A 71850-nucleotide genomic window follows, 5' to 3' on the forward strand; every position below is an offset into this window, starting at 1 on the left:
CGGGAGGAGGGTGGCACTCGGTGTGTTCGATATAGGTAGGCTGACCGCCCTGCCAATACAGACTAATAGGCGAGTGCGCTCCCGGTGTGCAACTGTGGATTTCCCAAACGAACCCCGTTTGAAAAAAGTAGCCGGGGAGCTCGGACAAAAATGCTTTTTATGAAACAACGCGGGACGCAGCAATTCTAATCGCTGGCGCTGCTACTAACTAACACCCGTGGGACACTTTGTGAGTACTTTATATTTGAAATCTGAATGTTTATATATACGGAAATCTTGTAAATGCAGCGAGCGCAAAAAACAGGGCAAGGTTACTGCATGACTGTCATGATAATCATCATGGCAGTCATGTTCCAGGGCTAGATGTTTCTAAAAGGTTATAACGGCTCATCTGTCCTGCTCTGCCAGTGCATTAAGTGCACAGAATGAGATACCACTAGCAGACTGATAAGACAGACAAATGGACATACACTACAACTGTGTAGAGGGAGTTTAAATGCTTAGGTCAGTGGGGACAAATACATCACATACTGTAAGAATGAGCAGCATGAAGCAAGAGAGGTCGAACATCCACTGGTTTGTGGTCAGTAATCAAGTCACAACAATGAAAGACAGTGAAACTGAAGGGGGTCGTTGGGCAGTACTGCAGCTATTCCTGTCTTTTTTATAGTACCAGATAGAGAAACTATCGTAAACCTAGAGAGTGCTTGCAGAACAGTGTTTTGTAACTTGCCAGAGTGCTGGGCTCTGAGAGAAACCGTAAAGGGACTTTTAAATGGACCACAATAGCATCTCCTTCCACCAACTGTTTTTGTTTTTTCACGCTGAATTGTCTCAGTGTCTGTGGGTGGTTGTCAGTGTTTCTCTGACGCCCCCTAACTGGGAGAGAGCGCAGGGCTGTTCTCTGTGCTGATGTTGACGAGGCACTCACTGGACTTGAGGCTGGCCAGAGATTTGCAGCTTGGAAGGGAGGCCAAGGATCCACACAGCCCCATCATAGAAGGCGTGTAGTCCTTATCTGGATGGGAGGGAGGAATATACACAGGAGGATCAGTGTGTGTGTGTGTGTGTGTGTGTGTGTGTGTGTGTGTGTGTGTGTGTGTGTGTGTAAGAGGTGTTCATTCTCGAGGTCGGCTGTACCTTTGACTATAGCCTGGAAGAAGCCTTTCTAACCAAAGTGCTGAAGTATCAGCAGCTAGTGCAGACCATCTCACAGCTAGGCTACATATGTAAACTTTTAGTTTTTATCTTTGGCAGCCTAGGGCATGTGCATAAGTTGGTTGTGAGGGGCTTACAAATGGCCGGCCTTTCCAAAAGGAGAGCCAAGCAGTTAGCGAGGTACTGCTCAGTTTCAGCCATTATAGGAAGCCGCTCAATTTGGAGGAGGCTTTCCTTTATCCATGATTTATGTCTGCTGCCCTGTGTCCGACATGTCAGCTGTACTGTATGTAACGATGCTTTGCCGTCCATGCACGTTGTAACTGGCTGTTCTCCTATTGTCAAACTGCACTGGCAGTGTTTATGTCCTTTGTACAAGGTATTAATGTACTTCTCATTATGTGGACATAAATAAACATTTCAAGTGTGTGTGTGTGTGTGTGTGTGTGTGTGTGTGTGTGTGTGTGTGTGTGTGTGTGTGTGTGTGTGTGTGTGTGTGCGTGCGCGCGCACGTGCGTGTGTTTTTGTGAACACGTACGTATGCACACAACTGAACGTATGCTATGCATGCTAGCCTGCTTGTGTGTGTTTGCTCATGGGTCATTCCATGAAAACAAATAATGCGACCATCAGCAGGCGTGTATGTCTGCTGTACCTGCTGTGCACCAGGCGCCTCCGTTCTGTTTGCCCTCAATCCTCTGGGAGTCGGAATCTAGGCTGACATCCACTGACAGAAGCTCAGTGCTGGGGAAGCTCCTCCTACAGGTGCACAAAGGAAACCAACTATGGTCAACAATGTAGCTGCAACCTGGTTTAACCACTTTCAACCTGCTGTTACATGTGATTATAGGCTCTTAAAAAAGGCAGATCTACAATCTAGGCATTTTTTTCTGTGCGACAGTATAATATGACTAAATATAAATATCAGGCTAAAGTTGTTAATATGATTATTGTATTACTCATAAGTAATTTTCACCACAGAAGTAAGATGTTTTGTACCTGCGGAATAGCTTGTTGTCCACTTGGTTGTTGTAGGGCTGGAGTGTTGGCCATTGGTTGACCAAAGGGATTGTAAGGTTTTTGGCCAAATGGTTAGAGTCACATGGAATCAGGCTTGTCCTGAAAAACACAAGGATTAAATGTAATCAAAAGTCAGGTCTCCCAGCACAACGATACACACCGAGATATCTCCCATTAAAGCTTTTTTATTATTATTATTATTAATTAATTTCTTAAAAGCTTCCTAAGTGAAATAATGTTTTGAACTGACCTACAGTACATGACATGTACACACATCACCATAATTAGTAAAGTATACTGTATATTGGTGGTCTGGCATGTTTAACCCATTGACTATTATTACCTACTGCCGACCATCTTCCAAAGCATACAGTGGTTTCATTCATTTTTGAGGATTCATTGGATTCAGTTCATATCAGATTCAGTTGATATCAGTGAAAATCTACTTGTCGACAACTGCTTGTGATGGTTCACCCAATATGCTAAATATAACTGGGAGGTTATTCTTTGTGAAAGTTCTGCTATCAGTGTGTTATAATACATTTTAAGGCTGAAAATAGTCTGTCAATCAAATTAATGGGAAAATGATTATTTACAACATATATTATTGTAAATGGACTTTGTCTTTTAAGGTTGTTATAAGCAATGTAAGGGCTAGTTCAGTAAGCAATAATGAACGAGAGGCATACAGATGCTAACCCCTCACGGAATGATGCATGGCCAAGAGGCCACCATCTTTAGGTATGCAATTCACATGCAGTTATATGAATACATGTGTATTGTCCATGGTTCCACAGTCCTTTCGGAGTCTGCAGGCAGAGCCCTAGGTGGAGTCATTGGCAAAATCAAGGTACTCAGATATGTTGGGTTCCACACCTATACACTTTATCAGGCATGTGTTTGCCCAGTTCTAGATTATGGTGCTGGAGTCTGGGGTCATGGGAGATTCCCTAAGAGTGTAGCTGTACATAACAGAGCCCTCCGATACTTCCTGGGTGTACATAGATATGCACCAATGGCAGCAGTCTCAGGAGATATGGGATGGGAGCCCTGTGAGGTTCGATGGAAGGTCTGCACCGCCAGGTTGTGGAACAGATTAGTCAACATGAATGATAATAGACTAACAAAGAAATTATTTAACTAACAGAATGGACCATGGATAGAGGACATGCGTGACATGTTCTGGGAATGTGGAGTTCAAGATGTTTTCCTCGGATTGGAGCAGGTTAATGTTGTGGTGCTAAGGGAGACGCTTCTAGATAAGATCAAACATACCTGGATAGAAGTAAACCAAAATTACATACATATAGGGAAATTAAATATGACTATGGCACTGAAAACTATGTTGGGTCAGAGAAAAACTGTTTAATAATATAATCTATGATGATATGATGGATTTAAATTATGCACAATTTATCAGCCGTTTATTTGAAAAAATATATTTTTTAATTGGAAAACTATCTAGAAAAAGCCTGGGACCTAAGGAAAAAAGCAATGTACAGCCAGTAAGAGCGGTTTTGTTTTGTTTATTTTTGTTCTGCTTTGTTTTGTTGTAATAATCCCATGAGGGATGGGCCACGAGGTGGCATGACACTTAAATAAATAAATTCATTCATTCATTCATTCATTGTATTGCACTCACAGTTGCTCCTGTAGCTCTAAGACAATGGCCTCAAGTTCCCTCTTCTCTTCTTGGCCCTGTCTCTCTAGCTCTTCCAACCTGGCCTTCAGTTTCTTGTTCTCTGTTGCCATGTTCTTCTCCTGGGACTCACGCAGACGCACAAGCTCCTCCAGATAGCCCTGATAGCACATACCAACATGTGTATGTTTGAGTGTGTATATATAGGGAGTGCGTGTGTGTGTGTGTGTGTGTGTGTGTGTGTGTGTGTGTGTGTGTATTTGGTTAAAATGGGTAGGGTCTAAAAAAGGCAAAAGCATGCTCTGTTGCACTGGCCTAAAAGTGTATTATATTCAACCTTTAATAGAGTCCTTTCTTTACTGTACTCAACTGTATGTCTGTCCTATAGTTAGCCCCATATGTGCCCTCTCCCTACGCTCATTCTGTAGCTCCGAGATGAGGTCACACACTGGGCCCCTCCCACCGCGTTTCAGAAACGGCGCAAGTTTCCGAAAACATAGTCTCTTATCCTTACCAGACCATTAATCCAAAACGTGTAGGGCCGATGCAGGTTTACACTAATTCAAACCTAGGATCGGCCCAGAAAATCCAAGTCGCCATTTGAACTGAGCCTTTACGTCCTGTCTTTTGTCAGTCGCTTCCATGTTTATCAAGGAAGTTGAAAAGCTTTAGCGCCTCCCCGGCGCCTCCCCTGGTCGAAAATTTCCAACTGACTTCAGTTCACTCGACATGCACGCGCACACGCTGGGCCGGTCCTAGGTTTGAATTAGTGTAAACCAGGATCGGCCCTACACGTTTTGGATTAATGGTCTGGTAAGGATAAGAGACTATGTTTTCGGAAACTTGCGCCGTTTCTGAAACGCGGTGGGAGGGGCCCAGTGTGTGACCTCATCTCGGAGCTACAGAATGAGCGTAGGGAGAGGGCACATATGGTGCTATCCTATAGTCTACTCCACATTGCTGTAATCTCACTGTGATAAGCTGCCTGGGGAATGCCACTTAAGGCACTGAACGGTTTTTATTAATCTTAATTGTTTAACATCTGAAATAAACAAACAAAGAACACATAAACGTACTGGTATATTTGCACTTTAGAAATTTCTGGGTGCAGAAATCATGTTTTTGCAAGAGACCCATCTTCATGAGGATCCTGGAGGGGATGCTATATCTCAGCTGAAATAAGGGTTTTCCTACCACGACATATATATTTTTCCTGCTTCCTCTCGAACTCTTTCAATTGTACTTTTTTATTTGTCATGTTTGTTTACAGAGATATTTGGATGTGTGGTGGTAACCTATTTCCGTCATACAATTGTACTACTGTATTGATGTTGTTGTTTGTCTTTTATGAGATGGAACATGACCTAACATTTTAAATCCATGTACTGACCTTTTAGATTAAAAAAAGGTTTGTAGTGTATGTCCCCCTTCCCCAAAGGGAACAGGGTCAGGGCAAAATACAAAGGAATTTTGTTTTTGTCTGTTTTCTTTTGTTACTCCCCATGTCCCCGTTCCCCAAAAGGACCACAACGGAAACAAGCTTAACGGCTTTCTTGTGTCTGTATCCTTTTCAATCAATCAATCAATCAATCAATAAATCAATCAAAGGGAACCAGGGAGGGTGGGGTACATATGGGGTTGTTTGTCTTGAAAGACTTGAAAAATCCTAAAAATAAAGTTATATATATAAAAAAATCTATTGAGCTTTTTATGAAACCAAAGATGGTTGCCCACCTTCTGAGCGTAGACAATCTTGAATCTCTGCTCCATCTTGCGACACTTGGTGCTCCAGCTCTCCTCGTCAGCGAGCAACGGCACATAGGGATGCTCAGGGACACTGTCGTCACTTGCACTGCTGTCAACACTCTGTCTGTCGTCGTCGTCACTCAGGTAGTCATAGCTAAAGGTGATGCGGACAAATAATATTTGCAAGAAGGTTTAACCCATTCTGACCTGAGATCAGATTCATACGAGGTTTCCACCGGACACACACTGGTCTGATGAACCCATTCTGACCTGAGATCAGATTCTAAAAATGTCACTCGCTCTTCGATTTTTCAAAAATAGCAGACCTACAAGCTCGTATCGCGCCACTCGGTGGCGCGATACGAGCTTGTAGATCTGCTATTTTTCAATAGCTAAAGCATAACATGATGCTAACACCAAAATGGGTGCCCGGTCAGAATGGGTTAAAGGAAATTTGATTGAGAATTGAATAGCGGAACTGAATAGCATGCTTCGATCTTAGTGTTCCAAGTTGCTGCACGCCTTCTGATATATTAGCCCGATAAGGTTAGTTATATACAACAACATAGGGCTTATAGCAGAGTAGCCTTGCTGGCCAGGAAGTAGTGGTATCAGTGAATTTCCCCAATACTTTAATATATATTGAAATTACATTTCATGTCGTCAAAAATCTAGCCATGGACTGTAGTTGGTTTCTTTTATGGCCTGGCATTTTGTAGCATCACCTCTGTAGGCGTGTCTTTGTATTGTGCGTTTTATTTATATAATGAGTTTGGTTTTGTGTGGGGACAATTAAATGTCAACCTAGTGTCCCATTCTGTAATTGGACTGAACACACTGAGACAAATTCCTAGAAACTGCTATAACTGTACAATTATTAGTCTTGAATTGGTAATGGATCAGATCAAAAAGTGATTTAGCTAATATTATAATTTTTTTGTTTTATATTACTTATATTACTCATTTATCTGTCAATTATATTTTGGAGTTATGTCAGAAATCCAAATTGCCTAATAAAAACAGTATTTAAAAAAAGGTTTTGCATTGACAATTTGTGTTGTGTGTGAAACGGTGGCAGCAGCACATGTCATACATTTTTACCTCTGTGTGAATTTCAAGTATGGTGTATAGTCAATCACAGACGTTGATTTGCCATCCAAGGCCTCCCCTTTCAGACAGAAACTGCGGACAGAGAGTACCATGAAATCCACCAAGAAACCACACTGTCCATATTCAGATGGTGACCATTTTCCTCTTATGTCAAACTCAGGGGGTGGGAAACGGCACCTCGCCAGAGGTGAATAGGATGTATGTGAATATGATCAATACAGTGCACTCTGCAGTGCTAACAGGTTGGTTTTTGAGTGGTGCAACCACTCCAAGGAACAGCAATGTCCGTGTTAACCTATGTGACTATGTGCGTGTTAACCTACTGTATGTGACTATGAGTAGCAGTAGGGGCAAAAGTGGCGCTGTTGTGCCAGAAACAGAGAGATAGTGCTGCACTGTTGCCTGCTAATGAGAGAGAGGGGGGATTCACACGGGTGTGATTTTTTTCCCAGAAGTGATATTCAAATAAATAAGATCTGATCTGATAAAGTTGAGATAAAGATAAAGATGCATTTCACAATCAAAATCTGAAGTTACATACCTAAAGTCTATGGCTCCAAGGCCGATGAGCATCCCTGTTAGGACAGTAGCCTCCTCTCTCAACATGATGGCTCCTTCTCCATAGAACCTCCTAAAGATCACAAAGACACACACACACACACACACACACATTCCTTTTTGACAGATGTGTACAAAATTAAATACTGAAAGATGTGTACATCTCTAAAATGCCAGGCCACTGTGTGAATAGCGTCAATTAGCACTTGTGAAAGCTTGGCACATGTGCTGGTTCTTCTAACCTGGTGGTCCTGCTGTCTCTCAGAGCAGTGGCGATGTACTCTGACAGTCTCTTCTCCATTAGAGCTACTCTCATCCAGGCTCGACCCTGAAAGTTCACACACAAAGTCAAGAAAGAAGATCTTAATGCTTGCTTACTATTCCCTCCAGCGTCTGGCTTTCGGAATTAGGTCATATGGCAGCCAAGTCTATGGACTTTTAATGTTAGTTTAGGGTACTAAACATGATGTCATGTGGCAGCCAAGACTATGGACTTTCAATCTTTGTTTACAGCACCTTAGACAAACATTACCAGGCTCTTGTCACTTCACACAAGTGTGACTTTTTTATACTTACACCTTAACTCTTTTTTAGTTACCCCCAGCTATGGGACGTTATCAGCCAGGTAAGCGAGCAAACGAGCAAGTACCCCCCCCCCCCCCATATACTCGGTTGAGCGGTTGAGTGGTTGAGCCCCAAAGCAGCTTTAACATTGGTCCAGTTGCTATGCAACACCTCTGTCACCACTGGCTATGGGATCTTTCTTTACAACTCCTCTCCATTTACCTTGGTTACAAGTGCTGTCCTTGGTGATCGTCATCCATACAAAGTTCGGATGTCATTTGTGACGTTCCCAATTTGTAAACGTTTCTGGCGAGAGGTAAACAGTGTGCGCTAATGCTAATGATAGCCAATCCTTACAGTGATAGTGTGCAGGTGGCTACAGCAGGGATGAAACTGATCCTCTTAAAGTGAACGCAACACTGGCACAGCTTAACTACACTTCTGCTACCATCTAGCGGCACAGAAACAATTCATAAAGCGGCCTACGCGGCCTATGCCCCTCACCTCTGGAACTCCCTCCCCCCTGACATCAGAAACATGGACTCTATCACCATATTTCAAACTCACCTCAAAACCCACCTGTTTAGGCAGGCCTATGACTCTGTGTGACCTGTGTCCTCTGCTGCAAGCTGTGCCTTAGTTTATTTTTCTGCTTTTAACTGTGTTGTACTGTTTTTATCCTGTACGGCGACCTTGAGTGCCCTGAAAGGCGCCTTATAAATAGAATGTATTATTATTATTATTATTATTAAGCTGCTCTTCTTATTCTGATATTGAAGAGCACTGGTTGCACACAAAGATTGTCTTTTCATTCGAAAACATTTAAAAAGTATTATTGCCAAATAAATGAATATTCAGATGCGAATGTAGGCCTTGCCTTGGCGCTGGAGGTGCCGATGTTCTCCATGTTCTCAATGCTGCTGATGCAGCTATTTGGGACTTTAGCACAGGCCAGACGGATGAAGTCCCAGTAACTACGCTGGACATCAAACCAGCTCCCCGAGCCTGCAAAAAAGCAATGTATGTATAAATATCATTTACAGTATATAATAATTACATTAACGACTTATTTTAACATTTATGAGTTAAAATCCTCTCCAGTCTGTCCTTTGAACCTCATAATAGTCATTGCCTTTAAAGCGGTGGCTGAGGATGTGTTCCAGGATGGCTGCAAAGTTGATGAATTCTTCTGATGAGTCATCGATGGGCTCGGCTGTGTACTTCTCTAAAAGCGTCTTCACTGAGAACCTGCAGAGGATGGGCGTGTGAGACAGATACAGAGAGAGAGTTTGGTTACTGGTAATCGAGTCATCATGGGAAATTCACTGATCCGATTTATCCTCAAATCAGAGTCAAGCTTGTTTCACATCAGCAAAGGTCTGATTAGATTGACATCATGCATCTAAACCGGAAATGAAGTAATTCATTAATGTTGCCAGCTGTCTGTACTGAATGAGTAATGCTGCTCAGTATCATTAAATGTATGAGATCCCTCTCATCATATAGCAAGGGCCATTATGGCTGTGATGTGTGCTCACATGCATTTTACCATGCCTCCATGTGATGACCCAACCCAGTCATGGCCTGCTTGTGTATGAAGTTAACCTTTTACTGTGAGGAAGGCTTTGTAGAGAGTTATCTGTATTTCTAAGAAGCCAATCGACTTTACCACACAGGGGTGTAATCGTTCATTACACGTGACATGTCAATTTCATGAGTATAAAGTAGAAACAACGAAAGTCCCAAGACTGCACCAGCTTTTGGGGGGGACAAATTGCCTTATTTTACATGCCAAATGTGGATGTGACAATGTACGCCAGTGTGATAAGAGGCTCAGTATGTTTCCACTTTAAAACATCAGTCACCAACTGTCAGTCATTCAGTGTGATTAGAGAGGATCACATCATCACACTGAGTCACTCACTATGCACATCATCACTCTGTACATGAACTACATTAACTAACATTCCTACTTCCTTTTGGAAATGAACTGAGCTGACTCATGTGCTGTGGTAACCAACAGCATGATAATAATATTCTAGTAGCATGAGTGCACAATATGTCCTTAAGAATAAATAATTCAGGAAGTCCATTCGTAGAGAACATGCCTGTCAAATCCGCTTTGTCCAAAAAGATGGAGAGATATTGTGTGATGATCAGATGACCTCTACTGGACATTTAGTGATTCATTGTATATATCAAATCTGTAGATAATTCTGCTCTATATTAGTCCATATAGACTAGAGTAACAGATTTATAGATACACATTTGTATTAATATCACACAGCAGTTTATATGATTCATTAAATATTACTCTTTTAGAATTGGTACACACAGTTTGTTTCAAGCTCGGGCATATGTATATGCTGTGTATTGTACACGAACATACAAATGGCACAATAGACACAAACAAACATGCATGACATATTGATACACACGCATGCGCTCCACTCACGTGTGTGTGTGTGTGTGTGTGTGTGTGTGTGTGTGTGTGTGTGTGTTTGCTCACACGCATGTGTGCATTTTACCATTAAGACAATGCTTATCTTATCACTGGCTCGGGAACAAAGCCAGCTAGCCAAGTGATTTCACTCGCCATTGTTCTAAGGGAAACAATGTCTCCTTCAGCTAGTCTGACCCTGGTCAGATCCAGGATAACTGACCCTGGATCAGATCCTGGACAGTAATTAGCTTCCACTCCCCTGGGCTAACAGACAGCAGGGCTACAGCACTCATAGGCTCGCCAGCTGCCCAGCTAAAATAGGTGCAATGTTGCTCGCCTGCACAATTATTGTGTGTGTGTGTGTGTGTGTGTGTGTGTGTGTGTGTGTGTGTGTGTGTGTGTGTGTGTGTGTGTGTGTGTGTGTGTGTGTGTGTGTGCGTGCGTGCGTGCGTGCGTGCGTGCGTGCGTGCGTGCGTGCGTGCGTGCGTGCGTGCGTGCGTGCGTGCGTGCGTGCGCATGCGTGTGTGTGCAGTGTCTGTGTGTGTGTGTGTGTGTGTGTGTGTGTGTTCAAATGTACATAATTTTTGTTTTGATTGTATTGCTGTATTGTTGTATTGTTCTTTCTGCTTTGGCAATGTAAACGTATGTTTTCTCATGCCAATAAAGCCCTTTGAATTGAATTGAATTGAATTGTGTGTGTGTGTGTGTGTGTGTGTGTGTGTGTGTGTGCATGCGACGTGCATCCGTGCGTGTTGTATGTATATGCATGTGTTTGTAGGCTACCTTATGGTGATCATAACACAACTAAAATACAGAGGCGTTAAATTGAAATAAGCTGTATGGTTGTTATTTTATTTTATTTTGAAAGTTTCTAAAGCAGCCAAAAGCCATTTTATAGGACAATGTTATTTTATTTATAATGTGGTTTTCGGATTACTGGGTGTTAAAACAAGTTTGGGAGATTGCCGGTTGTAACTAGGATAAGGGAAGGTGTCAGTGAAATTGTCTTTGGAATATAATGTTAAGTCTTGATGCATAGGCCCAGAGGACTAATTAGCAGCGGTGAAAGAAGTACTCTTTTTACTTGAGTAGAAGTAGCAATACCACAATGTAGATATACGCAGTAAGTAAACGTCCTGTATTCAAAATTGGCATCAAACTATACTTATTGTAATTTGTAAGTATGTGCCGAAAGTAAAAGTGCTGTGCTGCTCAGTATGCAGGATATCCCATTCCACCGCCGTTTCTGTTTTGCTTTTAAAAAGTTTTCAAAATTTGTCAAATTCTTTAGAAAATAGCTGTAGTGACTAGTGAGCTTGTAGATCGGCAATTTCTGAATAAATGAAGTATAGCCAAAAATAAGACTTAATTGGTTCATGTAGGTTTTGTAATAATATAATCTAAATATACAAAGCACCTTGCTTTGTATATTAAGTGTTCAAATAATTAGCCTATAGTAAAAAGTAAAATATTTGCATTCGTATTTTATTTTTTATTTGTATTAGTTTTTTTATTTTAATGTAGCTCAAAACTGTACTGAAGGACAGCAGGCCTACTTGAGTATAAGGGCGCGTTCGGAAATAGCGCACTGAGCCCACTGTGCAATGCAAACTAATAGGCGAGTGTGCTCCGGTGTGGTATTTCCGAACGCGCCCTAAATGTACTTAATACTTATATTGTCTGTAGGTAGGCTGCTGTCCACTCCACACACCACTGCTAATGAGGCCTTAATTGTCTGCCTCTGTGTCCTGGCTGGCTGGCTCCCTGGGGTACGGGTATAGTCGGGTACCATCTTCTGTATGTCCTTAGTCCTTACTCCCGGAAGGTTGTCGTCATAGCAACCACATCATCATCAGGGAGGGAAAAAATCTAACGTCTCGTGATGATGACACGACCACACCAGACAGGCAGACACCACCACTCTCGAAAAAGCTGGTCTTCAAACCTTCTGGTGTGCCTTATTGCTGCCCGACCGTTGTCGTCTCGACCTCATGTTTAAGTTTATAAATAAGGACTTGCTATAAATGGTAGGATAGCCTATAGTGCTAGGCTATTCGCTTATTATACGCGTGGATCTCAAAAAATATTTGTTGACTTTTACAAGATATTAGGCACAAGCAGCACCACAGTCAACAGACTCAACACGGAAAGCAAGTTAGTCTTGAGTCTATATATAGACATTAGACACTTACATGATGTAAGTTACATCAGCAGAGCTTTTAAATATTATAAAGGAATCGGCATTATAGGCTACGCTAAATAGCATCGCCTTTGTTCAAAACACATAGCAATACGCCCTTTCTATAACAACCAATAGGCTATTGTTATACAACGTTGCATATGATATGAACATGAAGGAAGGGTTACCTGCAGACGGTGAGCAGGTTTCTCCGCTCCACTGACACATTGCGAGTGGATGGCTTTTTCGCGACATCTCCCATAGCCATCGCTGCCTGCACACAACCTGGCTCCATCCAGTACAGGAGAGTAGGCTACGGGACCCCTCCCTACCGGCCGACGGTCTTCATGCGTCCCTTCCTCGGTTCAGATGAAAGAATGAAGGAGGCAGCTGCTGCTTTCATCAAAGCTAATAGCAACTTCCCCTCTCAGCTTGTTATTGTTGACGCTTCACCATGGCACATGCATGCCTCACGGTCACTCACAGCATATTAGGCCTCCTCCCCCCAACAACAGTGATAAATTGTCTCTGTCGCCTGACTCTCCTCTTCTTCCTCCTCCTACTCCAACCCTCTGTTTTCTCCTCCCTATCAGCTCGCCTCCTTTTAATTACTTCATCATGACCTCAGCCCGCATCTTGCAGACTAGAAACATGACGAGTCATTACAGTAAATGGGTTATCGTTTTGATAGCATTTTGCTGAGGTAGCCTAGTGTGATGTCGTTGTCATCATCAAAGTATAATCAACTCCCCATTCCCATTGTATAGGTTGCCTGTTGCCATGTATTGATTGTTGATTGATTGATTGATTGATTATCCTACTTTATTAACAGTTTACGAAGCATTTAATGACATACAAATATAGTACTATTCAGTATGCAAAAACATCTTAAAACGGTTAGAAATCTAAAATAAATAATATGTACCATAAAGCTTTGACTTTTTACTGAGGCCAGTTTCGAATTGCAGCCACCTTGGAACATGCAGCATTGCCAGAGCCAGCTGACTTCTGATTTGACAACCTTTAAAAACATCAAGTTTATGGGTTTCTGCCAGTGCCATAAATTGGGGAGACAGAGGGCTGTATTTTGCATGTCTTAAGTACCAGGTCTTATTACTTAACTTAAGACCTGCGTGAACAATGCCATTTGGCTATTCTGAGTGTCCAAAGAGCTAGCATTGACCACGCCTCCAGGTCTTAAGTTAAGTAATAAGACCTGGTACTTACAGTAAGACACGCAAAATACAGCCCAGAGGGTTGTTCTTCTTTAGGGTCTTATTTAAGAAATAAAGCTATATCTAGCTACCATTACATGGTGAATAAAACATTTGTTTGCAATTAAAATTGGTCCTGCTCCATAACTCAAGTTACAGGCAATTTGGTTCACTGTAGCCTACTTACAAAAGTGCACAATTCCCAATTAGAAGATGATCTCATGGATTTAAATTGATATGCTCATTCTGTCATTCCCAGTAAAGTGAGAAAATCACAGAATGCTCCACCTTGTAATGTTTTAATTTGTACAACAGGGGGCAGAGATGCATCATTTTGTTTTCCACAAGAAGGCCTATACACCTGACATGAGCTGGCATTTATGGTAATAATCTTTCTTTTAAAATAATTTAGCAGAGAATATTGTTCCACTGGCCTGGGCCGCTGGCATAGTGGTCTGGGCACATATATGCTGCAATAGCAGGCTCAGTGTCACAGGTTCGAATCCCGAATCTGTGTGTCACTCCCAATCTCTCTCCCCATTTCCTGTCAGTCTAAACTATCCTATAAATAAAGGCATAACCCCCCTTGTTCTACTGTATTTGACTATATGTAGCCTACTACATTATTGAATGACAGCATTGTGGCTACTTTAGGCCTGTTCACCCCTCATATGTATTTGTAGTGGTATGCAACAAATTCATTTCAATTCCTCAGTGTTCTAAAAACATACAATAAAACAACAATTGTTCAACAACAAAGTTTTTCTCGTGAACCTGTAGATGCAGAAATATAGGTTACAGCAAAATCCTCATTGTTAATGTATCCATTTGTAAGTCTGAGCGTACAAATGTAACCAAAATAATGGTTACAAGAACATTCAGCAATACATCTTGTTTGGGCATAGATCCTCCATGACTTGTATATACTTGAGTGCTCTTTTTGCTGTGAAATGAATATTCTTAACCACGTCTCCACCATATTGGGCTGCTGTTTATCTTGCAGACAGCAATAGTGACTGGTGGCTTGTGAGTCAGCTTTGTCACTCAGATTCAAGGACTGTAGACAACCCAAATGCCTCTTGCTTCAAGACTTGGCCTAAGGGCATTGTGTGAAATACTGGATGCTGTTGCGAGGGCGTTTGGGGCAGTGGTAGCAGGGAGAAAGTGCTTGAGGGTTGACCTTTCAGGGGTGAAAGGTTGTAGACATCACCTCTCTGGACCCTTTCAGACAGATAAATGGTGAATGAGGCAGTGGACACCAGACAGTAAATACAAAGTGAAATCCTCAGAATTAAATGGGAACAATGTATTTTTCTCTCTCATTATGATGGAAAATGCTGTGAAGCATGAGAGATCACTTTTGCAGAGCAATCATGGGGAAATGGAGACTGAATTATGGAAGTCAATACTTGCCAATACTTACCTGGCAACAGCAACATATATCACGTCTGTAGCCCAAGTCAAGTAAACTACTGTGTGTGTGTGTGCATGCATGCGTGTGTGCGTGCGTGCGTGTTTGTGTGTTCAATTCAAGATGAACTTTTGTGTTTGATTGTGACGCAGTAGGCTATACAAAATAGTTTCCATTCACACATGCACATCTCTAAAACAACATAGGAGTTATGAGGAGGTATCGAGGTGAGCAATTCACAAGAAAGCTTCACTTTCCTCTCATGATCATGGAGACCTGTGTCATTTGTTAGATTTTTTCACAGATTCTGTACTGACATCAGCTTACAATTAACTGGTCTTTCATATATTCTTATAGGAAAAGGAGTCTTGATTCACAAGAACCTCATTTTTAATGAACATTATTACAATTTGTTTTGTTTTTACAATTCTTTACAATAAATATGTGTAATATGTTTTTAAACCCTCTTTTTCAAATCGGACCGTTTACATGGCTTTACCATAGCACCAATGAATGATGAAAGGAACATAAATAAGACTATTAAACACAATAATTCTCAATGGATATCAGCGCATGTTAATTTTTCTACATACGTGTTTTCTAGTGCATGTTTAGGCCTAATGAATGTTAGCTTATACAATTGTTTTGAAGTTGTTTTATCTGCAATCAATTTTACACCTACAGGTTACTGTATACTGTACTTTCCATTCGTTAAATCTAAATGGAAGTAATTTCATTTATGGACACACAATGCACAATAATTTTGCTAAAAGCAAAAGGTGCATCATATATCAGATAATTTTATATAAGTCAGATCATTTCTAAAGGAATTGTGACAGCATGATGCATGACCAATTGGAAGAACTAGCCTACTAAGAAAATACCATCACAATGCGTAACTGAAGAGGGGGAAAACATTGAATGTGATTCTATTTTCAAAGTAACTTTGCTCAATAAATAATGTTTATATTACCTGTTCATTCCTTAAACAAGGAATCTAGGTTGAATTTCAGCTATGTGCAAATATACAGTGACAAATAACCTAACAACATCAACCAGGTGAATCCATGAACCATCCATGATGTACCAAAGCATCCATAGTGCAGTGTTAAACCACTTACAACCTACTTTATACTTAGGATTAACCAATTAACAAGTGTGAACCTTTTTGAAGATATTTAAAATGTATCACCTATAATGGCATGCACAAAATATGCACGTCAGGGTGAAAGTGGTTAAGATCATTCATAGTGTGTGTAGATGTGCAGGACTCTGATCAGCTCCACCATGTAATAGACCATGCATTTGTCTTGGTCTAGATGGGTGAAACACATGGATTTGATTGTTCAACTGATCACACATCAGAACAGTCACAAGACGGTCTCCACCTCCTTTAGAGACAAACCGCTGCCTGGATCTTCCGTTCCTGTGGATTGTGTTGGATACCCTGTCCCTCCTTGGCCCCCAGGGGCCCCTCCATGGCTTCCCTCAGAGGCCTTGGCCAAAGTCCCAATCCCTGAGCCAACAGCATTAGCAGGTCTCCTCAGAGACAGAGTCTCCGTATCACTGGGCACATAGCCTGGCAGGTTGGTGAGGGGGTGGAGGGAGGTGAGGCGTGGCTGCCTGACCCCTACCCCGCTACAGCTGGGACTTCCTGCACCCATCACACCTCCATTGAGTGACAGTGCTTTGGGATTTGTTGCAGAGAGGCTGATGCTGTGGGTGGTAGTGTGTGACAACATGCCCCCATAGTAACTGCCTCCGCCCCCACTGCTGGTCATCCTGGCTTTTTGTTTGAGGTCCAGTGCTAGGCTCCGCCTTAGCCAATACTTCTTTACTTCTGCCTTTACCTGAGAACAGGAATGGAATAAAGGTCATTTTCTTACCAGAAGCAGTAATATGTTATTAGTCAAATTAGGAATTAGCCTATACATACTTCTCCATTGAAGAAGCAGTAGATACATGCAACAACAAAACCCTGGAAATGTAAAGAAGATAATTAAAAGTAGACAAATACATCCATTCATGCACTTAGTTTACAATATGCTTTCATGATGACCTCTGAAATCCTCATTCAGGATTTGGGAAGGCGTGTGGGCTTGTTATGTTGTGTCTTACCTGGGAGGAGTTGAAAAACATATCACAATGCATCTGCACCTGCCACAGTAGCCCAGTGACCTCTGTGTATGGCAGAGCCATGAACACCATGTAGTGGACTCCAAACAATGGCATGAGAACCAGCGTGGATTTGAGCAGCTTCCTGTAGATAATGAACCAAGTGGTACATACTGTACACTTTATAGTGTTTATACTTTGTCGTACAAACAGTAGTGTGTGACAGATCTAGGCTATACGTGAAGCTTTGACAGTGTAGGTAGGAAGAGAAGAGCAATCACCTGTACTGCTGTCGAGGGTCCAGTTCACCACTGTTGGTTCGCCACAATTTGGAGGCCAAAGCTCTAATTATGTTAAGGAAGAGGAAAAAATTCACCTGCCAGGGGGAAAATAATAGGGGTCAAATAATCACGTCTGGAGAAAATGCATGAAATGTTAGCTTCTCAAATATCTTTCAACTGTTAAATCATCGCCTTACAACAATGGAAGCCAAAATGGGAACTTGATAGATCCACTTAAGATTTCCTGCACTGATGTCCCAGCATCTGCAAATAGAGTAAAGAGGAACAATTATAGGAGTATATTTGTGTATAAGTGGTATTTCTGTAAATGTTAGCTTATCCACTGCTCTGTAAAAGCACACATGACTAGATTTCATGACTCACTGTGTGTCAGCCAGTGATGCTCGCGCACTGACCCAGATGGACACAAACACAGCAGGTACGCCTGGTCACGAGAGGAATGATGAGGTTGCATTAAGTTGAAAGTACAATAAAGCATGTACATGAGAAATGAAAGGAAAATTGTTTATGCTAGATTGCTGAAACCTCTCCACTTAAACTATTGGGGATGGGGATGCTATTGGGGATGTCATTCACAAAAAGATTGTCCAGGCCTATATTCTTAATACCGGTATATATACATTGAATTCCAGTGATCCGCAGCAATAACAACAGCTATTTCCATCATATAATGGTGTCAGGCTTTCCAGAACCTTACACCAAACTGTGTTATTGATGTGGAGTCAGTATACTACAATTTGAATTCCTCTCTTTTCTTTTCAATCTCAAAAAGCCAAGTAGAATCTTTTAACTTTGAGGTGTATTGTAGTCTCTGAACAACCTTTGTATGTCCCAAATTTCTCACAGTTAAACAATACAATGAGGTGAGCATACAGACAACAAGGTGGTCACATGCAGGCAGCATTGCTCAGACCAGCAGTAGTTCTCACCCCAGCCGATGATACTGAGGACCCACAGGAGGGACTTCTTGTGGGATAGAAAGGCCATGAAGACTAAACTGTAAAGATACAGTCCTTCCACCAGGATCCAGAAATGATTGGTAGCGAGTGAGTAGAGGAAGAGAGTAACAGCAACTTTACAGCCAACCTAATTATAGTGAGTAGAGGAAGAGAGTAACAGCAACTTTACAGCCAACCTAATTATAGAAATAAAATAAAATAACTATAAAACCAAGTCTGCTATGGACATTTCTTATATATACATTTCTTTTTTAAACTTTTCACAACAATATATATTTTCACATAATATACAGGGCTATTGGCTATTCCAAAATCTACTAGCTTACAACATCATGATGAAAAATGTTGCCAGATCTTCTCTTATAGGTGTCCCAGGCACAATTGTGGGTCCACAGCAAATACATTTATATTCAATTTGGGAGTCCTTGACATAGAAATGTTTGAGGATCACTCACTGGTCTATACTAACACTTATCTTAAATTAAAACAACAACAACAACATCAACAATACCAACACTGGCCGCTTGCATAAAAAGATTGCGGTACTTTTACCATGTGTAGGTCGGTCTTGTTGCTGTCATCACTCATGGAGTGGAGCACAGCGTCCTTCACAAAGATGCTGACCGCACGAAACATGAAGGAGATGAAGAGGTTTATGTGGATGTAGACACGTGTGCAGTGGAGACGTCTGCCAGATGTGCGCGTGTGTGTGTGTGTGTGTGTGTGTGTGTGTGTGTGTGTGTGTGTGTGTGTGTGTGTGTGTGCGTGTGTGTGTGTGTGTTGCAGAAGTGTGCAGAGAAAAGAGAGGGTAAGAATTCACAGTCAACCTCAGCACCCTGGAGACATCATCCTTTTGATCCCACCGACCCAACAGTGGTGGAAGAAGTAGCCTACTCAGATTTGTTTACTTACGGAAAAAGTACCAGTACCTCAATATATAAATCACTCATTCTTGAGATGAGGGACAAAAGTGGAAAAAACATGTCCCACACATAAGAGCCTTATTTATGTTAAAAATAAATTAATTCATAAAAATAAAAGCACTTGCAAAGTTAAATGTAATACAGTTGTGTATTATTATGCCATTAATTTCATTATAATTGTTTTCATATGCCATCTGAATTAGTTAAAAGCAGGCACTGTACCTAAAAACGCCTGTATTTAGCCTGTCCCCAGCAAGTGGTCACAATTTCAAACTGCTAAAAAAGTGTCTAATACTGTCACAATCACATAAATATACATACTAAATTAAAGTAGATTGTCAACAACATAGCAAACAATATACACAGTTAATTTGAATTTATATTTTCCATTAGATATCTCATATCAAATGTGTGTCCCACGTCTCCCGTCAACTCCGTCAGGTTTTTTAAAAGTCTTAAATTAATCAGAAAATATTGTCGACAGATTTAGCCTGAAGACTCCTTTTCCAAGTCCCGTTTATATTTGTTGCAACAGTGGAGCACCTGGTCTGACAAGCATTCAATTGTTTGATATTTTAAACAAACAATGTTGATATCAATGAGGTCACAGCTTTTACATGTCAACTCCGTCAGGACATTATTATGATCTTTGTTAAGAATTCCAAAATAATGTTTATTATTTTAGTTTAGGGTTAGGTTTAGCTAACAAATGAAGCAAAAACAAAATGGCTACATTGTACTACAGAGGGTTAAGATGAAAACAAATGACATTTTGTCAACTCCGTCAGACGTCAACTCCGTCAGGTTTTGTCTCTGACGGAGTTGACATGTATCTGACGGAGTTGACAAAAGTGTTCCTAAAACAATAAAATTATAGTTTTTGAATAATGGGACGTATTCTAATTTGGCACACAGTTAGAGCATGCCTTAAGGAACATTTTTGGCTATAGGGCCATCACAGATTTGTCTCGTGGTGACCATGGCAGCCATTTTCCAAAATTGCCGCCACCTGATGTTATTTTACAATAACTCAAGTTCTACACCACCTAGGATCTTGATTCTGGTGACTAAGACTACATTTTCAAGGATGAGGGATACAGTGGTACAATTTAGATTTTCCCTGTGACCATGGCAGCCATATTTCAAAATGGCCACCACCTGCTGTTATTTTACAATAACTCAAGTTCTACACCACCTAGGATCTTGATTATGGCGACTAATAATACATTTTAAAAGATGAGGAATACAGTGGTACTATTTAGATTTGTCCTGTGACCATGGCAGCCATTGTTTTTCAAAATGACCACCAACCTGCTGTTATTTTACCAATAACTCAAGTTTTAGACCACCAAGGATCTTGATTCTGGTGACTAATCATTACATTTTCAAGGATGAACTTTCTCTGGGAGGGGTCAGGGCTTATTTCAGGTGCAGGTTGAGTTGCTACTGACAGGACATTAAAAGGAGGTGGGCTTTCTGGCCTTTGACTTGTCCCTTTCAGGTACAGACGCACAGTTTGACTTCACTGGCCACTGCAGTGTGGCGTTGTATCTTGGTGGCCTCCTGCCAGTGTTTCTCCATCCTTCTCATGAGCTCTGAGTTCTGGGGCTCTGTTATAGACAACTTACATTGTCTTGGCTGGAGATTGCTTTCCTGCAGGGTCCAGCCCAGTCTTGTGCAGATGGCTGCTGGCCCACCTGGAGGCCCCAACCTCACTTGTTCGGTTGGTGTGATTAGGTGGGGTGGTCTTCCACAATCAGGATGAAGGGTTTGACCCTTTCAAACGGCAGTCTGGCCAAGTGTCTGTATTTAGTTGTGAGGCTAGATACAGGATACGATTGCTCACCCAGCCCCAGGTGACATGAGGTGAAGGCTCCTTTGATTTGGTAACATTGCTTTGGTTGACATGCTGGGGACACAGAACGACACTGATGCCTTCAGTGTCTGCACATCCTGCCTGATAGTCCTGAAGGCAGATCTTCTGTCTTTCGCTCACTGTTCACTGCTCACTGTTCACCTCAAGCAGGTCTTCAAGGTGTTTGCCTTTGCACAGGCTATATGGCTAGGACTCGTGCTTCAACCACTCAGAGAACTCCAACATTGTGTTGGTTGCTCCTGGGCCGCAGAGCATTGTGCGGCAGAATTCAGCTCTCATCTCTGGTGGCAGCTTGTTGAGGAGTCGTGCAACATGTGAGCCGCATCTAAGTTCTGTGTCTCCCTCTGGGCCTAGGGTAGACACTTGCTATTTTCCGTAAGACTAATTGGTGGGGCTGTCCAAACTTGTTGTTTTGGTGTCAATCGGGTCTCTGTTGGTGAAGTCGGGTCTAGGTGGTCTAGAAGATGAGTTAGTCAGGGGATATTAATACAATCTGGTAATAAATTCCTTATCAATAATTTTCTTCACCAATGTGTTTGGAAGGGTGTCTACTAACATATCCCACATTGCTTTATATTCAACCACCCTAGGGGAACTTTTGACAGCTGCTGAAAGTTGGGGTACCATCAACAACCTATATAAGGCAAAATGTTCATTATGCTTTAAGTAGCATGTGACAAACTAGGGAGTTTTCATGATTCTGAATGCATTCCAAGCATTAGCTATGCACAAAGAACACTCCTTGGGCTGAAAACGGCCATAGCCGTCATCACAAAATGAGGTCAGCACATTTGGGCAAGTGGATATATGGCCGAATTTAGCCCAAGGGGTCAAACTAGGGGCCATAGACTCCCTAGTTTGGCCATAGCCACTTGGTATGGTACCCAACTTTCAGCAGCTGTCAAAAATGCCCCTAGGGTGGTTCAATAGAAACCAATGTGGGATATGTTAGTAGACACCTTTACAAACACATTGGTGAAAAAATTCTTGGTAAGAAATGTATTCACAGATTTGACATTATTCTGATAATATTCCCTGACAAAATTAGTAAAATAATAGCAGGTCCACCATTTTTGAAAATGGCTGCCATTGTCACAGGATAAATCTAAATAGTACAACTGTATTCCTCCTCCTTGAAAATGTAGGATTAGTCACCAGAATCAAGATCCTAGGTGGTGTAGAACTTGAGTTATTGTAAAATAACAGCAGGTGGCGGCCATTTTGAAAATGGCTGCCATGGTCACAGGGCCAATATAAATAGTACCACTGTATTCCTCATCCTTGAAAATGTGGGATTAGTCACCAGAATCAAGATCCTAGGTGGTCTAGAACCTAAATCAGTTAAACTTGTCAACTCCGTCAGATGTTCGTCAACTCCGTCAGACGTTCGTCCCGTGATGTTTTTGTTAATTTCCAAAGAAATAGAAAATTCAATGTTAAATCTTTTGTGCTTATGTATTGAAACACCAACTGAAATGATACGTAATGATGATTCTTTTTTTTTTTACATGGTTTTCATGTTATAATATTGAAAATAAAGGTTGAAATGACGGATTTGAGAAATTGGATAGAAGTGTGATATTTGAACAAAACAATATTAAAATAATTGTATTACTTAACTTGATTACTGAAAGCCATTATAAGATAACTGAGGACTTTATATTATTGTTGAAATTATCAAATTCAATTAAAAGGGATTTTAGTGTGTCTGACGGAGTTGACATGAATCAGGTATTATTAAGTGCATAAATGTGAATGGGTGAAATACTAATACAAGTAAATGTTCTGTATTTTTTTCTTTTTTTTTTTACTTGAGTCAAGGTTTAAAAGATATACTGTCATCAAAATGAAGTTACATAATAAGAAATATAAAACTGCTCATTATGCAGAATTGCCTATGTTATAAACATATTATTGGATTTTAATTAGAAATACATTAATATAAAAATCATCTTTAATGTTGCAGCTGGTAATGTTTGGCTGATTGTAATTACTTTAATATTGTATCGTCATTTATTGTAGGCCTACTGTATGTTTTGTATTAATAATCTAAATCTACAAATTATGTGCCTCTGAGGTGTAGTGGCATATAAAGTATAAACTAGAAAAACTAATTGGAAATACTCAAGAAGCCTAAAGTAAAAGTAACTCAGAATTCTACCTTGAGTAAATATACTTCACTTATTTTTCCGTCACTGCAGTGCGACCTAAATCAAGCAACTCTCAGCGAACCATCACTGTCACAAAAACAGGTCTGAACTACACATGATGAACCACAGTAACTAACACTGTGACCCTGCAGCAGACTACAGCCGTGTGCCAGACAAGCTTGATCCCAGCAGAGATAACCATGGACAGACAGACCAGCCTCGGGCTACGTAAGGGGCTCACCGTGTCCACGTGTGCATCATGCGTGCACCGATACTCATCAAGGTGCAGCCTCAAGGAGATAGCAGGTCAGTACCTCTGGCACTGTTATAGCTACGTAAATAAGACACGGCAGGACCTATTATGGGAATAGTCCCGACCGATGCTCTATAGCACAAAATGTTATTAATCTTAAAACAAACAAATCTAAGCAAATGTTTAATCTCTCTTTTGGGTCTCGACCTGAACCACCGCTCTATGGGAATTGCTGAAAATCTAATACTGCTTCACAATTTAGATGCATTTGTTGTGAAAGATTGTCTATGATTAAGAAGTCACGACTGTCAGCTACTTAAGGACTCACGGTTTATACTTTCTGAAAGCCTTCTCTCATTGTTTGCATGAAGCTACTGGCTACAGTAACATTTAGAAATGTTTTTAATTCACCCCAAATACACATCTATTAACAAAGCAATGTCTTATGACATTTCTTACCTGAAATAGCAGAGGATGGAGACTGCAACCAATAGCGACACGAGAGAAATGGAGTAGCCAATGGTGTACATCAGATGGAGCCGTTCAAACACCTTCTGAAACAAAACAGAAACATGCTTAGAGTGCGTGCGTGCTTGCGTGTTGAGTCAGTGTTTGTTCAAGAGTACTGATGAATTCCACAAAGTAATGAGAACAAAAGCTACACAAACACAAAGGTTCAACAGTGGTTCAAGAGTGGTTTCTTGTTGTTCATTGCAGCTGCCTGAACACGTCATCTGAACAATCATGTTCCAACTATTTTTTTTCATATATCAATGATGAAAGCTTTCTTCTGTACATGAAAGGCTGCAGGCCCATTCATACATGTAACATTTCACAACAGCAGCCATTATATTACTTTATTACATGGCTTGGTTGAATGCTTGATTCTGATTGGTCAATCGCCAAATTCAACGGTCTGTTATTTCTGGATAATGACTGCATGCTCCGCTCTATATCAGACCGATGCCTAATCAATAATTTACAGCTAAACATTGCTCTCAAAAATGTTTTTGAAAACATTTGAGCGAGGAATAGACGATGCACCCGAACGCGTGCGTGCGCACACACACACACACACACACACACACACACACACCCTCACACACACACACACACACACACACACACACACACACACACACACACACACACACACACACACACACACACACACACACACACCTCCTCTTGGGTCCTCTGGTTTGAGGTCAGGTAGGTGGTACACTCTGTATAGTTAGCCCAAGTGCGGTTGATGCTGGACACCTTCTCCCAGTTCCCTGATGCATCACACTGACGGTAAGCCTGACCTGGTCCATATGAATCATAGTTTAATCAGGTCAAACTTAAATTATCGCATGCACAGAGATACCTGAAGCTCAACCCCAACAAAAAGAAAAGTCATAAAATGTTTTCAATAATGTGGAAAGAATTTAAATGTGGTAGTAATAATAAAACACATTAACATGACATGAGAAGCAATGGAATATGGTGCCCAATCACAGCAGAGTTCAATAATGTCAGTGACTTAGTCAATATATCTCCCCTAGATGGCCATCTACGCCTGTATCAACAATAAGACGGGGATATTCCAGAAAGCAACTAACTGTTGAGTGAAAGTATCATACGAGGACAATTTGAGGTTCTGAGCGCTCTACTCTGTGTACCTACCTCTGTGGTTAAAGTCATAGATGTACACTGAGGTTCTGAGCGCTCTACTCTGTGTACCTACCTCTGTGGTTAAAGTCATAGATGTACACTGGACACAGCACTGAGACCACCTGATTGGCTCTGCTCCGTGGCCAGCAGATCAGCCCATCCCATTCCGGTTCACACTCGCCTCCTGCCCAAGCAAGAGAATGTTGAGCATTATTACTGCACGGAATGTGAGTATGAATATCCATTTTACTGTACCAACATATTGCTCACTTTGTATCATTTTAGATTGTCTTCAGCATCTACACAGTAAAATCCTTTGATAGTGTAAAAAGGTAAAAAGTCAATTTTGACAGGATTTAACTGTATCAATATACCTTGTGTACCGGATTCAAAGTCAAAACATGTATGATGGTCATAGTCTCCATTGACTACCTCCATTGTGTTGTGTTTCCACTTCTGGGAAATGTGTAATTTCATGCATTTACACATTCAAGGCAAGACATTATGTCTGGGTTATTTTTGTATACTGTATTATGCCTTAACTGTGTTTAATACAAGGTGTTTTCTTCCACCTCCTCTAATGCCCCAGAGACAGCCACTATCAAGACCGGCTGTCATCAGCATTTGCCTCATAGTCTCAATGATAAATGCGCTGGCATTGTGAACGCCTCAATGTAACACCTTTCGATAACAGGGGTACTCCTCAACAGGATATTGGACAGATATGTTATCTGATCCATAATACATCTGATGAAAAGAGCTATTTGTGCTCTGATTGTACATTTTTGGGGAAAGTTTCAACCCGATCAGCTCCTTTGGCTTCCATTTTGAAATTAAAAGTTTGTATGTATATTCTTTAACTGTGGATGCAGCTTGCTTACTGATGTTATCGTCCAGAGTGGCTTAGATTGACTAAGCAGGAGTCAGCTGGAGTTCAGTGTCTTGACAGTTTCATTTGAAAGGATACATGATATATTGACATGATATATTGACTGTTATATGACATTGCCATAGGCTGTTACCATTGTGAACAGAGACCAGAACATTACTAACCTTTAATTTGGGCCATTTGTACCCGGATACTCCTAACACACTTTTCGCGAGCCCCAATTAGAAGGTATTCCTGTTCGTCTCTTGTGATGACATCATCAGCGTCTATCTGTAGATAACAATGACAAGACTCAATGGCAGCATCAAATAAAATGCTGATTTAGGAAGGACATGATAAGCGTGTTTTATATACAATTAATTAATTAATTAATTATGCTGTCTAAAAGTGCAGTAGTGAGAGTCGAATAACTCTTTAAACCACTGTTTCCCAATCAGTGGATTGGGTCCCATTTGTGTTTGGGTCATGATTCTTTTTACAAAACAACAAATAAACAAATCTAAGAAATTCCATAAATTAAAAAATACATAATTAAGAAGTAGTGCAAATAGACAATCTGTTATTTTCACCAGTTTGGGTCCCAGACAAATGTCCAATTTCTCTTGTGGGTCATGAGCAGGGACTCAGCACCCCCTAAGGCTCCCCTGAGTCCCTCCAAACAAGCCCAATTGACTGACTTCTAAGCAAACCAAACCGCGCTCCCGCTCTAAGTAGCCAGCCAAGTGTTTTATATACAATTTATTAATTATGTTGTCTAAAAGTGCAGTAGTGAGGTCAGATAACTCTTTAAACCACTGTTTCCCAATAGCACCCCCAGTCACAATTTTCTGGAGCCGTCGCTGGTCATGAGTTTAAAAGGTTTGGGAAGTTTGGGAACCACTGCTTTAAACTGCACCATGACAGAGAAATGTAATGTTTCAGAGGCTTTCAGTGGTTCATGGTACAAAGAGGATCTATTACTGTAGATGTACGTTTCGTTCTAATTACACTTTGTCGGACAAAATGCCTCCAAATGTTTATATTTTAAAATCTATAGCCGTTTCTTTCACTCAATTCAATATAAAATTCAGATTCTAAATATAATTTAGACATTAGACATTAGGCAACAAATGTTTTATTTATTTTTATTTTGGACAAACTTTATAGCTCCTCTATTGTTATTTAAGAGATTAAAGGTGATCTAATTGCAGCCTCGCTAAACTCCCTCTCCCACAGGGGTGATTTGTCAACCACAACTCACTCCCAACGATCTGATGTGCTGCCTCCAGGTGTTGTGAAATAGTTGTATGGGGGTGCGGTATGTGGCGATGCCCCGCCAACCCTGTTTTCCAGTGGTGGGGCTTCTGCTGGCCGCATCGGGGCCCTTGTCTGTCGAGACCCCAGGCTTGTGGGTGAGAGCGAGCCCCACACAAGTAGCTTTGTGTTCCTGGGTACATTTCACAACCGCACAACAAAACTAGCAGCGATTCAGCTAGCCACCTCGCACGAAGATGGCTGGCCAGAGAGAGGAAAAAGAGATCACAGGGCGTGAAAGGAAGAAAGGAATACAGCAAAATAAAAGGAAGAAAGAGAGAAGATAAAGTATAGGACAGTCTAGATAGTACTGTCCTACGTCAACTTCACAGATGGGAATTTTGTGTGCATAATATTCTTTTTTCCACAAATGTGTGTGCATACATTTTACAGGAATCCTGGGGGCCACTCCCACCTCCGCTAAAGGAAACCAGTCAGTGTCACTGAATAAACCTGCTCTCTCCTGGAACAACTCATACATCTGGATATGTGATAATTAACCACCATGTGAACCATAGTGTCTGTATTCTAGTTTGAGAATTCGCCGGAAACAGCAGATCTACAAGCTTGCATTGCAATGTGCTGTGACGTGTTGTGAGCTTGTAGGTCACCAATTTTCAGAGAAGATATCTAGTGAAAACAGGAGGGAGCATAGTCGCGGGGGACTCCGGTCAACTAAGGTTACAGGGTTTTTTATGTGATTAACACATTCTTTGCATACCCAAAACTATAAACTGGCAATGGATGAGTAGCATTTCAAATAATGCAGCACCCAAAGTCAGCTGTCATATTTATCACAGGCTTCACAGCTATCATCATCTCCTAGTGTGGTGGAGGAAGGCCTCCAGCCAAAACCGATGAAGACACCTCAGCTGCCAATTTGTGTCGCTTGCCTGGAAATCTGTCATTTAAAGCAGTTATTAACCCTGGAAATCAGTGATTTATGGTGAATGATAGTGTCATATGAATTAGGCTTAAGGGTTTATTGTTGGACTGTGGACACATACTTGCAGGGCTCTGTGTGTGTGTGTGTGTGTGTGTGTGTGTGTGTGTGTGTGTGTGTGTGTGTGTGTGTGTGTGTGTGTGTGTGTGTGTGTGTGTGTGTGTGTGTGTGTGTGGTCAGAGGCTTGAGGATTCTGGGGTTGTCTCTAGTGTAAGGCAAAAGCAGCTCGCAACATACTGTTCAATCTCCTCCATTATAGGCAGTCATCTATTTGGAGGAGAAGGTGCTTTTTGTACCCATGATTTTCTTTCGAGGTTGGTAATATATGACAGACTGAAGTGACCAATGTTGGCTGTGAATAAGTTCATGTGCATGTGTTGCCTATATTCTGTACATTTAGGGCTTGTTTGGATTCAAGCACTGAGACACATGATGTTTCGAGTGTGTGGGATATCAAAAGCAACTGAAAAATATTTGTGCCCTTGATAATGTATTTTATAAATGTATAAATGTATGTATTTATAAACAAATAAATATATATATATATTTTTTTTTAAAGTGCGGTCATGTTATATAGCAAAATGGAATGCTGAATGCTGGGACTGACAAATATGGACCATCCATGGTCATTGTACAAATTGCTGACAGACAAACAAAACAATTACTGTTGGACATCTCCTGGTCATTGCGTTTTAATTAGGTTTGTTTGGTGCAGGGTGATTTTCAGGTTGACTGAGCAGCAGGTTATAATTCTTCCAAAGATCAACCCTGAGGATCGATTTTGGAGAGATGGAGAGTTTGAACAGGGACTAGACTGTGGCCAGCGCCTACTGCAGAGGGGTCAAATTTTAGCAGTTTAAGGGGTTAAAAGGTGCAGACCAATCCATTTTTCTGAAGTTAGCAAGACCTCAGTCCTCAGGGGGATTTCTGATTGTGGAAACTGAGGTGTGTTGGCAGTACAACAGCTGTCAAGACAAGTCAGGACATAGGGAGAACCTTTTGTGGTATTATGTTACCAATGGTCAACAGGAATGTATTTTTCGGAATAAAGTCATGGTCATTGAATTGTGGTTTAATTTCAGTCAGAAATCTTTAAGATTATATTAAAAAGACAAAAGAACTATCGGCATCACAATCTGCCACTCTTGTCATAAATAGGCCTATTTCAGTGAGCCATTTATTTTGTCAGCTACTGGCATTTATTTGACGCTTCTCTCGATATACGTACTGTATGTATGTACAGTATGCTATTTAAAGTCGGAGCTACACTATGTATGCATGGCCATTGGTTAACAGATTCAACAGTTCAGCAGAATAGTGATCAACTTCACATCATCAGTCTGAGATAAAAATAAACTTGCAGCATCCTTTTTGAGTTAACATTGTGGGCTCATTGTTGGCTTGCTGCCTGACACACAAGACAAATGTGTCTGCACACCCGACAGTGTGAACCGTCAAAGAGAAAGTCCCATATGCATGAGATTTTCTATATTTGGCCTGGTGTTTAGTGGTATGGATTGGAAATATTGCGCATGGCCCAAGTGCACTTCCACAACTTAATGTTTGCATTCAAGATGAACACATTAACAAATGCATTTTAAATTGTGCACATGGCAGCGGATGGAACATCTAAAACATGCTTAAAATATATTTTAAACAGTTATAGATTTGTATTTTATTGATGAATGTTTATGTTCCCCATAATAACTCACTTGATTGAAGTACAATCAGCACAAATCAAACAATCTCAAATTGTATGGAGCAAGACATGATCATTGTCAAGCTGTTTCATAGGGAATGCATGATTCTGATATCAATGCTATTGAATACTATATAATTAGTGAAGTAAAGAATTAAACAGAATAAAGTTAAGTTAAAATTCTTTTGGTTTAAAATTTTTTGTCAGTAAACCAATAGGCTAAAGACAAAAATATAGAAACTCCTTTGGCAATACAAGATGAGGAAAAAATCCCAACATTCACCATCCAATAAATAATTTCATCTATCAATGAATACATGAATGAAATACACTGAATGAAGTTGATGTACTTACCAATGCTGTTACTGTCACCAGGACATGGAAGAGAACCAGGGTGCTCATTCCACCTACTGACAACATGACTTTTGTCCGACCTTCAACTTGATCAAGACCTTTAATAGAGACACAACCTTCTAACAGCATGCAACACCTTATGCTACTCCTCAGGGTGTGGTGAAGGAATCGGTCTTCCTAAACAAAGACTTGTGCTCCTCTGGTCCCATTTCTTCTATTCTTGCCTTTGTTGTGTACGGTCCACTTAAAGGCTATGAAGGTTGAGAATGGAAATGTGTTTGAGGAAGTTAAAATGAGGAAGGCTGAATGAGAAATTATCTGCAAATAGTAAAACCACTTTTGAAGATGTGCTAAAAGCGCCTGGTGGTTCCTCTGCAGTCTGCATAGAAATTATCCCTCGAAACCTTCTCTCCCCTCTCCTTTGCTCAGTTTTAAGAGGATCAATGGGCACCACTGGTCAGGGCCCATGTAGGAGGATCTTCTTGTGCTGCGTTGTAAGCAATCTGTGGTGTGAGTGGGCTTCTGTGCAGAGGAGGGAGCATTTAAGGACCCCCCCCCCCCTTCTGTGCAATTCCTTCTACTGTTGAATGTTAGCAGCAGAATGGCCCCTGTATCAATTAACTCTTTGTTCTCCTTGAATCTGGAGTGACACGTGCCCATCTGGCTGTCCAAGTTCATAATTCGTACAACAGGTTGTCTCTTTTTACTTCATTTTTTCTAGTCCTAGCCTCGCTCTTGATGAGGATGTTCAAAATGTTTAAGTGTTGTGTTCTGTAGGGGGGAGGGGTACCTGGAGAGAGACTGGAGAGAACAGGCAACAGCCAGGAAAACGCACACCACACCACACATTATCCCACCAAGTATTCCCCAAATGATGTCTTATATTGTGTCTTCTTGCCCTCTGTTTAGTTTTTCATGAATTACACTGTTGTGTACAGTTATGCTACTGTAATCAGACTGGGGTTTCAAATTACCCAGACCTACATGAAATGCTGGTATCTTAAACTGTGTGTTCAGGTGGTGGCTGCAATTTGTAACTGCATGGCTCCGGTAAAAAGTAAACAGTCTATCACTGGAAATGACCACCCCACCCTCCAACTGTTTACTGTACATACTGGTGTCTTTATTTTTGAGGGGTGCTAGGCCCTCCTATGTCCAGCTTTGAGGGTTTATTTTGCTACCACCACCTAAAACTAGTTTTGAGTGTTCGTGTAAAAAAAAAACTAGAGTGTAAACACAAACATTAAATGCCATTGACAATGAATGGAAAATGTTGAGTGTTTGCGTAAACACAAACATTGATGACGAAGGTGAGGAGCTGAGGACGCAAATTGTGATTGGCCTGAATGAGATTATGTACTGTATGATGTACGATGATAAAGAGCGCCCCTCACTTCACACTGGTGTGATTTGTATAGTGTATAGAGTAGTGTATTTTTATTACACTATACTCATATAGGCCTACCGTATTATGTTTTTGCATATTAGCTGTATATTATTTGGTCTTTAAACATCTAATGGAAACAATTAAGCCCTGGGCTTATTTGGGTTATTCTTTTAGCATGCTTTTGTATAAATCTGTGCAATTTTTAGCAAACTGTTAATAAAGTATATTAAATTCAATCAATCAAAATATCTTATCCGTTCCTAACCAGAAAAGAAGTGTGGTTTAATTAAGTTTGGCCTTTTTATTTTTTTGACTGGATCCCATAACAATTTTTTAATTGTCTAGACAAACTAGACAAAATATGCCATTTATTTAGAACAATATGCTAATCTTACTAATGAATACATGAGCTTTTATTCTGAAAGATGCATGTACGTTTGACGTCACCTCAACCAGGAAATGTCAGTTAGTTTCACACAAGGGCAGCAGCCTGCATGTTGTTATCGTACTGCTGCAGCCAAAGCAAACTGTAAGTTCTCACAGAACACCTTTCATTTCAATAACTCTCAGTCAGTCATCATCTACCGTTGAATGAATACATTGCATATTGAAAGTCCTTTCTCGTTGAACATTTTGACGTTGATGTTGGAGCAGACGAGCAGTCACATTGTAGCTTGCTTGCAAGAGACAGACATAAATAGTAACAGTTTGTTTCTGTAGCTGCTGCATTTGCTGTGTTGCAGCATAGCTGCATTAGCAAGCAACCGTTGTTATTATTGAACTGCTATACATTACCGCTGTCTAAACCTTGATTTTGTATCTCAAGGGCAATGATGGCAGGAGAAGTGATGCGCAGGGGCCGGGCTGTGTTGAACGTCTGCTCACGCCGAATTGCCTGGACTACCTCTTCAATAGGTGGAAGGATATCCTGGACTAGCTCTTCAGTAGGCGCAAGGATATGGCCTACTCACACCGAAACAGCACCCTCAAGTTCACATCACTTTTTGCCGTGGACTGTCTCACTCTCACCTGTCAGAACACTACACCTGTGTGCTAATTTATGTGCTGGCCACAACAAATGGTCTAAGGTCAAACACATAAAAGGACCCAAAGATGAAGCACGAGCTAGAATCTTCCAAAAGTTTGGTATGATGATAACGATAGCTGTTAAAGGTACACTTTATGGGGGAAACTAAAACAAAATGTGTGCATGAGAAATGAGAAATAATTAATTACATAATTTCAAGAGTTTTTCCCCTCTTTGGCTTACTTTATTCTCAACCAGCCCTGTGGTCTTTGCAGAAGGAGGTTCTAACCCGGATCATAATGTAGCATTGGCCCATGCAATAGAGCAATGCAGAAACAAGAATATGCCTAAAGCATCTATAGAGGCTGCCATCAAGAGTGCGGTACGTTATGCTGTCAAATTAAAAAATACGTTTTTATCCATAGGCTATTTGTATTGTGTCCAATCCTTGCACATATTTTTTTAGATTATAGTATTTTCAATTGAATACAACACATTTGATCACGAGAAAACACGATTTTCACGTCAAATACGATATATTGATGATGCCTCCATTCAATACAGGAGGTATTTGTGTACTAAATTAACACTCCTGCATGTGTGTACCGTGCTACCAGCCTTCTGGCTTATATTATCCCAACACCAAAACAAGGTACCTAACTACCTACCCAGTAGAACTATCATGAATACTTTCTCTTTTCGTAATAGAAAGGAAACCCTTCATACCTTGTAATTGAAGTGGGAGAATAAGAACACAGGTGAACAGAACAGATTAACCTATTAAAAGCTGGAAAGCATCTGTCATTAGGAGATTTTAGCATTTGCTAATTGCTATTCAAAAATATCAGATCCACAAGCTCACATTGCGTCACTTTGTGCTGCGCTGCAAGCTTGTAAAAAAGCTTTTTAATTTAAAAAATATATAATAAATATATATAGAGAGAGAGAGATCAATGTGTTTTTGGTTGGTTTGGTTGGTGTAGAAGGCATTTGTAGAATCAGCCTCAGATTTTAATGGGTTAATTCCTAATAAGCAGTCTGTCCTGTCTTCACAGGAGAAAACCAAATTAGGAACCCAGCACAGCTATGAAGCCCGGGGGCCTGGTGGATGTGCCATGCTCATCCACATCCTGACTGACAACATCAACCGTAGCCTCGCGGAGCTCAAAAACGCACTACACAGGAATGGGTCAGGAAAAGTGTCTTGATGCTCTGTTCTAAAATGACTGTAAACCACAGCCTCTTTGGGCTTATTGCTTTAGTAAGGTTACTGTTATGTAGATACAAAAAACAAGGTACTCTTCAAGAATGATGAAATGTATAAACATACAACGTACTGACTTTCCAAAACCTCTTTAAAAGGATGTGTAAAGTACATCCGTGACACTCTGATGAAGTTAAAATTCATTTTCTTATAGTAGGGAAAAAAATATTTTATTGTATTATCCATGCTACAATAAAATATATTTTTATCAGAGTGGGGGTCTCCGGATGTGGAAAAGTATTGGCATTCAAGACTTGCTCCTTATATGGCCAGTAAGAAATCATTCTGTTGATCTGGGACTGGCACCCCATGCCAAAGCACCAGTGCTCGCCCAGCAGCCTGCTGTCAACAAGGCGGATGCGTGCACGCAACCTCGCTCTTTAGGGCGAGGTTGCTTCTCGCCCTTAGGCGTCTTACTGGTAATAATAAAATGATTGAAAGAAAGAACTAGTGTATTGTCTGCTAGCGTGCTGCTTGCTTATGTTATGGATATACATACTGTTGACTTTTACAACTTTGTCATCGGTAATTCAACAAAAAATACTTATAACACGCACAAATAAATTGCATTAAACAGTGCTGCAGGGCGGGTTTTGTCAAAGATAAGCATTATAATATTTCAGTGTTCTTTAAAATGTCCCATGCCTCACAATTCTCTTGTGATGCTAATTTCAACTTCCTGGTGTCCGATGGTCGCTGAGGGGGCGCTTGTTTTACAGGTTAGGTTACAGGTTACCCCACCCCCTTAGATAGTATTTCTGTAGCCTTAGATAGCATTTGATACAGACTTATAGCATATTATGTAGACAGCACTATAATTGCATTGTATGTAGTCATAGCACGTCATAGTACATATGTATAGCATAGTAGTATAGATGTATAGTTTATATGTATAGCTTCATTATATAGATATTCCACTGTTACTTTCTTAGCTTACGCATGTTTCTTGATAAATGTTTTAATGTGATGTATTCCCATGCTTTTTTTTTGTTCTTGCTTAATGTAAGTCGCTCTGGATTAAGAGTGTCTGCTAAATGCCTAAATTGTAAATTGTAAATTGTTAGAGTTAGGTGTAGGCATATAGCTTTACTGAGGTTAGGTTTAGGCATAGTTTTTGTGAGTTCATATAACCCCGCCCTACTATCAGTAGCCGGTGCTGTAAAACAAGTGTCCCATCAGCGCCCATCGAAACAGAGGCTCTGCAAAAAAGGTAGTCCCTTGCCAGTTCAGGTTCATCCTGGTCGTCTGAACTAAAACGATGTATGTATGTACATTTCCTATGATTTCTGTGCAGATAAATCTCATCGAGTGGCTAATTCTGTGCTTTTCCACAGGGGGGCACTAGGAGACGGCGCTCGCCATAACTTCAACAGGAAGGGAGTGATAGTTGCCCCGGCTGGAGACATCACATCAGACAGAGCTCTAGAGCTGGCTATAGAAGCAGGAGCCGAGGACGTCCAGGAGATGGAGGACGAGGACGACAAGCCCGTCCTACAGGTCAGACTGAACACCTGAAGGTGGAGCACAGGAATCGGCAGCACACACACATTTAAACCTAAATCCTGTCAGTAGACAAATTGAGAAGTTGATTGATTGTACTGTTTACATTTCTGCCAATAAAGTATTCAGAGTACGGTCAAACACACGTCCAAAGGGATCACCAAAAAAAGTACTTGCAGTCTTGTTTCCATTCAGGACGTCCTGGGTATTCAGTTCATAATCATGACATGAAAAACATGAAAAAGACAAAATTCAAATCATAAAAAGTAATAAAAGAATATATATCTATAGGTTGGGGAAAAAAATTAAGGGGCTTATATATAAAGATGTGGGGGGGGGGGGGGGGGTGATCACTTGACTAAGGGGGGAGCAATCATTTCCTCTGAGGTACTGAGGGCACAGAGTGTGTGTAATATATTTTCTTGCGCTGGTATCCATTAAAAAAAAATTGCTAATAAAATACACAGCTGCTAACTCGAGAAGCCTGCTTTTCTTATTTTCAATAACAACATTTTCCATCAGCAATGGTATTCAGAATATCTCAAGTAAGGCATTATAATGGATAGGATACTGAAGATTGTGCCAATTAGGAAATTTTATCTCAGCATTTTCATCAATTGATTCACCCAGTGATATTTTTCATGTCATGTTTAAATGTTCACCACAACCTGCACACTTAACTGTGATGTGCAGTACCTTATACTGTAACTGTACGTTAAGAATAAGATTCCCACTGTTTTGGTAATTGTTTCTTTTCTCGCCTTAGTTTATCTGTGACATGAAAGAGCTGAAGAAGGTGCGGACCTCGCTGGAGGAGCTCGGGATACAAATCATCTCAGCAGGGTTGGAGTTTGTTGCCCACAACCATGTGTCCCTGGCTCAGGACCACCTGGAGGGAGCCTCAGTCCTTATAGAAGCCCTCAACAACTGTCCCGACGTGGTTCGAGTCTGGGACAACATTCAGGCCCAGAGCTGAACACTCTTTTATGGATTTTGAGCTGTGAATTTCATGAGAAAAGCAGCCTGTTGGCAGATACTGGCGTACATCATGAGATCCTGCTATTTCTGAGTGTTTTTATATCAGCTTGTGGAATAGATAGAGGGTATGCACATGCATAAAGTGAATGGAAAATCGAGTGTCAAAGTGAGTTTAACGTTGTTTAGAAATCAGATGGGACTTTTCTGTTAGGATGTATGGGCTGTTAAAGGAGAATCAATACTCAGACACACTGAACGCTGCACCAGAAGCTGGAGAACCCCTTTCCAGAGCGCGAATCCATAGTCTCTCGAGACTGACGGATCATGGATGCCAATGAGGAGGTGAGGACGTCCCCACCAAAGAGGTCCAGGTGTTATTTTGGGCAAAAGCGCATTATTGGCTATTTCCCCTACCATAAGCCCTCAATGAATTGCATTGAATTGAATGGGGCTATGGGGTGTTGTGCTAATTCGCTTATTTCCATCGCTCAAAAATCTATTATTTTTGTATATATCCTCTCTTCATAATGTAAATAGTATCCCAAGCGACACACTTTACTACTTATTTCGATGGAGGGCTTTCGACGAGGGCTTATATTAGGGGAAATGGCCAATAATGCACTTTTGCACAAAATAACACCTGGACCTCTTTGGTGGGGACGTAACAACTACAAATAAGGCAAGAAAGGCTTTTAGTATGGAATTATCCTTTAAGGCCAGAAAGTCTTTTTTTGACACTCAGGCATTTCTGCATTACTTCCGGGTATGATAATGCGTATTGAATGAAATGGACTTTGCCCGTATGGAAACAAGTGTTTCGGACATTTGTTATGCACTCTATAAAAGGAACGTGAGTTCCATATTTAGAGTGAAAACAAACATCTCTATAGAAGTTCAGGAGGTTCAGCCCTGTAGACTGATTTAACAGCTTTGTAGACACAAACAAATGACACTGGACAAATATGCTCCACAGACTTTGAGGTTATTGTACATTGGATTTTCAAAAATAATTTCCAAAGACATACACATCCAAAAAAAAGCAAACCAGTGCTAAACAGAGGACATACAGTATAAGAGATGAATATATAACGTCTGCACACTGTTTTACACCTATAACCAGAGACTTGTGGTGAGATAACAATTCATTGATTATTGGGAGCAAAACTGTTTTCTAAAACACTCAAGTCTGTCACTGGGGTTCTCTAAAGTGACATGTAGTACTGTATATAGGTTCTTCTAGGTAAAGTTTTGAATGTTCTACCACAGTGAAAGTATCACTTTGGATGGAGATTCAACTGTCAATGAGGATCATGGATATATAAAGAAAAAATATATACATCTATATATACATCTACATCCTGACAGTGTTCTGAAAAAGCTATGTTTCTATGTCAGTCGTTCTTCGATTTTTCAAAAATAGCAGACCTACAAGCTGAGTTTGTAGATCTGCTATTTTTCAATAGCTAAAGCATAACATGATGCTAACACCAAAAGGGGTTCCTGCCCAAAATGGGTTAACATCAGATTATGATTGCCCCTGTAGTTCATACACTGTTTACACATTTTCAACCTTATCTTCTTATAATTGATCCTTACTCATGCTCAACCTGGCACTCTGCATGTCATTGGTGGGCTATGGGCAGTTCAGAAATGTGTCTATCAATGGATATTCCAAGCTAATAGAACCTATCTTCCTGGAAAATGTGCATGCTGAAGTAGAAGCTATTGTTCTTGCATGAATACAATTTTATTCATGTATATTATTAATTGAAATCAGACAGACAAAAATGTATTCATGTATATTATTAATTGAAATCAGACAGAAATTGTGCCATCTTATGAGCATTCTAGTGAGCACCAATAATATAGGTTGAAAATGGGTGAAGTAGTCCAAGAAATTACAATTGTATTTCAAACTACCGATAATGCATGCATGCACACAACAGTACAGGACTACATCATATGAAAAAGATAGCTGAAGGTTGTTACTGAAGGACATTTAGAGCCATATGTCACTTAACAGGTCATTACCCCTCATATTAGCAGAGTGTCAACGTTGCGGTCGATAAGGTTCCCACATTAACTGTACACATGCCAATATTGAGTGACTGACATACCATTTTCCAACTTGTTTTTGTCATCACACTGCAAGATTCATTTAATGACGAGTCCGGCCGCACACATTTTGAACCTATACTTTTAACATACGAGATATAGGGAAACTGAGATGGTACTGAACTCATTTCCTCAGGGTTATCAATGATTTGCCATTGATTGTGCTGTTAGAAGCTCACTGCTATAGCATGCCATTGATCATTTCCCCAGTGTTAGTGAATGTTGTGTTGCTAATGAACATGCTAACCCAGTCCAGACCACTGTCCTATGCCAGTACGATCCTGAGGTCTGCATTCATACACACTGAGTAAACCATTTCTGCCTAAACATGAGCTAAAAAGAGATGGGCGAATAATTTTGAACAAGCACCTCCACAAAGTACTCTGAAGAATGAAGAATTGGACCAATCACGACTAGCACCGGATGCCTGTAGTGGGATTTTACTTTCTGACTTCTGAGCTTATAAATCAGGTATGGTGTTGTTGGCTTGCTTATCAGAAAATATGATTTGGTTTAAGAATTGAGCAGCTGGTGAGAGTAGATCTTTTGTAGTTTGTGCCAGTGAGATTAAAAAAAAGAAATACAATAAGAAGCATTTAACATGGTGTGTGTGTGTGTGTGTGTGTGTGTGTGTGTGTGTGTGTGTGTGTGTGTGTGTGTGTGTGTGTGTGTGTGTGTGGGTGGGGGGGATTATTTTGGGGAAGGGTGCAGCCTAATGAGCAAGGGTGCAGCCTCTATGGGAGACAAAGGCAGCCTGAGGCACCTGCAAGGGGAGGTGCACAGCATGACATTTTACTGGGTGTCTGCTAAACTCAGTCTGAAGTGAGATTACGAACTTGTCTTTATCCAGTAGTAGTATTATTCAAATACATTTTAAAATTATAAAACTATTAGCCTATTTAAATAATATTATTTAAAGGAATGCATAATACATGTATATAATGGAAATCAGTACCATTAACCAATATATTTGTAAAAATACTTAAAATAAAAAACGCTTGGGCATTAGTATGTTTGAATTGGTTTTGGTTGTGAAAGTCTAACCTCTTGTCACTGCACTTGTAGACCAGTATTATAGCTCCATGTCTGACTCGGACCTCATGACGAGTGGCGGACCACTACCCAGTAGGGGCACTGAGCACCTGCCCCCACCTACTCCACTGGTGGAGCTGCTCATCCCTTCCAAGGTGAAGGACCGCACGCACAACGTCACAGAGAAGGTCACTCAGGTACGGGGCCCGAGAACATCTGGCCTCAGTCTCTACTTTAACTGTGTGTCTCAGTGGTTTTTTATACTGGAGGTGTGGAATTGACCAATAATTAACCACTTAAACCCCTATATACTTGGTTGACCGGATCGAGCTCCCCCAAATAGCCGATTTACATGTTCACAAATGTAGATGTGCTATGACACTATTCCTGCTGAAAATGAGTTTTAGACAAATGCAGTGTTATGATGAGTAAGATAAGTAATGTATCAATCTGCTTGACTTTGACCAGATTGTGCCATAATACTGTATGCCAAATATTGAGTTACAAAGTTTCATAGTCTTCTTATGTTGTGATTTCATTCTGACAGTGTATCGAACCATTGCAGACAAAGTGACATTTATATATGGTACATAATTGAAATAAATTATCATTATTATTATTATTATTATTATTATTATTATTTTACTTTATCTGAGGAGAGATTGAGGTGCCAACATCCTGGTGTAGATTTAGTCAAAAACAATAAAGTTTGCACACTGGATCATTCTCCAAAAGTTTTAACACAGATTTTCACCTGGACAATTATATTCTTGTAATATTAATAATGTTGCTGATGTCTAAGGTGGGTGGGTCCTTTAGTACCTTTGTGATGCTCAATGACATATAGAAGGTATAGATTTGTTTCCCTGACCACATCCCTGTTTTTTACAGGGATGTGTTGGGTGAATTTCACCCGTGTTTAGTGATAGAGTGATTTAAATGTGCTATATAAATATATTTTGAGTGAGTTGAGTTAGAGAAAAATCCCATACACCCACAATGGGCTTTTTGTTTTAGTTAGTGTGGTTGCCCTAACAGGGCAACCAGACTATTGTTATTGTAAATGAGCAATACTTTGCCGGGCAACCAGACTATTGTTATTGTAAATGAGCAATACTTTGACACACTACTCCTCCCACAGTTTTTGCCTCACACACTCGAGCCATATGTCAAATTGACCGGCTTCATGTCAAATTGACCGGCTTCATCGGGAATCGTGTGCTTGTGTTTTGCTAAGAGATCCGTTGTATAGTTTAATTGATATTAATTAATTAGTTCTCCATAGACTTATAATGGGGAAATCGAAGACTAAATGTAAGTATTTTTTTCCATTGGAGACCGTAAGTGCCATATTTACAAGACTTGGGAGGGAGGTTCCTAATAATTATGAAAATTCATTGAAAAGGAATTAGTCGGCCTCATGGTGGCGCTATAACAGCCCACTTTACGTTTTTCCCTATAACTCTTGAACCGTTAGTCGTAAAATCATATTTTCTTTTTCCATGGATTCCTTGGGTCATGATGCATTTCCACATATAGGCCACGCCCATTTTCGTCAAGAAAGAAATTCCTGCAAATTTGAATTTTCTCCAAAACACACTTTTGGCTCCTCCTCCTACAGACTTTGTCCAAATCTCACAAAAATCGGCACACATGATCTCCGGACCTATCCGATAGTGCGTATCCTTCGGCCGTAATCCTCGTCCGAAGATAGTAGGAGGGGCCTATTTTACAAAAAATGCCATAAATCACGAACGGAATGTCCGATCCATTCCAAATTTGAATCGCATGTCGCGGGTGGTTCAATCAACCAAGTTCCAAAAGCAATTCCATTTTCATCCATAGGGGGCGCCGCAAATGTGAGAAATGTAACAGTTTGTCGCAAAAACATGATTTTTTGGAGATAAATCTCATCCGAAGTAGTTATGCATGATCACAGGGGTGACGTGACATTGTAATTGGCTGGCAAAATTTGTGGGAGGGGCATATGTAAGCCACTGCGGCAACCACACTCTGCAATTTTTTTAAATTGCGAATTTTCTAGTTTAGTTTAGTTTTCTTCACTGGCCCATTCTCACATGCATGTCCCAGGAAGGGCTGGACGAAATGAGAAGTTCTCAGCTCCATTAACTTCCTTTTTAGGAATATCTACCCCCCCCCCCCCCCCACCCACCCCCCATCATCATCATCATAATCGTGATATCTATGCATCTATTGCATGTGGAGAGTTCATGCATGCGGTTCACCCTGCCTGGGGCCCTGGGGCAAGGCATGTGCATGGCTGACTGTGCGTGACAATGTGTAATAGTATGATACAAGCTATGATACAAGCACAAGGGAATGACAGTGGTATAGTGACCTTGGTGCCACTTTTGAGGCCAACTTGTGGTGATCCCTGTTTTTTCTGTCACAAGATCTATCTGTCTATCTATCCACTGTATTTATCATTCCCTTTCTGTTATTTTGCGTGGGAGTCAGGGCTTCAATTGTTCTATTGAACGTTCCAGAGCATGAGGACTTAGGCAGGAAATGAACTCTGTTATGTGATCAGGATGCCCTGATTCATTAGTGCTTTCATTCATTAGAACAATCCAGCCAGCCATCGCATTTGGTCAACGCCCTCACTCTCCATAGCAGCAGAGATGCTGTTGATAATTGTTTTATAATTTGGTACTACCTGGACATGAAGGATGCAGTTGTTAGAAGAAATGTTCGCCCAAGTCTTGCATCCGTTAGACAGGATGACCAAGGATTCTACTGACCAAACTGCTGTATGTCACAAAGCCCATAACAATGGTCAGAGGAGCACATCTGCGAGAAAGGTCTGTGAGGTAACTTCAGAGAGGGTTAGGATGTTTTTGTGCTGATTTAGTGGTTTGGAATAGTTATTGCTTGCTCTTTTAAAGTGTTTTCTTTGAAAGTTTTATGTTGCAAGAGACTGCACTTTGCACAATTGGTGTGTGTGAGTGTGTGTGTGTGTGGGTCCCTTTCTTTGTTTTTCAAAGATACCCTTTTTAATATGCACTTTTGCCCTACACACCTGTCATCAACCTGTTGAGGTGTGCATCTGGCCTTTTTCTATAAGGTTTGGTTTAAATTAAATTAAATTAAACTAAATGTGTTGTGTTGGTTTAAATTAAATTAAACTAAATTGTGAAAATGTCATATTTGTAAACAAACAGTAGAAATTAAGGTTTGTGCTCTAAACTCAAGGCATACGTTAAAGTTAGGTGCGAGAGGCCAGCATTAAAGTCCAAGGTGACAGTGAACAGGTGACACTATTGCAGTGACATTGACTCATATTGCTTGAATAGTCACTCATACATTTTGTATGGTAATAAAAGTGAAAATTATTTGGCTGGGGAGGGGAGTCGGGACCCTAATTTCAATTCAGTTGGAATACCAGTTCATAAAAGGAACTAACGCAGGTTCACAATACCTTTGTGGCTACAGGTCCTTTCCTTGGAGTCAGACGTGCTGCCAGAATACAAACTACAGGTTCCAGAGACAACATGGTTCATCTTGCTTCACTACAGCCCCTTCAAGGCATTCTGGGATTGGATCATCCTGCTCCTGGTCCTTTACACGGCTGTATTCACACCATACTCGGCGGCATTCCATTTGGATGAACACTTGAATGTGCGTAAAAAAGTCGACGAGAGTTGCGGCCACACCTGTGACCCGTTAAGTATGGTGGATATGCTAGTGGACGTGCTGTTCATTGTGGATATAGTCATCAACTTCCGCACCACCTACGTCAACCATAACGATGAAGTGGTCACGCAGTCCAGCCGGATAGCCAAGCACTACATCAAAGGCTGGTTTCCAATTGATCTCTTTGCAACAATCCCCTTTGACCTGTTCATTTTCAGATCTGGGTCTGATGATGTAAGTGACTTTATTCTCTGCTTGAGCTGAATAATAATGATAAATAATTGTTTTGTTCTACAGGGATCCAATGAGAAAGCATACATCTGTATAGACGAATTCACAGAGGGGTGCCCTGGGCGCGGCCATTACTGAGGTGTAATCCATGGAGCAGGTGCTCCGTAGGCCAGGTGTAGCTAATCAGTGCTGCTGCACTTAATGGTACACCCATAGAGTAGGGTACACCTCAGTAATGGCCGCACCCAGGCAAAGCCTCTTTGCCCTATTTATCTATAGGGCAAAGCAAACACAAACATAACCACATAATATTAATATTAATATTAATATTAATATTAATATTAATATTAATATTAATATTAATATTAATATTAATATTAATATTAATATTAATATTAATATTGATATTAATGATTATTATAATAAAATACACCACATCCTACATGTGAATTGTTTGATTTTATATTTGTATCCTATATTTTGCAAGATTTTCAATTGAAAACCAGGTTTCATTCTAATATTTATTTGCGGAATTCAGAAACATGAATGTAAAGTGCGTTATAAAGAAAATCCATTATTTTTATTACCCTTGTTATTATTATTATTATTATTATTATTATGTTAAAACAAATTGTTCTGCTCTCATCTCCCTCTCACTGTTCATGGACAAAGATGGCGACCCTGATTGGTCTGCTGAAAACAGCTCGACTGCTGCGACTGGTCCGTGTGGCAAGAAAGCTGGACCGCTATTCTGAATATGGGGCTGCCGTCCTCTTCTTGCTCATGTGCACGTTTGTGCTCATCGCTCACTGGCTAGCCTGCATCTGGTACGCTATTGGTTTTGTGGAGAGGCCTTACACAGAGATTGGCACTGGTTGGCTTGATAACCTGGCTGACCAACTAGGCAAGGCCTACAACGACAGTGACTCCAGCTCTGGTCCTTCAATCAAAGACAAGTACGTCACAGCTCTGTACTTCACCTTCAGCAGTCTGACCAGTGTGGGGTTTGGTAATGTCTCTCCGAACACCAACTCTGAGAAGCTCTTCTCCATCTGCGTCATGGTCATTGGCTGTGAGTCGGCACTTTTATTATCTACTATTCCCAGATCATGTGCATCACTATTTATTTGTGTTACCTCCTTTTCAAGCCTAATTGATATGCCATACATAGTATGACATTTAAGCCCTATTTCATGCTTTCAAAAATGTTTCAAAAATAGCTGATGCTGATCTACAAACGTTGTGAGGTTGTAGATTAGTTAGGAAATGAGGGGGTTAACCTAGGTCTCAGTCAAATCCATGTAGGCCTAATCAAATCACTGACATCCTCATTGTTGGTTTAATTTGCCTCAGCTCTCATGTATGCCAGCATATTTGGGAATGTGTCAGCGATTATCCAGCGGCTGTACTCCGGTACGACCCGGTACCACACTCAGATGTTGCGTGTCAAGGAATTCATCCGCTTCCACCAGATTCCAAATGGCCTTCGCCAACGGCTGTTAGAGTACTTCCAACATGCATGGTCCTACACCAATGGCATTGACATGAATGCTGTAAGTATAAATTGTGAAGTAGACAACTCCATAGGCTAATTTTCTTATATTTTCCCATATCAACGGTATAATTTCGCCAAATCACTACGCTTGATGAATATTGTTGTCTCTGATGACTCTCATGTGTAGGTTCTGAAGGGATTTCCGGAGTGTTTGCAGGCGGACATCTCTTTGCACTTGAACCGATCACTGCTGCAGAACTGCAAGGCCTTTCGCGGTGGCAGTCAAGCGTGTCTGCGTGCCTTGGCTATGAGATTCAAGACTGTCCATGCTCCACCGGGAGATACTCTGATCCACTACGGAGACATCCTTGACTCTCTGTTATTCATTTCTCGGGGCACCATCCAGATCATCAGGGATGATGTGGTGGTGGCCATATTGGGTAAAGAAGTTAATGAACACATAGGCTATCAGAATATGTATGGGAGTTATGGGGGTCCCATATAAATGGAAGTCCTATAAAAATGGAAGTTGTTACTGCTTTGTCGAAAATGCTCCAAGGGATCTTGGTGGTTTAGCGACTTGGAGTGTGTATCATATATGCTATAGGCACAGAGTTGTCATCTCAATATTGAATCCAGCACATAATGTGACCTGTGTACCTTGTCATGCCTTTATCTAACCTCTCTTTCCTCTCTGCTGTACTAAAATATAACAGAAATGCTATGTCAGGATATGCCATTTCCACTTTAGATTACAATTTAGGCATTAAGTAGAGCAACTTACAAAGTTCTACGTCGGAGTAAGCAATATGACTGACAGTGATCATGTCATTTTGACCTTGATGTGACCTTGACCTTTGGCCCTTTTGACCCCCAAATTAATCATCTCTTTGGGGAACCCTACATCCCCAACTAGTTTAATAAAAAAGCCACCCATCCATTCACAAGTTTGTCTTTGATCTTGCTTGTGACCTTTGTGACATTTGACCTTTCCAGCCCAAAAGTTAAGCATCTCTTCAGTGGAAGCCTACTGATCATTCCAATATTTATTTTGGAATGCAAAAGGAACCCCTGTCCAATAATATAATCTAATCTCACAATACAAGCGGCAATGAACATGTCATTCTGTTGCAGAAAAGAATGACACCATTGGGGAGCCTATCCACCTGTTTGAGGAGCCAGGGAAGTCCAACTCGGATGTCAAGGCCATTACATACTGTGACTTACATCGCATCCTGAGGGACGATCTTCTGGAGGTCCTAGATATCTACCCCAGCTTTGCAGACAACTTCTGGAGGAACCTGGAGATCACCTATGACCTTAGAGATGTAACGCTTATGAATTCAAACATTTGGTGTTTCTAGATATAAAATGGAGAATCTGATTCTTGTTTTCCAACAACTACATTTTAGAGTATTTTATTTTTGGATTTCTGTTTCAAAACAACAATCTGTGTTTTTTGCTAGGAGCAGATAGTGTACTGTGTGGCTTTCAGTGAATGGCGTTAACAATTTGCTAAACCATTTCAATTCTTTGGTGTCAATACAGACTTTTCATTTACACCTACACTTTTAAATGTTTAGGCATGTCCATTACTAAATGCTCTGTGTTCTGTTATCTTTCAGACCAATTTAAATTTATTTTTATTTTTATCAGGGCGATGAAGTTCCACAAATAATACCTGATGATTCTGGTGATGATTGTGGTTTTCACCGCAAGACAAGACACAGAGGACATTCCTTGGACTGTCGGATAAGACCTGGTAAATTAGAAAATCAATATGATGTTGCACAGAGAAATATATTATATTATATAGGTTATACAATTATAAAAAAAATATAGACTTTTTCATTGTGTTTAATGTCTTTCATAGTGGTGAAAGTGACGTTTTTCAAACTCCTGAAACTCATGGGCAGCAAATGAGCCGATATGCAGCCCGTTAACCTTTTTTGAGTGGTGCAACCACTCCTACAACCAGCTTGCAATGTCCTCGTACCTGTTTGTTTGTTTGTGTGTGTGTCTGTGTAAGCACGAGTATGTGACTTAATAATAGCAGTAGGGGGCGCCAGAAACAGTGAGAGGGGTAGTGACTCTAATGAGAGAGAGAGAGGGGGGGGGGGGGGGGGAATTGCACCACTCAGTTCACACGTGTGTGATTTTTACTTTACGTATCGTTCGATTCGTTCCCTGAAACTGAAAGTAAACTATTTCACTGGAAAACAGCTTAACTGGATAACATCTGTTATCTTTAAGGAGTGACGTGGTTGTAAATTAGGTCAGTTCAGCTGGCACTTATGTATATCGATATAGATTCAAGATTCAATACTTTATTGCCATGTCAACAGAGTTGGAATTTGTTTTGGTGCTCTAAAAACAGACAATCAACCTTGAATAAAAATGGAAACTGGACGTAGATCCAAAGAAGAGCTTAATAATAAAGCAAATATTCTTTTCGAAATTACATTTTCTTTTCACTGTGTAAAGATGGAATGGACCGAGATGGCTCGTACCCCCATCAGTCCTTCCCTCATCATCGTCATTCGGGCCCCCAGGCCAGCTGCGATGACCAGTGCAGCTGTGGCTCGCCATGCTCCCAGTCCAGTGAAGACCTGAGTAAATCTCATGGGGCCAAAGTGGACCTCCCTCCAGAGGATGACAGGCGAGACTATTCTCCCTCTGTGGTGCGACTGCTGCCCCCTGGTGGTGCCTCAGTGGGGGCTAGGGACCCAGCACTAGACCGGGGCCATAAAGGTTAGATACTGTAGTCACTGTAGAAGATAATTGTTGAGACATTTAGAGAGACTAAAGTGACTTAATACTGCCAATTGGTTAATACAACTAGAAATGTTAGATTCTGTGCTCCAAGGCACACTGGTGTTCAGTGAAAGTTTTTCAGTTGTGCCATAGGATATTATGACAACCAACCAAGTATTACTAGAGAGGACGTTGAATATGCACACCGACAGGTGGGTGCTGGGCTAAAGATACTTCGGTAGAACATGGATGGAGCACCAGGTACAAAAAGACTTCTTTATGAAAAGATAAAGAAGTCCTGGTGTGCGGGCACCATCCATGTTCTAACACAGTATTGCTGCAATAATATGTAAGACTATAGAAAAATTAAGTTATTTACTATTTCAGTACTTTGGGCACGCTTCTTTCCCAACATAGAGGCAAATTCTACAAGCCTACCCTAATATATATTACAACTTTCAACCTGGCATACTACAACTTTTCAAAATTATAATCTACAAGCTCATAATGTGTCACAATGAGAAGCGTTATGGGCTTGCAGCTGATCCATGGCATACCGTACGCTTTCAGATTACAATCAATCATATTTAAATGTTTTTGGTTTGATATGTTTGTGTCTGGACATTTTCCTCAGCATCGTCACGCAATGGGCCTGGTGTATACCGATACTGGACCGACCGCTCGCCACAGTTTTCGACGACTAGCCACTCATGGCGTTCCTCGTCTGCCCGGGCCTCTTCTCACCCACCTCCGTTCACAGAGGAGAGACCTGGGGAATTGGAATCTAGACTAGAAGTACTGCAGTCACAGCTCAACAGGTGAGTACACGGTAGTGTTAAATTCATTTTAACCTTGGACCTTGAACAATGGACCCGTAATTTAAATGAACACTCTGGATTGTACTGTGTACAGCTGCGCCTTTTCATTTTGAAATGATTGTCAAGTGTCAATTGTTTAGTGTCAATTGGGTCATACTAGTAAGAGTGATGATGTACATTTTTAGAAAAGATACATAATGGAATTTGGAAACTTGGCAACAATGAATTAACCAATGACTTAATGTTCTTGGGATGACTCTTTGGCTGATAGGCTAATAATGCCCATCAGTAGGGCTGGGCGACATAACAATATTATATCAATGTTGTGATGTGAGATATTGTCTGGGATATCATATTGGCATTCAGTAGGCCAATAGTATCGTATTATCATGACATGATGGCGTAATTGTTTTTAACTGTTCAGCAGTTTTTAATTAACAGGCGATAAAACACCAATACAATACAGGAAAGACACTACTATACCCTGTTTATGAACACACTATTCCTCCATTGTCCTTCTCTTTCTGTCAATTACCCAGACTGGAGACCCGCATGACAGCTGACATCAACGTTATTCTCCAACTCCTTCAGAGACAGATTGCCCCCGTCCCTCCTGCTTATAGCACCGTATCATCTAGCACCCTTCCTACTGACTCACCTGGCTTGTATGGGGCTGGGACACCTGTGTTACACACCATGTACCCCCTCTCTCCCCTACCATTGGGCAGCCCCCAAACAATACAGGTATGCACCATATTTTGAAACCTTCTATGGACAATTAATTAAGCATCGTAACCTAAACCTGCCCATTCATTTGTGAATCTGTTTTCCCAGAGCTCAACCCAGCCTGACCTCAAATTCACCCAGAAATCCCAGGAATCACTGCAGAGTGGCATCCACGTGTCCGTGGCCTTGGATAACACGTCCATGGCCGTCGCCCATGACACAGAGCCACATGCCCAGCCGGAGTCCAAGCTGTCAGCCGAGCCCTCCCTCATGGAGACCCCTGGACTATGTGGCAGTCTGCGCTCCCCCTCACTGCCAGGAAACCTGGACATCTCCCCAGTACTGGCTGAGCTCCAGAAACATCTTTCCGACCCTTTGCTGCCATTTACCTGAGGAACAGTCAGTCAAAGAGTTTTAGAAAGGCTTGTTTGGTTTTTGAAACTCATCGTAGTACAGAACACTGGCTGAAACTTGTCTTCAGCCGACAATGTCATGTTTTTCAGTTGAGAATTGTATTTTTTATAGAGCATTTTACAAGATGGCATGAAACCTATAGTCAAGGGTAGGTGGTCAAGTAGAGTGCCAAGGAAGGAGACAAGTACTACAAAGTAACTAGGATAGTAAGTAGATCAAACCTAGCATCTGTCTAAATAATCTGTGAACAAGAAACCATTATACTGTACATCTGGTTAACAAAATCAAGATATCTGGTAGCCATTCACCCAACAAATAATTTGAAAACCAAGGAGGAAGGTTATTGAGCCCAAGTCATTTGTACCTTGTTTACATATTCACACTTATTTTTGCTTTTACGTCCGGAGTCTCCAGTCCTGGACAGGCTGCAGATGCGCCTCCTGAGGAGACTTGGCTCAGATCTGAACCCATTTGATTTGGCATTAGGATAGGAACCTGTTGAGTACATGCCCGTCAATGTCAGGCAGGGTTCGACCCCACTACCTTCCGCATGAAAGGCATATGCTCGTAACCGCTACAACTAAAATTATCTATATTGGAGAGACCGACACTGACTTTCTAAAATAACCTTTCATCGTACCAGTGGTTTTGACTGTCACCTCAGTGTACAGAAACAGTTAATGTAAAATTGTCTTGACACAAAACCTCTGTATAATGGTAAAGGGTTGTTTACTCTGTATAAAATTGTAGTTGCCAAGAATAGAATTGTTAGCCAAATTAAAGTTATTAATATAGTTAAAGTGTGTATATATAGTAGACTGTAGTCTGGTAATATTAATGTATTTTTTTCATATCACAATTGATAGTGTCAGGCTCACAAAGGTGGTAAAAATTAAATAAAACAATTGAAGACAAGAATAGTTAAATCCAGTTGTTTATGTTCAAAATGTCAAAAAGTGTAATAGAAGGGGGAGAATTGTATAGGTTAAATAAATAACTAAGCATTCTATAGAACATTAAAAAACCATCTCGCTAACAAACCTATTTGTCTATCAAACAACATGCTAAACACTGAACATTATTAGGCGTCTGTACATGAAAGTTCTTTTGGCTACAATTACACTCCTATATTCCACTTTTATGTGGCACTTCTTTGACCTTGCCTGTACAAAATGGATTTCGCTCACAGGAGTGCACACGTACTGAAATGTCCTGAACATAATAGTATCAAGGAGGAGTAAACAATGTTAAGCAGTGAGGTATTTCTCCCCGCTCAAAAAAAAAAGGATCATCCTTCAGTTCTCACACAGTTGAAAAGCGCTTTAAGAACACTTACATACACTGCAGATAGATACCAGCATGAATTATACAGACACTGCTGATACATCACACCGATTCAACATTTTTCTATCCTTCAATGTAAACAGAGTTTCCACTGACATGAAGTCACATTGGCTGCTTCCAAATCAACTTGGAAAAGAAAAAAGAAAACACGTCGTCAGTTGTATAATGTCTTGTCCCTCTGTCTTTATAATCCTTTTTGAGTTATGAAAACTCAGACCCGGAGGATTTCCAGACAGTTGTTGTAGCAGATGGCGATCCAGTCGGGCTGGGTGGAAGCCCACTGGACGTTATTGATCTCTCCCTCGGCTGTGTAGGCCAGAATAGGGTCCTCGATGGCCCGTGGCATCTGCTGGATATCCCAGATCAGAGCCTGATGGTCATCCGCTGGGAGGAAAGGGGAGGGACGGCATGTGTTAGTGCCCAGTACCCTAAAATCAATGCATGCATTACGTTGGGAGCATTTGAAAATCAATGGGTTACCACTGTAGTGTTACACAACTCATTTGAGGTGAGGATGTTTGGTGTCAGTAAAACGACCTGTTTCTAACGAGAAATATATATTAAATCATATTAGGTAACCACATAGGATTTGCACAGGGAACATTAAATTAATAGCTAATGTGCCCATTTTTTTTTGTAACAAAAAAAGAACAATACATAAACAAAAACAGGTCTACTTTAATGCAGTGCAATATTTGTAATTAAAAGTGTCGTTTTGTTTTTATGGCAAGTATGCATGTGCAGTATGTCACAAAACAAAACCGCCTCCGCTCATTGGAACATAAATATAAATGACATTTCGGTTTTACATAACGTGCACAGGGCAGATATGACAATGTTCTGACCCCTGACACCATCCATTAGATGATTAGAATGTACTGTGAATCACTGATTTCTTTCCAAATTGGCCTAAAAAGGTGGGCCACTTTTGGTAAACGGAACAACTGGCGCTGTGGGATGAACGACAAGACCATAAGGGCCCAAGGGGAGGTAAATGTAAATTCCCAGCGAAAGGAGGCGTCATGCACTGCCGTCGTTTTGCTCCTTTTTGTTGATGTATTGTGGCATTGTGTAATAGTGGCAGGACTATTTTGGTTATCCTTTTAGCCTTAAAGGGTGGGAAGCAGGGAAATTTACTAAAAATAATGATGCATATCTATCAAAAAACCCCTACGGATGTCCAGTTAAAAAAAACGATTTAGAAAAAATAAAATATTTAGGCACAGTTGCAGTTGAAGTCCAAAGTAAGTCCAAAGTATAGTTAGCCAGTAGATGGCGCCATTTCATCATGTCGATGACGTAAGAAATAGCGCCTTTGCTATGGACAATGTTCAAGTCAAGATTGATTGTGCAGAAACTACTCTGGTAAAAACCAGAAAAAGCACTAAGACTACATCAGGGTTGTCCATTTTCATTTTTGTATGAATTATTCTGCTCGGAATTATCTAATTCTGAGCCTACTATAATCAATCCATCCATCCATACAAACACACGTCTGCTTCTGCTCGTGTATCAACTATCAAGCTTGTTTAGACATATAAATTGATGCATAATGCTTTGCAAATGTTTTGTTTCTAGGCTATAATAGCTGCAGCTGTGTAGTAGAATAAATAAAGCGTAAAAGGGGGTTTCCCCTCATCGTATCACTCCATTCGCGACTCTATACACTGCATAAAAACTAAACAGTATGCACACAAAACAGAGCATGTCGTTTCACTTTCATTCTTGACCACTTGGCCACTGCAGTCTGCGTACTGCACGGCGTAAAGTTTTTCTTTCGCTAATTCTCATTCCATTAAAAAGGAAATTAAAAACATTAGGCCAATAGTCTACGCCTCTACCACTATTAATCGAATATAGTGTGACTGTTGTTCCAGCCACACACAAACACAAGAATAGAGAGGTCAGTACAAGCTCTGTTTCCGTATCGATACGAAGAAAATGGCCGGCACATTATTTACAAAAAATATCGTGTATAGCAGACATGTCATTGGTCATGGTAATGAAAAAAGTTATTGATTTATTTCATTATGAAGACGCTAAAATGCAATCACAAGGGGCTTTTCACATGGGATCTAATGGGATGACGTAGGGGAGATACTATCGATGACACGCTGTTTTGGCTCTGCCCTCTCCGACGCGGTGGGAGGAATTTTTCATAGCAGTGGCCACTACCCCCCCCCCCCCCCCCCCCTCACACAGCATTGAACAGGCTGTATAGAGCCGTATAGTTGCATTTTCGAATAGTATCACAACTTTGTCATAATTAAACTCAGACAAAATAGATGCCAGCGTACTCTGCCTTTACTGTCTTACTGACAGTTACTGTACACCACATGCCATTTACATTTTTGACTAGTATTCAATTAAAACAAAAACAATACCGGTAACTTACATTTACCAAGAAATGAATGACATTGACCATTACCAATAACCAAAAATAAACAATGTACTACTGTGGCCAAAATATGTCATATTTCATAATTTCATACTTTAAATAAGACAGCCCTAAATACAACAAAATAATGTTGATATCTTATAGATCTGAGACAGAGCATCAAAACTCAAGGACATAAACATACCTGCAGTACAGATGTGACAGGAGGAGTGAGGCGCCCAGGCGATGCCATTGACACAGGCTCTGTGGTTGTTCAATCTGGCCACCGGGGTGCAGGGAACACGCACATCCAAGATCACCACCTGGTATGTCAACAAAATAACACATGGATGTTCACGTCAAACCAACCACTTACAACCTGGTGTCCCAATGTGTTGAGGGTGTACGCACTGTGAACTTGTAGATCAGCCATTTGCCTATAGGTGGTTATGAAACCCCGATGACCTTGGGATACATCACTGAGGTGCATCCATGCAATGTTTTTACGTTCCTAATCCCTAGCATCCCAATTCTGGGTATGCCATAATATAACTTGTACTGTAGATACACTATTTTCGGCAAATAAATTTGGTGTAGAGGGGGGGGGGAAACGGTGAAAGTATACAGCGTTTAAGTGGCTAATGCATGCAAGTACCAAAAACATTGCTCACCTCCATCCCATCCATAGCCATGGTAGCCAGGTAGTTGGGGTCCTGCTTGTTCCAGCACAATCGGAGCAACGGGTGGTGTTGGGGATCCTCATAGATGATGGTGCTGTGCTCAAGATGGCGGAGATCAAACATGCGCACGGAGCCGTCAGCCCCCACTGACGCAAACATATCTCTGCCCCCGCCAGCTCGACTGAAAGCGATGTCATACACCTGGGACATGGACACAGAGGTGGTATGTTCCATTAATAAAGTTCAACCTGTCATTATAGGCAAATATTTTCATTTTTTTCTCCTTCCAGAAATAACTGATATAACAAGTTCACAATGCAATGCGACATATTGTGAGCAAGTAGAAGCTATTTTTGCAGTGCAACTTTGTTATACAGCAAAGTATTAAACAGTTGTTAAACAAATATAGATCTCAAGAATTACATGAAAAAATACATTCAACCCATAATATCTTGATACCAAATAGACATTTTGTACCTTCAAATAAGAGGTTATTTATTAGAAACGGGCCAAAAACTGCATGACCTACAGCTAAATGCTTCAGGGGCCTCGCTTGTTTTTAATTGGTTGCATTAGCCTTTCTCTTTGTCCATGACGACACACATACAGCATAATGATATCAAACCAAGAACACCGAATCAGGGTACAAATAGGCAAGCATCAATCAAGAATATTTTCACACAGCAGCAGTTCATCCACCCACAAGATTTACCTCTTTGTCGTGGGCAATGAGCTGGGTTTTCACGTGACCAGACACGAGGTTGACTCTACCCAACACCTGTCCTGTCTCCAGTCCCCAGATGGTACAGGTGGTGTCAATGCTGGATGTACCTAGAGGGAAGGATAAAAACATGTACGTGCTCAATGTTGTTATTGTCTGTCTGTGACTATCCATGTGGGTAAAGTCAAGTGTCATAGCCGTAACAGCAGTAAGAGTGAAACACAGGGCAGCTACAGTGCAGGTAAGAGCAGAGTCAAGTATAAAATATGAAGAATACTGTGGATGCCTCTAATAAGCAACCACATTAAGGATTAGGACTAGGCCTTTATGAAGGTGCATTTTTAACAGGAAATTGCTGTTTACAGCCAAAAAACAATATACAAACTTGTGGTCTGTGCACATACAGCATGCACATGCACACACAAACACATGTTTATGTGGTAATCTCACCTAACAAATTTGGGTCCACCTCATTCCAGTCGAAGGACGTCAGGGGTGCACAGAAGTCTGAGTTCTTGTTGTTGTTCAGTAGACACTCCAGGCGAGTCTCTGAGTCGCTCACCTGCCAATAAAAACATAATAACCTTCTCAGTTTTTATTCAGCGAGTGACGGTCAATTATACAACAAAGTAGAATACAAAATGAGGCTTACCCTCCAGATACGCAGATAGTCGCCGCTGGTGGCCAACAGGTCAGGATAAACCCCTTTGGTGTCAGGAATCCACATGATCTTTGTGGTCGGGTAGGGGTGGTCAAATGTGTTCCGACAGAGAAACTCTGAGCTCTCCTCCTCCAGACCCACTATCTGAACCTATAGTATGCACACAAAACAACAACGAACGGTCATCATTACCTTTATTTTGTAGAGTGTCTATTCGTGTGTGTGGTTTTGTCTGCACTTTATGCCCTGGCATTTTTTTAAACCACAAAAAGTGGTGAAGGTAGATCATTGTGGACGACTTGAATATCCTCCTTTGACGTGTGAATATGGATTGTCACTGATTGTGTATTATAAACCACAGTACCACTTGAACCCCATCACCCATATTGTGGTGATGGGCAGGCAGGGCAGCATTCAGTCAGTGATGTTCTTTGGGTAAATTCAGAGCAAATGGTTTCCAACACCTTTGTGCAAGATTGTAACGGTTTGAGTGTCCAAGTAGCCTATTTGATGTTGCTGTATGCGAACGAGACTGCCCGTTGAGTCTTTCTGCTACTACATTAGCCGTCCCTCAACTGTATTTCCGAGGCGAGCATAAATAAAAAGGTTATTATGATGTTATGATTATTATCCAAGAAAATAATAGACAATCTACAAGCTTAGCTCACCGCGAGCTATTTTTGCAGAGATTTGGTGTACACGGACAAATTGGTCCAAGTACAGTTGCAACTGGTCTGATTAACTAAGAATAGATTTCGGCTTGAGACTGGTTAAACATTAGCCCCAATATGTTCCCTCAGCACTACGCTCGGAGCTACAGAATGGTAGTGCTGAGGGAACATATTGGGGCTAGTTAAACATAATTTATACTCCGTATGAGTGCGACGGTGTCGCTTGCAAAAACAAAACAAACAAGTACACGCTTGTGCTTGTAATAGCGAGCGACACCGCCACGCGATCGAGTAAATAAATGAAGTTGCATTATGCCATGTTCTTCTCGCTACGGTGAAGGTATGGTAACCGTTACCTTGTTGTTGTACTCCTCCACAAAGCTGCCGAGGGCGAGACGGAAGCGCTTGTCTGGTCGGACACTCCAGTTCATAGCATACACCGTCCATGGCGCCTCGTATTTGTAGATCTCTTTGCGTTTACCATGAAGTGACATCTTCAACCAACTATAAATATATTAGTGCTATCTGTATGCGTGACTGACTACGAAGGTTTACCACACAGCAGGGGTAAACAATAAGACCCTGCGACGGGTCGTCCTAAACAATGACCTAAATCCACAAATGCAACCGGTTATATGCGAGTTTGTATCATTTGTACAAAAAGTGGGCTGATTCCTGAAGATATTCCGTCGGGAGGTTTCTCTAAATGTTGAAAGAATCCATGGTAGTACTAGTAATCATTTACACGGCAGAGAGAAAGCTGCTGCTAACAGACAACCACAGGCACACACACACACTGGACTGGAGCAATGGCGGCGGCGCACAAAAATAGACGGAAAAGCGTCATTGCGTACGGAATAAGCGAAACAGCGCCCCCTATTGACTGCATAGTATGCAGCACATCTGGTATGCAGCGTATGTCTATGGGCTATGGCTGCAGTGCAGCCTCAGCCTACCCTGGCTGTAACCAGGTATTAAAATAAAAATGTAATTCCACAAAATACCATAATAATGAGTTATGATGAATGCCCTGTCTTGATGAGCGGTCTGACAGTATGCAACTAGAAAATTCGCAATTTAAAAAAATTGCAGAGTGTGGTTGCCGCAGTGGCTTACATATGCCCCTCCCACTAGTATTGCCAGCCAATTACAATTTCAAGTCACGCCTTAGATCATGCGTAAGTAATTCGGAGGGGATTTAACCCCCGAAATTCATGTTTTTGCGACAAACGGTTACATTTCTCGCATTTGCGGCGCCCCCTATGGATGAAAATGGAATTGCTTTTAGAACTTGGTTGATTGAACCACCCCGGACATGATGTGATATAGGCCCCTCCTAACTTCGGAAGAGGATTACGGCCGAACGATACGCACTTTCAAAATTCTGCAGTTCAGTTTTAATTGGATGGGTCCAGAGATCACGTGTGCCGATTTCTGTGAGATTTGGACAAAATCTGTAGGAGGAAAAGCAAAAAGTGTGTTTTGGACAAAATTCAAAATGGCGGAAAATCTATCATGGCGGAAATGGGCGTGGCCTATATGGGGAGATGCGTCATGACCCAAGGAATCCAGGGATTTTTTTTATTTTATTTTACGACCTACGGTTCAAGAGTTATAAGCCAAAAGGTAAAGTGGGCTGTTATAGCGCCACCATGAGGCCGACCGATAAAATTTTAGGGTTAAATAATTTTAGGGATAATGTTGAATTATCCCTAAAAGTTTTGTAACTATAGTGATTACAGTCTCCGAGGAACAAATACTTGAATGTGAATTTTTGCCTTTTCCCATTCATGTCAATTTTAAATTTAAAAATCACTTTCACCTAGAAACTACATTCACACTTTGTTATTCAGCTTACTGTGGAGACACATGCTGGAACTTTTTAGTATTGAGTTTGTGCTTGAAATGTACTGTAATTCGACAATCAATCAATCAATCACTGACCTTGAGCAGTATAAATGACCTTCATAAGATTAGTAAATGACCTTCACCAGTATATATGACCTTGACCAGTATAAATGACCTTGACCAGTATGCGGTCCGTGACCATGGACTATAGCCTTTCTCTTTTCCGCGATTTTCACCTTTTTTTTTTCAAATCCTCCGAAATCGAAAAAAAACGACATACTATTGTATGACCTCCGAGACCATGGATTAATGACCTTGACATGTATAAATGACCTTCACCAGTATAAATGACCTTGATCAGTATAAATGACCTTCACCAGTATAAATGACCTTGATCAGTATAAATGACCTTGACCAGTATAAATGACCTTGATCAGTGTAAATTACCTTGACCAGTATAAATTACCTTGACCAGTATGCAGTCCGACACCATGGACTATAGCCCTTCACTTTTCCGCGATTTTCACCTTTTTTAAAATCCTCAACAATGATGAAGAATCGCGCACTATAGCGCGCCGCTCAATGACCTCTGAGACCATGGACCAATGAACCATGTAAATACAACACATTGAGCAGGGCACTGCAGGGAGTTGAACCCCGTTCAATGAACCATGTAAATACAACACATTGAGCAGGGCACTGCAGGGAGTTGAACCCCGTTCAATGAACCATGTAAATACAACACATTGAGCAGGGCACTGCAGGGAGTTGAACCCCGTTCAATGAACCATGTAAATACAACACATTGAGCAGGGCACTGCAGGGAGTTGAACCCCGTTCCGGTAAACCAGAAGTACGACACCAGTGCCTTAGGTTTTGTGTTGTCCTTTACAGGTCCTTTCGTTGAAATGTAAATTTTACATTTCAAACAGTAAAGTAATGTATAAAGAAGAGAAACACAAAAGCACAAAACTAACATTTTCGAATTACCTTTGCTTTGATTTTTTAAACTTTCTCTTTTGCCGACCTCCCACATTTCATTCGATGATTAACAAAAAACAGTGTTGGATCTGTAAGGATCCATTTGGTTACACGTGCGTGCGTGTGTACATGCTTCGATAACCAGTGTTGGACCTGTAAGGGTCAATTTGGTTACATGTGTTACACTCTCAGAGTTAAAGACCTGTAAGGGTCTATTTGGTTACATGTGTTACACTCTCAGAATGACAGACCTGTAAGGGTCCATTTGGTTACATGTGTTACACTCTCAGACTTACAGACATGGACCAAATGGTCCATTTGGTTACACTAGACCTGTACGTGCCCGTCGGCCACCATATATACTCTCAGAGTTAGAGCTGTAAGGGTCCATTTGGTTACATGTGTTACACTCTCAGAGTTACATTTGGTTAGCGTGTGCATGCACATGTGCGCCCGTGCATGTGTAGGTGCATGTGTGTGTGCGTGCGTGTGTGCATGCTTCAATGACCACTGTTGGACCCCATGGGGATCAAGGACCTCAGGGAGCCACCCATAATTCACAACGATCACAGCGAACTCTGTTGCGTCACAACTGGTGGCCAACAGTCATAACCAACACCGCCGCCGACCCACAGGAGAATACCATCGCACAGTGGTATCAGACCAACCACAATCAGCCAGCCCTCAAACCAAACCCTTCGACCTAGAAGAACTCGAAACTGCAATGGGAAAGTTGAGCACCTGGGACCTAACGCAAAGACCTGGCTCGTGGGGATACTGAATAAATGCATGGCACAGAAAACCATCCCTTCTGTCTGGAGAAAGGCCAAAGTGGTTGCAATCCCCAAACCTGGCAAAGACCCATCATCCCCAAAGAGCTACCGACCCATTTCCCTCCTCTGCATCACCTACAAGAGAGGCTGCTACTCCAACGCCTCATGCCACTCATAGACACCAAGCTGACTAAAGACCAAGCTGGTTTCCGTCCCGGCCGCTCCTGTGCTGGACAGAGCTCAACCTCACCCAACCTCTGGCTTGCTCAGCTCGCATTCTGAGCTGGCTGGCTTGCCAGAAAGGCTGGTTCTGTTGCTGCAAGGCAGGGCGGAGCAGACTGGGCCAGGCAGACAGAGAGCCAGGCCTCGAGAGAGGCCTGGCTGAGCTGACTGAGCAAGGCTGGTATGGCTGCAGTGGCTGACTGCAAGGGCTGATATGCTCTGGCTTGGCAGCCTGACTTTCTACACTGGCTGACTGGCGGAGCTGACTGGCTGCGTTCGCTGACTGGGCAGGCTTGCTGGCTAGCTGGCTTGCTGAGCTCCCTGAGGGAAGCTTTGGGATGGATCTCTAGGGGCATCGGCTTGTGTTGAGCCTTCCAACGGCGTCTACCTTGATCTCCGTCCTAAGAAAGAAAGACAGAAAAAGAAAGACACGCACAAACCCAACTATGCAGCTTCCACCTGAGGAACCGAGACGCGAAAAAAGAACTGAGCGTCACTTGGGATGGTCACAAACTCTCCAACCATACCCACCCCATGTATCTTGGAGTTACACTGGACAGGACCCTCTTCTTCAAAAAACACCTGGAGAACACAAAAGCCACGGTCAACACCCACAATAACATCCTGTGAAAACTAGTGAACTCCAAGAGGGGCGCAGACCCACAAACAATCCGTGCAACTGCCATGGCCCTGTCTTTCTCTACAGCAGAGTATGCCTGCTCAAGCTGGAGCCGATCACGTCACACCAAATTGGTCGACACAGCCCTAAATGACACCTGTCGCATCAACACGGGATGCGTCAAGACAACACCTGTCCCGTGCCTTTATGCACTAGCCGGCACCTCCCCCCGCACATCAGACAACTGTGTATCGCTCAAGATGAATGGAGAACACAGGAGATAGACAGTGAAGTTGGGAATGAACGAAGGAAAGTCTGGAATTAAATGATAGAGAACACCTCACACACACATAGTTTCCTTTCGTGGCTGTTTACATTCGAGGGTTGCCGGTCCTCTCGAACGGAACAGTTTAACGTCATGCCCAGGACGAAAAGATATAGAGAACACCAACATGACAAATAACAGCAGGAAGGCATGGGCCACAATCCACCGTCTTGGCAAAGACCACACCACCCATAATTCACAACGGTCACAGCAAACTCTATTGCATCACAACTGGTGTAGTTATTGGATGGAGCCCGCACACCACCAAAAAAAGAAAAACAACATAATATAGTATGCCCTCCGTGACCATGGACTTTAGCCTTTCGCTTTTCTGCGATTTAACCTTTTTTCAAATCCTCAACAATGATGAAGAATCGTGCACTATAGCGTGCCACTTAATGACCTTGACCAATATCAATGACCTTGAGCAGTATAAATTACCTTCAATAAGACTAGTAAATGACCTTGACCAGTATAAATGACCTTGACAAGTACAAATGACCTTGACCAGTATAAATGACCTTCACCAGTAGAAATGACCGTGACCAGTATATGACTGTGACCAGTATACATGACCTTCATGAGACTAGTAAATGACCTTGACCAGTATAAATGACCTTTATAAGACTAGTAAATGATCTTCACCAGTATAAATGACCTTGACCAGTATGCGGTCCGTGACCATGGACTATAGCCTTTTGCTTTTCCTTGATTTTCACCTTTAAAAAATCCTCAACAATGATGAAGAATCGCGCACTATAGCGCGCCGCTCAATGACCTGAGACCATGGACCAATGAATGAAATACAACACATTGAGCAGGGCACTGCAGGGAGTTGAACCCCGTTCCGGTAAACCAGAAGTCCGACACCAGTGCCTTAGTTTTTGTGTTGTTGTTCATTTACAGGTCCAGGTGTGCATACGCATGTGCGCCTGTGCGTGTGTATAGGTGCATGTGTGCATGTGTGTGTGCACGCTTCAATGACCACTGTTGGACCCAATGGCGATCAAGGACCTCAGGGAGCCACCCATAATTCACAACGGTCACAGCAAACTCTGTTGCATCACAACTGGTGGCCAACAGTCGTAACCAACACCGCCGCCGACCCACAGGAGAATACCATCGCACAGTGGTATCAGACCAATCACAATCAGCCAGCCCTCAAACCAAACCATTCGACCTAGAAGAACTCGAAACCCGGAAAAGCAGCAGGGATTGATGACATACTGGCAGAAATTATACAGCACCTGGAACCTAACGCAAAGACCTGGCTCGTGGGGATGCTGAACACATGCATGGCACAGAAAACCATCCCTTCTGTCTGGAGAAAGGTCAAAGTGGTTGCAATCCCCAAACCTGGCAAAGACCCATCATCCTCAAAGAGCTACCGACCCATTTCCCTCCTCTGCATCACCTACAAGAGAGGCTGCTACTCCAACGCCTCATACCACTCATAGACACCAAGCTGACTAAAGACCAAGCTGGTTTCCGTCCCGTCCTGTGCTGGACAGAGCTCAACCTCACCCAACACATTGAGCAGCAACTGGAGGGCGAAGCAAGCACGCAGGCAGCTTGTGCCTGCCTGCGTGCCTGCCTGCCTTCCTGCCTGCCTCCCTCATGTGGAAACTGCATAGTTGACTTTGTGTGTGTCTTTCTTTTTCTGTCTGTCTTTCTTAGGATGAAGATCAAGGTAGACGCCGTTGGAAGGCTCAACACAAGCCGATGCCCCTAGAGATCCATCCCAAAGCTTCCCTCAGGGAGCCCAGCAAGCCAGCTAGCCAGCAAGCCCGCCCAGTCAGCCAACGCAGCCAGCCAGCTCCGCCAGTCAGCCAGTGTAGAAAGTCAGGCTGACAAGCCAGAGCATATCAGCCCTTGCAGTCCGCCATTGCAGCCATACCAGCCTTGCTCAGTCAGCTCAGCCAGGCCTCTCTCGAGGCCTGGCTCTCTGTCTGCCTGGCCCGGTCTGCCCTGCCCTGCCTTGCAGCAACAGAACCAGCCTTGCTAGCAAGCCAGCCAGCTCAGAATACGAGCTCAGCAAGCCAACGCAGCTGGCAAGCACGCAGTTAGTCTAAACCAGTTTCAGACAGGCAGGCCAAGGCAGACAGACAGGAAGACCGAGGCGCCTAGGCAGGCAGACAGGCCAGGAAGGCAACAAAGTGCAGGCAGGGGGACTATCCGGCCTAAGGCTGCGCTGCAAGGGTTGGAGCCTGGCCAGCTCCTGCTGGTCTTGGCTGAGTGGCTGTGGCTGCACAGTAAGGCTGCGGTAACCTAGTCTGGGCTTGCTGCTGCACTGGCTTGCTCAGCTCGCATTCTGAGCTGGCTGGCTTGCCAGAAAGGCTGGTTCTGTTGCTGCAAGGCAGGGCAGGGCAGACCGGGCCAGGCAGACAGAGAGCCAGGCCTCGAGAGAGGCCTGGCTGAGCTGACTGAGCAAGGCTGGTATGGCTGCAGTGGCTGACTGCAACGGCTGATATGCTCTGGCTTGGCAGCCTGACTTTCTACACTGGCTGACTGGCGGAGCCGACTGGCTGCGTTCGCTGACTGGGCAGGCTTGCTGGCTAGCTGGCTTGCTGAACTCCCTGAGGGAAGCTTTGGGATGGATCTCTAGGGGCATCGGCTTGTGTTGAGCCTTCCAACGGCGTCTACCTTGATCTCCGTCCTAAGAAAGAAAGACAGAAAAAGAAAGACACACACAAACCCAACTATGCAGCTTGCACCTGAGGAACCGAGACGCGAAAAACCGCCACCGACCCACAGGAGAATACCATCGCACAGTGGTATCAGACCAACCTCAATCAGCCAGCCCTCAAACCAAACCCTTCGACCTAGAAGAACTCGAAACTGCAATGGGAAAGTTGAAACCCGGAAAAGCAGCAGGGATTGATGACATACTGGCAGAAATGATACAGCACCTGGGACCTAACGCAAAGACCTGGCTCGTGGGGATACTGAATACATGCATGGCACAGAAAACCATCCCTTCTGTCTGGAGAAAGGCCAAAGTGGTTGCAATCCCCAAACCTGGCAAAGACCCATCATCCCCAAAGAGCTACCGACCCATTTCCCTCCTCTGCATCACCTACAAGAGAGGCTGCTACTCCTGTTTACATTCGAGGGTTGCCGGTCCTCTCGAACGGAACAGTTTAACGTCATGCCCAGGACGAAAAGATATAGAGAACACCAACATGACAAATAACAGCAGGAAGGCATGAGCCACAATCCACCGTCTTGGCAAAGACCACACCACCCATAATTCACAACGGTCACAGCAAACTCTGTTGCATCACAACTGGTGTAGGTATTGGATGGAGCCCGCACATCACAGGTGTAAAAAAAACGTTCTGTATTGAAATACTGACAACGTTTCGATCTATTTGATCTTCATCAGGTCATGTGTACACAAAACATACACTTTTATACTAAGGGAGTGCCCCCATCAACCAATCAAAACACCACATTTTGGTGCCCCTCCCATCACTGCAGGTGTGACACGTCAACCCTGAGTGAGTATGTGGGGACCCAGACATATTGATGTAAATATAGTCTGTTCAGAAATGTTAGTGCCTCTCATAGAGCTTGTAGGTGATGCAGAGGAAGGAAATGGGTCGGTAGCTCTTCGGGGATAATGGGTCTTTGCCAGGTTTAGGGATTGCAACCACTTTGGCCTTTCTCCAGACAGAAGGGATGGTTTTCTGTGCCATGCACGTGTTCAGCATCCCCACAAGCCAGGTCTTTGCGCTAGGTCCCAGGTGCTGTATCATTTCTTCCAGCATGTCATCAATCCCTGCTGCTTTTCCGGGTTTCAACTTTCCCATTGCAGTTTCAAGTTCTTCTAGGTTGAAGGGTTTGGTTTGAGGACTGGCTGATTGTGGTTGGTCTGATACCACTGTGCGATGGTATTCTATGTGGGTCGGTGGCGGTGTTGGTTACGACTGTTGGCCACCAGTTGTGACCAACACCGCCACCGACCCACAGGAGAATACCATCACACAGTGGTATCAGACCAACCTCAATCAGCCAGACTTCAAACCAAACCCTTCGACCTAGAAGAACTCGAAACTGCAATGGGAAAGTTGAAACCCGGAAAAGCAGCAGGGATTGATGACATACTGGCAGAAATTATACAGCACCTGGGACCTAACGCAAAGACCTGGCTCGTGGGGATACTGAATAAATGCATGGCACAGAAAACCATCCCTTCTGTCTGGAGAAAGGCCAAAGTGGTTGCAATCCCCAAACCTGGCAAAGACCCATCACCCCCAAAGAGCTACCGACCCATTTCCCTCCTCTGCATCACCTACAAGAGAGGCTGCTACTCCAACGCCTCATACCACTCATAGACACCAAGCTGACTAAAGACCAAGCTGGTTTCCGTCCCGTCCTGTGCTGGACAGAGCTCAACCTCACCCAACACATAGAGGATGGGTTTGAGGGAAAACAAATAACTGGAGCAGCATTCAGAGATCTCTCTGCTGCCTACGACACTGTCCAACACCGCACAATGGTCAGGAAAAGCCTCCTCAACAACAGGCGCTTCTATGTCCAGTTAAATGACCAGAGGAGTAAATGGAAAGCCCAAAAGAACGGCCTACCACAAGGTAGCCTGCTCGCCCCCTCCTTTTCAATATCTACACAAACGTCCAGCCACTACCCAAAGTAGTAGTACTGGAATGAAATGATAGAACACCTCACACACACATAGTTTCCTTTCCTGGCTGTTTACATTCGAGGGTCGCGGGTCCTCTCGAACGGAACAGTTTAACGTCATGCCCAGGACGAAAAGATATAGAGAACACCAACATGACAAATAACAGCAGGAAGGCATGGGCCACAATCCACCGTCTTGGCAAAGACCACACCACCCATAATTCACAACGGTCACAGCAAACTCTATTGCATCACAACTGGTGTAGTTATTGGATGGACCCCCTGCTCCGCTCCCTCCACTGGCTCCCGGTCGCTGCCCGCACAGAATACAAAACTCTGATGCTGGCATTCAAAGCAACCAAAGGTATGGCTCCCCCATATCTTACAAGTATGATTGAACCCTACAAACCCTCCCGCGCACTCAGATCAGCCAACGCAGGGAAACTGGAAGTACCCTCACTAAAAACGCCGGGACAATGCTCCACACGTCCCAAACTCTTCTCCCTTCTGGCTCCAAAACTGTGGAATGCACTTCCCATTGCAGTCAGAACTGCAGCATCACTCCCAATCTTCCGCCGTAGCCTGAAAACCCACCTTTTCAGACTCCATCATGGCCCATAGCACTTACCCTAACCCCTTAGATAGCATTTCTGTTGGCTTAGATAGCATTTGACACAGACTTATAGCATGTTATGTAGACAGCACTATAATTGTATTGTATATAGTCATAGCACGCCATAGTACATATGTATAGCATAGTAGTGAATATGTATAGTTTATTATGTATAGTGTATGTATAGTTTCATCATATAGATATTCCACTGTTACCTTCTTAGCTTATGCATGTTTCATGATAAATGCTTTTATGTGATGTATTCCCATGCTTTTGTTCTTGCTTAAATGTAAGTCGCTCTGGATTAAGAGCGTCTGCTAAATGCCTAAATTGTAAATTGTAATTGATGGAGCCCGCACACCACCAAAAAAAGAAAAACAACATACTATAGTATGCCCTCCGTGACCATGGACTTTAGCCTTTCGCTTTTCTGCGATTGAACCTTTTTTCAAATCCTCAACAATGATGAAGAATCGTGCACTATAGCGTGCCACTTAATGACCTTGACCAATATCAATGACCTTGAGCAGTATAAATTACCTTCAATAAGACTAGTAAATTACCTTGACCAGTATAAATGACCTTGACAAGTACAAATGACCTTGACCAGTATAAATGACCTTCACCAGTAGAAATTACCGTGACCAGTATATGACTGTGACCAGTATACATGACCTTCATGAGACTAGTAAATGACCTTGACCAGTATAAATGACCTTTATAAGACTAGTAAATGATCTTCACCAGTATAAATGACCTTGACCAGTATGCGGTCCGTGACCATGGACTATAGCCTTTTGCTTTTCCTTGATTTTCACCTTTAAAAAATCCTCAACAATGATGAAGAATCGCGCACTATAGCGCGCCGCTCAATGACCTGAGACCATGGACCAATGAATGAAATACAACACATTGAGCAGGGCACTGCAGGGAGTTGAACCCCGTTCCGGTAAACCAAAAGTCCGACACCAGTGCCTTAGTTTTTGTGTTGTTGTTCATTTAAAGGTCCAGGTGTGCATACGCATGTGCGCCTGTGCGTGTGTAGGTGCATGTGTGCATGTGTGTGTGCACGCTTCAATGACCACTGTTGGACCCCATGGGGATCAAGGACCTCAGGGAGCCACCCATAATTCACAACGGTCACAGCAAACTCTGTTGCATCACAACTGGTGGCCAACAGTCGTAACCAACACCGCCGCCGACCCACAGGAGAATACCATCGCACAGTGGTATCAGACCAACCACAATCAGCCAGCCCTCAAACCAAACCCTTCGACCTAGAAGAACTCGAAACTGCAATGGGAAAGTTGAAACCCGGAAAAGCAGCAGGGATTGATGACATACTGGCAGAAATTATACAGCACCTGGAACCTAACGCAAAGACCTGGCTCGTGGGGATGCTGAACACATGCATGGCACAGAAAACCATCCCTTCTGTCTGGAGAAAGGCCAAAGTGGTTGCAATCCCCAAACCTGGCAAAGACCCATCATCCTCAAAGAGCTACCGACCCATTTCCCTCCTCTGCATCACCTACAAGAGAGGCTGCTACTCCAACGCCTCATACCACTCATAGACACCAAGCTGACTAAAGACCAAGCTGGTTTCCGTCCCGTCCTGTGCTGGACAGAGCTCAACCTCACCCAACACATTGAGGATGGGTTTGAGGGAAAACAAATAACTGGAGCAGCAACTGGAGGGCGAAGCAAGCACGCAGGCAGCTTGTGCCTGCCTGCGTGCCTGCCTGCCTTCCTGCCTGCCTTCCTCATGTGGAAGCTGCATAGTTGACTTTGTGTGTGTCTTTCTTTTTCTGTCTGTCTTTCTTAGGATGAAGATCAAGGTAGACACCGTTGGAAGGCTCAACACAAGCCGATGCCCCTAGAGATCCATCCCAAAGCTTCCCTCAGGGAGCCCAGCAAGCCAGCTAGCCAGCAAGCCCTCCCAGTCAGCCAACGCAGCCAGCAAGCTCTGCCAGTCAGCCAGTGTAGAAAGTCAGGCTGACAAGCCAGAGCATATCAGCCCTTGCAGTCCGCCATTGCAGCCATACCAGCCTTGCTCAGTCAGCTCAGCCAGGCCTCTCTCGAGGCCTGGCTCTCTGTCTGCCTGGCCCGGTCTGCCCTGCCCTGCCTTGCAGCAACAGAACCAGCCTTGCTAGCAAGCCAGCCAGCTCAGAATACGAGCTCAGCAAGCCAACCCAGCTGGCAAGCACGCAGTTAGTCTAAACCAGTTTCAGACAGGCAGGCCAAGGCAGACAGACAGGAAGACCGAGGCGCCTAGGCAGGCAGACAGGCCAGGAAGGCAACAAAGTGCAGGCAGGGGGACTATCCGGCCTAAGGCTGCGCTGCAAGGGTTGGAGCCTGGCCAGCTCCTGCTGGTCTTGGCTGAGTGGCTGTGGCTGCACAGTAAGGCTGCGGTAACCTAGTCTGGGCTTGCTGCTGCACTGGCTTGCTCAGCTCGCATTCTGAGCTGGCTGGCTTGCCAGAAAGGCTGGTTCTGTTGCTGCAAGGCAGGGCAGGGCAGACCGGGCCAGGCAGACAGAGAGCCAGGCCTCGAGAGAGGCCTGGCTGAGCTGACTGAGCAAGGCTGGTATGGCTGCAGTGGCTGACTGCAACGGCTGATATGCTCTGGCTTGGCAGCCTGACTTTCTACACTGGCTGACTGGCGGAGCCGACTGGCTGCGTTCGCTGACTGGGCAGGCTTGCTGGCTAGCTGGCTTGCTGAACTCCCTGAGGGAAGCTTTGGGATGGATCTCTAGGGGCATCGGCTTGTGTTGAGCCTTCCAACGGCGTCTACCTTGATCTCCGTCCTAAGAAAGAAAGACAGAAAAAGAAAGACACACACAAACCCAACTATGCAGCTTGCACCTGAGGAACCGAGACGCGAAAAACCGCCACCGACCCACAGGAGAATACCATCGCACAGTGGTATCAGACCAACCTCAATCAGCCAGCCCTCAAACCAAACCCTTCGACCTAGAAGAACTCGAAACTGCAATGGGAAAGTTGAAACCCGGAAAAGCAGCAGGGATTGATGACATACTGGCAGAAATGATACAGCACCTGGGACCTAACGCAAAGACCTGGCTCGTGGGGATACTGAATACATGCATGGCACAGAAAACCATCCCTTCTGTCTGGAGAAAGGCCAAAGTGGTTGCAATCCCCAAACCTGGCAAAGACCCATCATCCCCAAAGAGCTACCGACCCATTTCCCTCCTCTGCATCACCTACAAGAGAGGCTGCTACTCCTGTTTACATTCGAGGGTTGCCGGTCCTCTCGAACGGAACAGTTTAACGTCATGCCCAGGACGAAAAGATATAGAGAACACCAACATGACAAATAACAGCAGGAAGGCATGAGCCACAATCCACCGTCTTGGCAAAGACCACACCACCCATAATTCACAACGGTCACAGCAAACTCTGTTGCATCACAACTGGTGTAGGTATTGGATGGAGCCCGCACATCACAGGTGTAAAAAAAACGTTCTGTATTGAAATACTGACAACGTTTCGATCTATTTGATCTTCATCAGGTCATGTGTACACAAAACATACACTTTTATATTAAGGGAGTGCCCCCATCAACCAATCAAAACACCACATTTTGGTGCCCCTCCCATCACTGCAGGTGTGACACGTCAACCCTGAGTGAGTATGTGGGGACCCAGACATATTGATGTAAATATAGTCTGTTCAGAAATGTTAGTGCCTCTCATAGAGCTTGTAGGTGATGCAGAGGAAGGAAATGGGTCGGTAGCTCTTCGGGGATAATGGGTCTTTGCCAGGTTTAGGGATTGCAACCACTTTGGCCTTTCTCCAGACAGAAGGGATGGTTTTCTGTGCCATGCACGTGTTCAGCATCCCCACAAGCCAGGTCTTTGCGCTAGGTCCCAGGTGCTGTATCATTTCTTCCAGCATGTCATCAATCCCTGCTGCTTTTCCGGGTTTCAACTTTCCCATTGCAGTTTCAAGTTCTTCTAGGTCGAAGGGTTTGGTTTGAGGACTGGCTGATTGTGGTTGGTCTGATACCACTGTGCGATGGTATTCTATGTGGGTCGGTGGCGGTGTTGGTTACGACTGTTGGCCACCAGTTGTGACCAACACCGCCACCGACCCACAGGAGAATACCATCACACAGTGGTATCAGACCAACCTCAATCAGCCAGCCCTCAAACCAAACCCTTCGACTTAGAAGAACTCGAAACTGCAATGGGAAAGTTGAAACCCGGAAAAGCAGCAGGGATTGATGACATACTGGCAGAAATGATACAGCACCTGGGACCTAACGCAAAGACCTGGCTCGTGGGGATACTGAATAAATGCATGGCACAGAAAACCATCCCTTCTATCTGGAGAAAGGCCAAAGTGGTTGCAATCCCCAAACCTGGCAAAGACCCATCACCCCCAAAGAGCTACCGACCCATTTCCCTCCTCTGCATCACCTACAAGAGAGGCTGCTACTCCAACGCCTCATACCACTCACAGACACCAAGCTGACTAAAGACCAAGCTGGTTTCCGTCCTGGCCGCTCCTGTGCTGGACAGAGCTCAACCTCACCCAACACATGGAGGATGGGTTTGAGGGAAAACAAATAACTGGAGCAGCATTCAGAGATCTCTCTGCTGCCTATGACACTGTCCAACACCGCACAATGGTCGGGAAAAGCCTCCTCAACAACAGGCGCTTCTATGTCCAGTTAAATGACCAGAGGAGTAAATGGAAAGCCCAAAAGAACGGCCTACCACAAGGTAGCCTGCTCGCCCCCTCCTTTTCAATATCTACACAAACGTCCAGCCACTACCCAAAGTAGTAGTACTGGAATGAAATGATAGAACACCTCACACACACATAGCTTCCTTTCGTGGCTGTTTACATTCGAGGGTCGCCGGTCCTCTCGAACGGAACAGTTTAACGTCATGCCCAGGACGAAAAGATATAGAGAACACCAACATGACAAATAACAGCAGGAAGGCATGGGCCACAATCCACCGTCTTGGGGGGAAAAAATAGCTGATCAATAAGCCCCAAACGCGTTGCACTGTGACCCGTTTTGAGCTTGTACATCGGCTATTTTTGCTACAACAGCAATATGCAACGTGGCCCTCTGGAGTGAGAGTGGAAATATAGTGGAAATATAGTCTCCATCGTCAAAGTTGCCCACCCCCATTCTAAACACTACAACATGCAGAGGAGAAGTCATAACAGAACCATCTAAACACTACAACATGCAGAGGAGAAGTCATAACAGAACCATCTAAACGCTACAACATGCAGAGGAGAAGTCATAACAGAACCATCTAAACACTACAGCATGCAGAAGAGAAGTCATAACAGAACCATCTAAACACTACAACATGCAGAGGAGAAGTCATAACAGAACCATCTAAACACTACACCATGCAGAGGAGAAGTCATAACAGAACCATCTAAACACTACAACATGCAGAGGAGAAGTCATAACGGAACCATCTAAACACTACAACATGCAGAGGAGAAGTCATAACAGAACCATCTAAACACTA

At 42.5% G+C, this 71850-nt stretch overlaps 5 protein-coding genes across 7 annotated transcripts; 2 read left to right on the forward strand and 3 right to left on the reverse strand.

Moving 5' to 3' along the window:
• Window positions 1-368: 368 nt before the first annotated feature.
• Window positions 369-12928, reverse strand: rundc3ab (RUN domain containing 3Ab). Of its 2 annotated transcripts, XM_083787069.1 has the most exons (11): window positions 12606-12928; window positions 8928-9043; window positions 8673-8800; window positions 7474-7559; window positions 7215-7304; window positions 6665-6745; window positions 5552-5717; window positions 3821-3978; window positions 2158-2277; window positions 1814-1917; window positions 369-1018 (listed from the first exon to the last, which is right to left on the reverse strand). In XM_083787069.1, exons 1-11 carry the CDS (start codon window positions 12710-12712, stop codon window positions 876-878), a joined length of 1299 nt encoding a protein of 432 aa, XP_083643195.1. In that variant the 5' UTR covers window positions 12713-12928; the 3' UTR covers window positions 369-875. The 2 variants fall into 2 exon arrangements, with proteins under 2 accessions (XP_083643195.1, XP_083643196.1); XM_083787070.1 differs by lacking the exon at window positions 6665-6745.
• A 3260-nt stretch (window positions 12929-16188) lies between these two features.
• Window positions 16189-30502, reverse strand: pth3r (parathyroid hormone 3 receptor; the record flags this gene model as incomplete). The annotated part of the gene is made up of 13 exons (XM_083787433.1): window positions 16189-16892; window positions 16979-17020; window positions 17161-17302; window positions 17439-17533; window positions 17636-17702; window positions 17823-17883; window positions 18389-18545; window positions 18971-19106; window positions 24080-24174; window positions 24803-24927; window positions 25350-25460; window positions 26330-26435; window positions 30455-30502. 13 exons carry the CDS (start codon window positions 30500-30502, stop codon window positions 16413-16415), a joined length of 1665 nt encoding a protein of 554 aa, XP_083643559.1. The 3' UTR covers window positions 16189-16412.
• Window positions 30503-32288: 1786 nt separating this feature from the next.
• Window positions 32289-37902, forward strand: taco1 (translational activator of mitochondrially encoded cytochrome c oxidase I). Of its 2 annotated transcripts, none has more exons than XM_083787107.1 (6): window positions 32289-32370; window positions 32668-33014; window positions 33144-33250; window positions 33924-34057; window positions 35467-35629; window positions 36399-37902. In XM_083787107.1, exons 1-6 carry the CDS (start codon window positions 32336-32338, stop codon window positions 36606-36608), a joined length of 996 nt encoding a protein of 331 aa, XP_083643233.1. In that variant the 5' UTR covers window positions 32289-32335; the 3' UTR covers window positions 36609-37902. The 2 variants fall into 2 exon arrangements, with proteins under 2 accessions (XP_083643233.1, XP_083643234.1); XM_083787108.1 differs by having other exon boundaries at window positions 32668-32987.
• Window positions 37903-39807: 1905 nt separating this feature from the next.
• kcnh6b (potassium voltage-gated channel, subfamily H (eag-related), member 6b) lies at window positions 39808-49828 on the forward strand (the record flags this gene model as incomplete). The annotated part of the gene is made up of 11 exons (XM_083786686.1): window positions 39808-39954; window positions 43211-43645; window positions 44315-44714; window positions 44996-45195; window positions 45325-45577; window positions 46272-46465; window positions 46794-46899; window positions 47622-47840; window positions 48526-48709; window positions 49249-49453; window positions 49544-49828. The coding sequence occupies 11 exons, from the start codon at window positions 39808-39810 to the stop codon at window positions 49826-49828; spliced, it is 2628 nt and encodes an 875-aa protein (XP_083642812.1).
• Window positions 49829-50766: 938 nt separating this feature from the next.
• On the reverse strand, window positions 50767-57097 carry LOC310874263 (DDB1- and CUL4-associated factor 7-like). The gene is made up of 7 exons (XM_083786993.1): window positions 56660-57097; window positions 55624-55782; window positions 55422-55533; window positions 54963-55081; window positions 54242-54451; window positions 53776-53893; window positions 50767-51577 (listed from the first exon to the last, which is right to left on the reverse strand). Exons 1-7 carry the CDS (start codon window positions 56795-56797, stop codon window positions 51405-51407), a joined length of 1029 nt encoding a protein of 342 aa, XP_083643119.1. The 5' UTR covers window positions 56798-57097; the 3' UTR covers window positions 50767-51404.
• Between the last annotated feature and the right edge of the window lie 14753 nt (window positions 57098-71850).

The sequence above is a fragment of the Protomyctophum parallelum genome (genome assembly GCF_964188405.1).
Source record: "Protomyctophum parallelum genome assembly, chromosome: 17".
NCBI classification, from domain to species: domain Eukaryota; kingdom Metazoa; phylum Chordata; class Actinopteri; order Myctophiformes; family Myctophidae; genus Protomyctophum; species Protomyctophum parallelum.

Excerpts from the sequence above, each read along its gene's own strand:
- rundc3ab (XM_083787069.1), bottom strand. The coding sequence starts at position 12,712 with ATGGAGCCAGGTTGTGTGCAGGCAGCGATGGCTATGGGAGATGTCGCG. Across the intron at positions 9,044-12,605 it reads AACCTGCTCACCGTCTGCAG|GTTCTCAGTGAAGACGCTTT; the intron begins GTAACCCTTCCT and ends CATCCTCTGCAG. Across the intron at positions 2,278-3,820 it reads TTAGAGCTACAGGAGCAACT|GACAAGCCTGATTCCATGTG; the intron begins GTGAGTGCAATA and ends TGTGTTTTTCAG.
- taco1 (XM_083787107.1), top strand. The coding sequence starts at position 32,336 with ATGTTGTTATCGTACTGCTGCAGCCAAAGCAAACT. Across the intron at positions 33,015-33,143 it reads GATAACGATAGCTGTTAAAG|AAGGAGGTTCTAACCCGGAT; the intron begins GTACACTTTATG and ends TGGTCTTTGCAG. Across the intron at positions 34,058-35,466 it reads AACGCACTACACAGGAATGG|GGGGGCACTAGGAGACGGCG; the intron begins GTCAGGAAAAGT and ends GCTTTTCCACAG.
- LOC310874263 (XM_083786993.1), bottom strand. The coding sequence starts at position 56,797 with ATGTCACTTCATGGTAAACGCAAAGAGATCTACAAATACGAGGCGCCA. Across the intron at positions 55,534-55,623 it reads ACTATCTGCGTATCTGGAGG|GTGAGCGACTCAGAGACTCG; the intron begins GTAAGCCTCATT and ends TTTTATTGGCAG. Across the intron at positions 54,452-54,962 it reads TCATTGCCCACGACAAAGAG|GTGTATGACATCGCTTTCAG; the intron begins GTAAATCTTGTG and ends TCCATGTCCCAG.